The 72,089-nt window shown below is 35.9% G+C and overlaps 3 protein-coding genes across 4 annotated transcripts in view; 2 read left to right on the forward strand and 1 right to left on the reverse strand.

The window, feature by feature from the left end:
• The window catches only part of LOC148955459 (artemin), a 9,450-nt gene extending 816 nt beyond the window's left edge, over positions 1-8,634 (forward strand). Inside the window, exons 2-5 of the mRNA XM_089102360.1 lie at positions 2,434-2,592; positions 3,139-3,330; positions 4,830-4,946; positions 7,053-8,634. Coding sequence (XP_088958486.1) covers positions 2,434-2,592; positions 3,139-3,330; positions 4,830-4,946; positions 7,053-7,277 — 693 coding nt within the window. The 3' untranslated portion in view covers positions 7,278-8,634. The remainder of the gene's footprint in view (positions 1-2,433; positions 2,593-3,138; positions 3,331-4,829; positions 4,947-7,052) is intronic.
• Positions 8,635-11,716: 3,082 nt separating this feature from the next.
• LOC148955460 (artemin-like) lies at positions 11,717-46,390 on the forward strand. 2 transcript variants are annotated; one of them, XM_089108212.1, is made up of 5 exons: positions 11,717-11,738; positions 30,361-30,635; positions 38,189-38,380; positions 44,564-44,677; positions 46,080-46,390. In XM_089108212.1, the coding sequence occupies exons 2-5, from the start codon at positions 30,384-30,386 to the stop codon at positions 46,308-46,310; spliced, it is 789 nt and encodes a 262-aa protein (XP_088964338.1). In that variant the 5' UTR covers positions 11,717-11,738; positions 30,361-30,383; the 3' UTR covers positions 46,311-46,390. The 2 variants fall into 2 exon arrangements, with proteins under 2 accessions (XP_088964338.1, XP_088964337.1); XM_089108211.1 differs by lacking the exon at positions 11,717-11,738 and adding an exon at positions 18,953-19,245.
• Positions 46,391-59,744: 13,354 nt separating this feature from the next.
• Positions 59,745-72,089, reverse strand: part of LOC148955461 (uncharacterized) — a 39,980-nt gene continuing 27,635 nt past the window's right edge. Inside the window, exons 3-4 of the mRNA XM_089107388.1 lie at positions 65,697-65,862; positions 59,745-60,450 (exon numbers count right to left, since the gene is read on the reverse strand). Of these exons, the coding sequence (XP_088963514.1) occupies positions 59,932-60,450; positions 65,697-65,862 (685 nt within the window). The 3' untranslated portion in view covers positions 59,745-59,931. The remainder of the gene's footprint in view (positions 60,451-65,696; positions 65,863-72,089) is intronic.

Here is a 72,089-nt window from a genome sequence, read left to right on the forward strand (position 1 = left end):
AGGCGTTGAAGAGGGGACAGCCCCTTTCATATATGAAATAATTTATGTTCATTTCAGTTAAAAAACTTAGTTAAAAACTTTCAGTTAACTTATACTTTCAGTTATACTTTCAGTTAAAAAAAATAGTTTTTTTCTATTTAATTTATGAACGTTTTTTAATTATTGCAGCTTTGATTTTGGCTCACCGTACATGAATAATTAAAACGAAATTTGAATATTAATTTTACTTTTCTTTGGCTAAACGTTTTTCTTGAAATTTACGAAATTCTATATTCGTATACTTTTGTTACGTATATTAGGGGGTTCGCCTCCTAGTCAATATGTTGCTCTACGCTAAAAGTTCAAATCTTGTTCCAATTTTTAAGAATGACCTCTTAATCACAAAGGCCGTTAATTAGAATAAATAGCTCTGAAAGTACAAAAAAAACATTAGCGTAAAGAGCGAGGTAATGACTAGGGGGTGAACCTAATCATGCGTAATAATTTCTGTTCGTTTTAAAATTTGATGTTGCTCCTTACTTTCAGTTGAAAAAATGGTAAAATTATAGCTCCTTTTGGCTATCTTGGAAAGGGGTTAAGTTAGGAAAATGACTTTCAGGGATGGGTCTATAGGCTAAAGTATGGACCAGGAAGGTATTTTGAAGTACCTACCTCTGCTCCTTCTCCCTGTAGAGGGTCCTGAAATTTGCCTACGACATTGAAATTTTGACATTAACATTTTACCTTAATTTTCAGTTATCAGTTTCTTTTTCTCTGGCTTTAGTTCCTAAGATGCAACTGCTATTTTGAGTAGAATTTTAAGCCATATCAAATGTTTTTTTCCAAAATTCAGGAAATTTATTTGTATATCTTTAAAACTTTATAAATTGGGATTGAGGAAAGTTTTGAAGCTGGAAACAATTTTGTTGTACTTCATTTAAGCAGAAGATCTATTTTGCAAGGTTTCACTTTTATAAAACATATTTTTAAAGGTCATCAAAGGTCAAAACCCTCTAGAGGGAGAAGGAGTGGAGATAGGTACTTCAAAATAACTTCCCGGGCCATACATTAGCCTGTAGACCCATCCCTGAAAGTTTTATTTTCCTAATTTAACCCCTTTCCAAGATAGCTTAAAGTAGATAAAGTAGAATTTTACCAAAAATAGTTTTTTTTATCTAATTTCTGATCCGTTTTTAAATAATGCTAGGAAATCCAGCGCCCTCTTCATAGCAATGTCCCTTCCCCCATGAAAACTTCCTCCTTGGAAAAATCCTCCCACGTAACCCCCGACCCAACCCCTAACTGCCAGAAAAATTCTCCCCTGAAAACGTCTGTATACTTCCCAATAACCAATGTTATATATACACATTGGGCAAAGTTCATACCTTTGGGCAACTTGCATATCTTCCCCCGGCGACTGTGGGGAATTAAGTCATCCTCAAAGACATAGTTTTTGTATTTTTCGACCATACTGAACGAAATGGCCGATCTCAAAATTTGATCGGGTGACTGGGGAAAAAATGAGCGTGGGTACTTTTTTTGGTCATTTTTTTGGTCACTAAAATGGGCACTTAAAATGGGCAATAGAACTTAATTTCCGTTCGAAGTCACTCCTGGAAAAAAAAAGAAAACTTTAACTAACCTCATACCCTCCCCCAATGTGCAAATATATAGCACAAATTATATATTTGACGTGGATTTTGCCATGGCGTCACTCCTTTGGTTTCAAACCGTGTACCGACAAATTGAATCAATGCGATAATCAGAGACAGATATCATTCAGAATTTTTCAGATATCAGAGAGATATATCATTCCGACTATCTATTTTATATTAGAAGGACAGGGGTAAGGTATTGCAATCAAAATGTCCAATTAAATAAAAGGAAGACTTGGCTGCTTTGGTAGTTACTTTCGAATCAGTTACAATAGCTTGAAAAAATAAACAACGATAAACGATTTTATTATCCAAACGCCTTACACGGTGTTGCCGATCAGCGGCAGTTCTTGTCATCATGCATAACCTACATATCTAAATGCTTTGTAATAAATGGTATCAAGTTCTAGCTACTTGACTACCATTAGGGCCACAGAAGGAATTGCCTAGAACTCAGTACTTTGTGAAAACAACAGCAATCAGTAGAAAGTTTTTTGGGGATGGTCTTAATGCCCTTTGATTAGACAAAAACAAGAAATAGATCCTTTTCTGCCTTCTGTTTTCAACTTCTTCCATTTTCGGATTTCAATTTTCCCTGTAATTTCATAAAGTTCCAGTCACTGTTCTTTTTCTTTGTGGTTTTCAAGCAGGAATATTGGGATCATGAAGATACAATATTTTTAAAATTTTTGCATTGTCACCCCTTTAATAAAATTTTTTTTTTACAAAAAATTCAGAAAAAAAAGCTCATTTTAGGAAAGTCGAGCTTGTTTTATTTATATTTTTATTAATTTTCCAGATGGCAACAGAAGGTGCAAGAAATGTTGGACAATCAGCTCCTGAAGGCAAAGTTCAAATGGACTGCCCAAGCAGGCATAATTTCGATCCAGAGTGTGAAAAGGCGTTTGTTGAACATATTCATCTCGAATTGGCATCGTCCTATCATGCATGGTCAATGGTAAGCCACTTGCAAGTTCTAAAATTCTAAAAAAAAACTGAGGGACTAAGACTTGACATGGGCGAAGTTTAATGTTTGTTAGCAGCTAAACCAAAACTCCACAACTCCATACCTCCCAATATTTTTTCCGGTTTTTCCAACAATGATTCATAAAAGCTATACGATGAATGTCCAAAAATTACAAATCTTGCCTAGATTAAGCCTTTCTGACTGCTTTAACAGTTTAAAAAAATCAAAATATGATTCCTTGCCATATAAACAAAGAAAGCATTAAACAGCTAAGTTGGGATGGTCTCCAAACTCCAGTAATTTCCCACTCAAAATAACTAGTAATTTCTTATTACTCAAGCAGGAGTATCAACAACTGCCATTCATTTTGAGCGTTGGTGGGTAATTGCTAGACTTTGCTAGACTTTTTCAGTATGGTTAGTATAGGGACCACTTGTATTTGTAAATGTTACAAAATGTTGCAGACGCTTATTTTGACTTACTGCCATCTTAGAATGTTGGCAATTTGTTAAACTCAACTAACGCTCTTCTTTATAGTGGGCTTTCTATGCCAGAGACTGCAAGGCTGCCGTGGGCATGACCCGACTGTGCGAATGGGCTAGCCATGTGAGTGCTCAGAGGGCAAGACGAATGGCGGCTTACGTATTGACAAGAGGAGGTCATGTTGATTATAAAGAAATTCCAGCACCAAAGAAGCAAGGATGGGACAATTTTGAAGATGCGTTTTCCGTGAGTTGGTTTTTCTAAGTTTTCCAGGAAAGTAGGTGTCTACTTCGTTTTGTCGTTTATTCCTTATAAAAGCTATGTTATGGCAAGAGCACCCAATCATTTCTGAATAGTTTGGCCACAAACTAAGAAAATAAATTATAATGACTAGATAGTAATCCTTATCTTATCTCGTAGTGGTCCTTAAATCTGTATCCAGAACTTTTTTTGGGGGGGGGGCTTACACAAAAAGGCACATTAAAATTTGCACTAAACACATTTTTGTTGCGCTCTACGACAGGAGGATGGGTTCGAACCCCCTATCCCCCTGGATACGGCCTTGGCTGAAAAGTTGTTTAAACTTCGTTTGTAGTGATTTTTTGAAACTTGTAGTGATCTTTTGAAAATGCCAGTCAGGGTCTACGTAGCTGAATGATGTGTACAAGCTATATCAGGTGGCAAAACAAGAAAGATGCCTAATTTTTATGGCTAAATATTCTTAGGATAACAAAATATACAACAAAATCATGGAAAGCGAACCGCCCAGAACGCATTTTATTAAATACCTAACGTTTCACTGGAAAAGTTTCACTGGTTTCAACGCCCGAAGTTTCACTTTTTTTTAACGTTTCACTGGAATTTCACTGGAAAAGGGGTGCTTTGTCAATATAGGCCCGCAATGTTCACCGCCCAGAACGCATTATATTAAATACCTAACGTTTCACTGGAAAAGTTTCACTGGTTTCAACGCCCATTTCAACGCCCAAAGTTTCACTTTTTTTAACGTTTCACTGGAATTTCACTGGAAAAGGGGTGCTTTGTCAATATAGGCCCGCAACAACAAAATCATGGAAAGCGAACCGCTTTCCATAACATACTATACTATACTATGCTATACTAAGTTTAACATTTATTTAAAAGGGCCGAACAATAAAACATGGCTTCTTAATTTGGGTATAAAGTCCTTCAAAGAACTTTGGGTTTTGTAAGAGGGGGAGGGGAGGGGTTCAAGCCCCGTCTAGCTGTAGTGATTCCTGATGGCATTTCGTTTTTAGCATTACAAAGCAAGTCAGCAGAACGTGTTGCCATGCTTCAAAAATCGTTGAAGAATGAAGCAAAGAATATACGTTTTTAGTAGTTCTATGCTTAGTAGAAACGGAGACCTGGCTATTGAATACGGGCAGCAGTTTTGTTACAAGCAAATTTTAGACTGATTCAAAGCTACAAAATGCAAATTCTTGTCAAATGTAAGGTAAGGTAATTCTGACTGGTCCTGTCGCGCCAATGACAATGACAAAAGTGGGCTGAATTTGATGTTCCCCAGCATGATAAAATCTACATTCCTTGACGTACTTAGAACAGCAATTCGTGATAAGACAAATTATACAAAAAGGATAATTCTAATTTTTAAACATGCAATTATTTTCATTTAAACTTGTGCAATTTTTATTTAAGTGTATGCAATTCTTTTTATTTAACAGGAGCAATTTTGTGGATGTACATATTTTACTTTTCTTTTACAGCATTGTGTTGCAAACAAGAAGAGGATATTAACGTCGTTGCAATCAATATACCAGTGCTGTCAAAGTAAAGACGCACATTGCTCCAACTTCATTCAAACAGATATGATGGACGAAGTGGTGAGATGCTTCTCTACTTGTAAAACCTGATTCAAATCAATTTCGTATCCATCAAGTACAACTCATTAAAACTAAAATTTTAACAGACGTTAAATTGTTACGGAAAATGTGGGAATAAACAACAATGTAAGATCTTATGTGCCATACATCCTTTAAAACGTTGCCAACGCGTGTGAAATACCGTGTAGAATTTCTGACATATGAAAAAGCTGCGTCTAATTAGGTTACAGTCCCGTAGTAATTGAGCTTGGGTGTTCACGTCTTAATCGTCGCTTATTCCTGCTTCTGTAACCAGATTATAAATTTGTACAAAACCTGTTTTTGGAGATAGACACGCAAAACACAACCATCCCTCCCTCCCCTCCTCAAGACCTGGACTACAATTTGTCGGTTCCATGAATTATAAATATGGCTTGGTAGTTTCTGAGAAACTAATAAAAACAAAATAAAATATTGTGATTGCTTTCTTTTTTGGGGCCTGGTGTTCATTTACCGGGTAAAACTGCATGCAGACAGGTAAATAGTATCTTATATGATAGTACCTGGTAAATGATTAAATAAAAATATCAAGTTTTTTAAACTGAAAGTAAGGAGCGGCATTAAAACTTAAAAACGAGCAGAAATTATTCCGTATATGAAAGGGGCTGTCCCCTCCTCAACGCATCGCTCTTTAGCTTACGCTAAAGTTTTTTATTGTTTTAAAAAATAAAGTTGTGAGACAGTGAAACTTTAGCGTAAAGAGCGAGGCGTTGAGGAGGGGACAGCCCCTTTCATATACGGAATAATTTCTGAATGTCGCTCCTTAGCGAACTTCTATATTAGTATATTTTTCTTCTGGCAAAAAATACAAAGTTGCAGATTTTTGCAGATATGAGCTTGAAACCTATGTAATAGGGTTTTTTGGTACGCTGAATCTAGACGGTGTGATTTTCATCAAAATTCTTTCACTTGTAGGGGATGTTTCCCCCCTCTTTAAAAAATCAGGTAAATTTTCTCAGGATCGTGCCTTTGATGAGTAATACTAAACTTAATCAAATTTATATATTTAGAATCCTTTTGATACATTTATTGACATCAAAATTCAAAAGTTTCGATTACTATTGAGCCGTATCGCTTGTTTTTTTATTGTTTTTTCTTTATTACGTATGTTACTACGTATATGAGGGCGTTTTCCCCTTAGTCAATACCACGCTCTTTACGTTGAAAGTTTTTCTGATCGTTTTTTAAATAATGCTTGGAAATCCGGTGCCCCCTTCATAGAAATGTCCCTTACCCCAAAGAAACATCCTACATGGAAAGATTCTCTCGAGTAACCCCCTCCTCCAGCCCCCCCCCCAGCAGAAAGAAATCTCGTTCCTGAAAATGTCTATACTTCCCAGTAACCAATACAATATGTAAGCAATGGAAGTTCATAACTTGCAGCCCTTCCCCTGGGAACTGGGAGATTAAGTCATCCTAAGACATATTTATTAGATTTTCGACTATGCTGAACAAAATGGCTATCTCAAAATTTTAATTGGGTGACTTTGAGAAAAAAATGAGCGTGGGAGGGGGCCTAGTTCCCCTCGTCGTTTTTTTGGTCACTTAAGGGCACTAGAACTTAATTTCCGTTCCAATGAGCCCTCCTACGATATTCTAGGACCACTGGGTCAATACCATTACCCCTGGAAAAAAAACAAACAAATAAACACGCATCCGCGATCTTTCTTCTGGCAAAAAATGGAAAATTCGACATTTCTGTATAGGAGCTTGAAACCTCTACAGTAGGGTTCTCTGATGTGCTGAATATGTTGGTGTGATTTTCATTAAGGTTCTATAACTTTTAGGGGGTCCCCCTTTTTTCGAAAATCTAAAATTTTCAGGCGCGTAATTTTTGATGGGTAAGATTAAACTTGATGACTTATATTTTTGAAAATCAGAATTAAAATTTGATTCTTTTGATGTATCTATTGGTATCAAAATTCCGGTTTTTTTAGTTTCGGTTACCATTGAGCCGGGTCGTTCCTTACTTACAGTTTGTTACCACGAACTTTTTTATAGTACCTGGTGTAACGCCTCCATGACTTACAATATAGCTAGTTTTAACTAACCTTCATTTTCTTTCAGATAGCTTGGAACAAGTTCCTATCAGACTGCTTGTCAAACCTACACTGCATTGGTTCACAAGGAATGGGTCCTTGGGTTTTCGATAGATGGCTTGCAAGAATTGTCATGAGCAAATTCAAACATCCGAAGATACCTTCTTTGTCAACAAGTAACCTAGAATCTAATATTCCGAACGAATTATTTGACGCCGAAGGCGATATGGTGCGTGCCATTAAGAAGCTCTAACGATCGTGTTTGTGATGATTATTTTGGTTTGATATTTTCTTTTTATCCCTGTGTCTTGTATACTGAACGCTGCATGTCCGTAACGAAACGAATTCCACAATTCCAGACGAAGTTGCCCGTCTAGTTGGACCTAGAACGAGTTTCTTCCTAGTACCTGTGAGGAGGGTGGTGGACTTGGGGTAGGCCTAACAGTCCTTGGCATTGTCAGAAGTCTCAGAAACATTTTAAAGGGATGTAATGGAGGTCCTTAAAATTAACAAGACTTACTGCATTTAAGAGCCTTGGATTCTAAATCTAGCGTAGATCTCATTAGGCACCATCAATCGTGCCTTGACTCAAGTGTTTAGATAATTTATTTATTCAATAAATTCCGTTATTTATTCAATAAATTCCACATGAACACTTTAGCACCGCTACGTGCCTTGTCAAAACTTGTGTAGGAGTTATATTCCTACATATATTTTTGACATAAGTGTATAACCTTACCTTCTTGTGCCTTTTAACAATTGTAGATTACCAGTTGTTGCTTCTTAATGACTCATTAAGAATTTAGCTATTCGAGAAAAGAGCATAAGAAATCGCATTCTATGAACCGTACCTGACCTTATCTTTGTCGTTCAGATATCTGAATAAGTATCAACTCGTGACATCCATTCTGCTAAATGAGCTTGATATTAATAGTAATTTTAGCATTCATGTGATATCATCCTTTCTTTGTAATATCGAACATGGACTTTGCCTTACAACATTTCTGCTACTTGTTATAACATCAGCTCCATTTCGGACACTAGAGAAAGATGTTTCAATTAACCAACAGTACCTGACCTTTCCGATCTTTGTTCAGATATCTGAATATCATCAACTCATTAACATTTTGGTATGAGCTTGATTAGAATAATTTTTTAGCATTCCTGTGATTTTTTTTCCACGTGATATTACTCGAATATGGGTCTTTGCGACATACTGATAAGTGTATGTTGTCAAAGTAATCCATAGAATACCGTTCTGGGCTTATTTTATTCCGGTGAAAACAAGGTCAGCATGTCCCTAGCTTAAATTACTTTTGGGTTCTTTTTTTTTCTCGCATTTAAGTCTAACTAGATGCTCTGCTGTGATACTTTTCTTAATTGGGATGGTCGTTTCTTCTTGCTGTATCGAAACATTGTTTCAGCTAGTGGACTTATGTTTTTGTACCTGATGACCTTGTTTTTTAAGTTGCTGTGATTCAACTTCAAAGGCAACTTTTCTGGATTGTGGTACACCGTACTGTACGTTGCATGCTGCGTGTATTCTGTTTGAAAATTTCGTTCCCATTTTGTCATTTCATGTTTTCTGTTTAATAAAAAATTTTGCATAATCAGTTTTGTTTCCTGTAGTCTTGAATGTTACCGGTGCTAGTCATCTGTCACTGATAGTACAAGGAAGGCTTATGCCGTAATTTGCTATATTTTCGTATGTTATTCAATAGTCCTAGGCGTCCGTGCCAAACTATTCTCGGCATCTGAGAATTTGAAGGTAAAAAATATTGTTTATGAAACATTCATGAGCGAAACAGATTTAGAAAAGTGAAAGACAAATGAGTTTTACAGTTAATTGACAAAATTAATTGAACTGATGCAATGTATTTTGTATTGCTGTGAATTTTTCAATTGCTGTGAAAAATCGGGACTTCACCGCGAAGAAAGAAAGTATATTTTTATTATTTTCTTCTTGGGCATCAAAATTTTGAGACCTAAAATCATTTCACTTACGCCTTTATTCACGAGTCAGAAACACCAAGGCTTTTATTAACGAGCCGGAAAATAAGTCCAAATAAATGTCTTATCTGCGCTTTCGATTCAAGTTAAAAGTATCAAGGGGTTTCTGGCTCTTGAAATCAAGTATTCTTTTTATAATAATTTACTATTAAGATTAGTCGAAATAATAATCGCCATTAATGAATCAGCTTCCAACGGCAATTTTCTCTAGACATCCAAACACGTTTTTAAGCTTTCGGTTGCTAGGGGATGTTTGCTCTTCACTAGGTTGTTAAAGGGACTGATAGGGGTAGCGCTAAACAGTTTGGGCTATAAACCTTGTTATAGGTTTTCGACCATGTAGATTTGTAGTTACCCTTTCATGCTTCCCAGCATTTCTAATCTGGAATTTTCTCCAAAAAATACTTTTTTTTGGCGGTGCGTGCCACATGATTTGAGTTATCGTGACGATTTTATATCGAGCACAATCGATTTGATTAAGGGCTTTAAATTAGTCATTAAAAATCTTGCTATGATCTTGCAAGGTAGACTGCTACTTCTGCTAGTCAGCCCACGATTTAACTCAATAGGGGGATGAGGGGGAGAGTATACAAGAGGGAGGACTGTAAAACTTAGGTTCAGGATTTTCAACCATAGATTGTGTCGGTGCCGCGTTCAAGCTTACTGGCAATTTCCCTCGATATCTCACTAAAGTGCCATTTTCGGTGCTATGCGGTACTTTATGACGGGGTTATTTAAGACTAGAAAGGGTGGACGTAGTATGCTTTTAATTATTACGTAGAAAGGGTGGTCATATCTACTTCAGAGGAAGCTCGTTGGATTTGTAATCAGATTCTAGTTCCCTTTTTAAGATTTAGTGATCAGAGGACAGCTAAACCCTCCCCCACGTCGCGTTTTCCCTGAAATGCATCCAATGGAAATTTCGGGATACCCATTTTATTTAAGATAGCCCAAAGATCGCAAGGCTGTTGGGGTTGATACAAACACCAAAGCCGAGGGGCAAGGGTTATAATTATGCCCCAGGGGCATTTGAGGTAGCTCATTTGGTCGAAAATTGGAAGTTCTAGTTCCCTTAAGAGTCAAAAGTGATGGAGGGCAACTAGCCCCCCCCAACTACCCCTCTTCACCAAACGAATCTGATTGAAATTGGGAGAGCCATTTTGTACAAAATAGTCCAAAGAACAACAATGCCTCCAGAGTTGACATAACCCAGCAGAGCCCTGGGGCAAGGGCTGTAAGTTATACCCTGGGGCATATAAGGCTTTATGGAATGAGGGGTCGCATAAACTTTAGATGGGGCTCATTTGATTCGAAACTGGAAGTTATAGTGCCTTTTTTAAGACTAAAAAGTGAATGTGAGAGCAGCCATCCTCCCCATGCCCATCATTTCCGAAAACAAACATTTAAAAAAAGCTTTGAGACATCTATATTTTTTAGCATTGTTGAAAGGTTCAGTAATTATGGGTCTGGGGTTGTCTACCCCCGTCCCCCACGGCCTCAGGGCAAGGGCTGTAAGTTAGGCAATTCGCTCATTGTTTACATAGTGCATGTTATTGAGAAGGGGTATGTATCATAGTTGCCAGGTGGCGCGCATTTGCGCCATTTGGGTGCTATTTTGAGTTGATTGCGCATTGAATTTTTCGAATTGGCGCATTGCGCCGATTTTGTGCATGTCAAAAAAATTCGGCGCAAAGTGGGCACATTTTGCCTTCACAATAACATTGAAAAAACTCAGAATTTTAAAGTCTAGTGTTTACTGATAACTTCTACTGATAGATTCAGGAATCTGTCTATAAAGACAGGTGGAATTTTCAGAACCCCCTAGGTATTCTCATATCGCATTCCAGGCTCTGACGACCTAAATTTTAAATTATTGAAGCGGGAATGATCCTTAGCGTGAAAAACCAAATGGGAAAGTTGTAAAATTTCAATAAAAAAAAAATACAGAAAAGAGTGGAAAAAGCTGACCTTTGTTTAACATTGCTGAAACAGCTCTTTCTGTCTTAAGCTTACCCATCAGCAACCCCTTCGTCGAGTGATTTTTCTGTTATGAATCTTGTCAAGTACAAAATTCGAAACAGGATGGACCCTAAAATGCTTAACTCTTCTGTGACCATCCGACTTGGGCTAAATTGCCAAGGGAAATACTGCAGACTTTGATCCTACACCCGCTATGCCGAATAGATTTACCACTGACATGAATGACATCAACAAACCATCCAATGACAATGAAAATGAAGATGAAACTCTTGAAGAAATTTTGGGCGATATAGAAGGAAAGTTTGCTGTTTAACTTTGAAAATGATCTTGAATACTAGTCGAAGATAGATACAATATATGATTAAAAAATGAACAAAACTAATTCGAAGTTCATTAAAAGGAAAACCGGTCTAATTTCTTATCTTTTACTTGGTCGTTCTTGTCGTTTTGATTTATATTTTGAAAGCTACGAAACATTTTGTTCTCATAACCAAGTTTGAGAATTTAATCTTTTTGCAGCTTAAAATTGCAATGTCATAAAAACATTGTATAAAGGAGTTAACTTTTATATCACTTACCTAAATGACATTTTGGAGAGATATGACCTTCAAGGATCATGCTTCTCTTTAGTTCTACATTAGAAAATCCTATCTATTAGTTATCTTTATCAAGTGCGCCTTTAACTTCCAAGTTTCAAGAGAAGAACAGTGCGGTTTTAGAAAAGGTAAAGGATATGTCGACCAAGTTTTCATTCTTAGGCCAATAATTGAGAAGTGCCTGAGTTTTCAAATACCTTTGGTTCTCAGTTTTATAGTTTATGAGCAAGCGTTCGATTCTGTCGATAGAAGAGCTTTAGTAAAGGTTTTATCCTTGTATGGTATAGCAGACAAATACAATAAAGTGATTAGTGCTATGTACGAGAATAACACTGCTGCGGTTAATGTAGGGAATGAGGTTAGCTGGTTTGTATTTAAATCAGGAGTTAAGCAGGATTGTGTTCTATCCCCCTCTATCTGGATTATTTGTATGGATTAATTTCTAAGGAGCACAGGAAGGGCAATGGGGGACCAAGGAATCAAATGGGGAAGAAAAGGTCTCCTGGAGTTAGATTATGTTTATGGTTTAAGCTTCCTAGATAAAAGGGTAAGCAAAATGAATGAAGTTTTAGAGGTTTTGTGAGTTCAGGATGATAGAATAGGTTTGAAAATTAATATTAAGAATACAACGTCACTAAGGCTAAGAATAAGTGAAGATGAAAAGGTGACGTTGGGTAATGAAAAGATTGATCAGTTGGGCAGCTTCACTTACCTTGGTAGTATTATTAGTAAAGATGGTGGGAGCAGTGAAGACGTTAAAAGTAGAATAGCCAAGGCTCAGGGTGCTTTTTCACAGTTAAAAAAAGTTTGGAAGAATTGTAAGATAAGTCTGCAAACCAAGATTAGAATATTAGAAGCAACAGTGATGACAGTGGTCAAATATGGCTCTGAAGCATGGGTGCTCCGGAAATCGGATGAAGATTTGCGAGATGTTTTCCAGAGAAATTGCTTAAGGATTGTTCTGGGTACCCGGCTGACTGACCGTAATTCAAATAATAGGCTATACGACTAAAATGTGGTTCAATACCGCTCTCTAGGGCTATAATGAAAGAAAGGCTGAGTTGGCTAGGACACGTTATGCGGATGAAGGATGACAGATTGCCGAAGATTGTTCCTTTCGGCCAACCATCTAGAGCTAAACGAAAAGCAGATTGTCCTCGTCTGGGGTGGTAGGACGACATAAAAAAGATTTAAAGGAAATGGGAACTTAATGGAAGGGTGTAAAAAGGGAGCCTTTGAATAGATTGGAATAGGGGAGGAGCTTGCGTAGCTGTGTTGGCCTCAGGTAGCTTGGTGCTGCGGTGAGTTGTTAGTAGTAGTAGTAGTATCTATATTGCAAGACAAAATACTGAGTACCTATTTCTTTTTTTAGTTATTTCATCACAATTTTTATTGTTGATAGGAAATAATTCAGCATATATAGGCTATATATATATATATATATATATATATATATATATATATATATATATATATATATATATATATATATATATATATATATTTTTTTTTTTTTCACTCACTGACCCCTGCAAGATCTAATTTACCCTGAATTTCGAACTCCACGCAAAATATATATAGCGAAAATGCGCCAATGGCGCATTTTCGCCTCTTTCGGTGCGCTATCTAAAGTCAGGCACCTGGCATCACTGGTATGTATGTTTGACCCCTACTTTCCTTAAATACGAAGAGCATTAAGGCGAGTCTTTCAGATAATTAAATAAAAAAGACAAGTTTTTTTTAACTGAAAGTAAGGAGCGACATTAAAACAAAACGAACAGAAATTATTCCGTATGTGAAAGGGTCTGTCCCCTCTTCAACGTATTGCTCTTTACGCTAAAGTTTGACTCTTTCTCACGACTATTTTTTAAAACAATGAAAAACTGTAGCGTAAAGAGCAAGGCTCTAAGGAGGGGAGAACCCCTTTCATATACATAATAATTTCTGTTCGTTTTAAGTTTTAATGTCGCTCCTTACTTTCAGTTAAAAAACTTGTTTTTTTATTTAATTTCTGAAAGTTTTTGAATTAATGCAGCTTTGATTTTGGCTCACCGTACATGAATAATTAAAGTGAAATTTGCATAGTCATTTTACTTTTTTTGGCTAAATGGCTTTCTCGAAATTCGATCTACCGTAACATACGAAATAACACGTAACGAACTTCTATGTTCGTATATTTTTATTACGTAAATGACGGGTTCTCCCCATAGTCAATACCTCGCTCTTTACGCTAAAGTTCGAATTCTGTTCCAATTCTGTAAGAATGACCCCTGAATCACAAAGGCCGTTTAATTAGAATAGATAGCTTTTTTGAAAGTACTAGCGTAAAGAGCGAGGTATTGACTAGGGGGAGAACCCCTCATATACGGAATAGTTTTTGTTCGTTTTAAGTTTTAATGTTGCTCCTTTTTTTTCAGTTGAAAAAGCTTGTTTTTTATTTAATTTCTGATCGTTGTTTTTAAATAATTATGGCAAATCCGATGCCCCCCCCTCATAGCAATGTCCCTTCCCCCATGACAATATCCTAAATGGAAAGACCTTCTCACTTAGCCCCCTCCTCCAACCCCCCTCCAAGTAGCCAATACTGTATGCAAACGGTGGTCAAAGTTCACAACCTGCGGTCCTTCCTCCGAGGACTATGAGGGATTAAGTAAATCTCAAAGACTTAGTTATGAGGTTTTTGACTATGCTGAAAAAAGGAGTATCTCGAAATTCTTATCAGGTGACTGGGAAAAAATGAAGGTGGAAGGGGGCCTAGTTGCCCTCCAACTTTTTTGGTCACTCAAGAAGGGCACTAGAACTTTTGGTTTCCGTTCGAATGAGCCCTCTTGCGATATTTTATGGACCACTGGATCGATACGATCACCCCTGGAAAAAAAACAACAAATAAACACGCATCCGTAATCTTTACAGTAGGGTTCTCTAATACGCTGAATATAATGGTTTGTTTTTCATTAAGATTCTATCATTTTTAGGGGGAGTTTCCCCCTTTTTCGAAAACAGGGCAAATTATTTCAGGCTCGTAACTTTTGATGGGTATGGTTAAACTTAATGAAACTTAAATAATTGAAATCAGCATAAAAATCTGATTCTTTTGATGTATCTACTGGTATCAAATTTCCGTTTTTTTAGAGTTTTAGTTACAATTGAGCCGGGTCGCTCCTTACTTACAGTGCGTTACCACGAACTGTGATGTTGAGGGGATTATTGAACTAAATCAACATGCTATTTGCATATGTGTTGTCAAAAGGGCGTAACTCAGGAATGACTTGAGTATATTAATTTGGGACTTTCAGGTAATGATAAGGGAGATGACCAATTGACCAAAAAGTAAATATTTACGCGCTACTACCACAACATCTTCCACTGCTTCTACTAATACCACAACATCTACTACTATCACTAAAACTACTATTTGTGTAGCGAGTACTACTAAAGCTGGGGATAATTTGAAACAAAAATGTGAAGAAACGCTGTGGAGAAAGTTGAATTAAAAGAAAACTTACGATCTGCATACAGATTGCTGATACGGGCGTATCAGCAATATTTTTGGAACAGCTTATCGTACCAAGAGGAAACTTCAGGGGCATCATAAGTGGGATCTTCAGTTGACCAAAAGGCAAAATGTACCTGCCTTTTGTAATGCTACTACTGTTACTACTACTGATAATAATACACTGTTACTGCTACTACTACTGCTACTACTATGAAACTAGTACAATTAAGGCTACGAGCATGAAGGTGAAAATTTGACAGAATATTGAAGGGAATTTCAACTAGTCTAAATCAAAACACACTATTCAATTCAATCATTTATTACCCACAACTACTAGAGAACAAGTAGTACAAGTGTAGTATAAACAAATAATAAAAAGAAAAAAAGAAATAAAAAAAGAACATCAACAAAACACTAGCAATTAATTTCTACTAAGAAAAAACTGTAAAAGGCCATTATCAGGGCCAATTTTAAAAAATGCATCTGCAGAAAGCTCTTGGTTTAGGTCACAGAGCTTTTTAGTTACATCCGTAGCATAGGTTTTTTTTTAACTAGATACCGATTTCTAGTCCATGGCGACAGAGAAAGAAGAAATTTGCAAAATTTGAAGTATGTAACTTTAATCTTTTTCAAATGCTTTAGCTTAAGAACAGAATAAACACCCGAAAAATAAAGTACAGAATGATCAGAAAAAGTCGAAAATAAGCGGCCAAGAGCTTACTCCCTACGAATATTCTTATATTTCTTATATTTGCTTATCCTTATATTTTCCACAGTTTCCTACAATTTTTGAACAACTGAACTGAATTTTTCTTACTGCATCAGCAACAATCTGTTATCGGAAAAGAGCTAGATGGTTAGAAACAGTAATACCAAGGCACCGAAAGGAAGAGACAGAAAGTAGAGAAAATTCATTACATACCAGAGGAGTAGTCGAAGACAGATTATAAGATAAGAATTCGCACTTGTCAAGATTCAGGGATAAGCCAATATTTAGGAAAGACTGAGAAACTAAAGAAACCATCGCAGAAAGAGCAGATTTAGTACGACTAATCAACAGGATGTCATCAACATAGGCAATGTAAGAAATATCAGTAGAACCAGAAAAATAAGTGCCTGATATCTTTTCCAGAACATTAGAAATACAAATTTTGAAAAGGGTTGGTGATAAAACAACTCCCTGCCTTACGCCTCGAAGTACTTTAATAGTTGTTTCTGGAGATTTCAGGCGGAGGTATGAATTAGAATACCAAAACTGTAGAAGGTAAATAACCGAAAAATTAACACCAGAAGAAGCCAAAGAAAAGAAAAGCTGGTTGTGAACAACAGAGTCAAAAGCCTTTGAAAGATCAAGTGTACAGAGATAAACGCTTTTACACTTAGATGAATTAGAAAGTAGAATAGAAGAAAGGACACGATGAGTATGTTGGCACCCCACACCAGATCTGAAACCAAGTTGATTTTCACCAAAGAAATAAATTTTTTGAGTTAGACTAGGTAAAAGAATATACTCGAAAACCTTGCTAATATTGCAAGAAACAGAAATTGGACGGTAAGAAGAGCAATCTGTTGGCGGTTTACGATTTTTTTTTTTAATTGAAGTCACGCTCCAACACGAAAAGCTTTCCGGGACGACAGAAGACGCCAAGCATATTTGAAACAAAAGCGCAAGATGTGACACAAGTTCAGCACATTTTGGAGTCAGATGCTTTTTAGAGATACCATCAGCATCAATAGATTTCGACTTGAGATGTTTCAAAGGATTCATAACTTCACAACGCAATATAGGCAGAACAAAGTGATGACTTAGAAATCTAGGGACTATTTCAACAAACGATTCGCCAAACTTTCTTTGAACAGAATAATTCAAAACGGAGAATATCTTCGAATAATGTGCATGCCAAGAACTTGGTGGAATAGCATCACTACTCACATCACAATCCTCTATTTTACTTGAATTAATTACTTTCCTCCACTCTTTAGGCAAAGATGGAAAATCAAGCCCACGATATCGGACACTTTTTAGATATTTCTTGAATTCTAATTTAGTTTTCTGATTAATAAGAAAAACATTACCAGACCTAGGCCGAACACATTCTGTCCCAACTTTTAGCCAAAATTAAGCTTTATTTTTACAGGCCTTAAGGTTAGGGTCAAGTGACCAAAGCGGCTTTTGAGTATTCTTTCGGATTCGCTTTACTGGGACAGAAATTTTTTCAGCTTCTTACATAGGTAGTATCATTTCAGCTTTGGAGCAATGCACTTGTATTAGGATTATATCTCAGTTCAAATCTGACAGTGAAACCAGTTATTTTGCTTGAATTGAATGCACAAACTTGGCTTGAATTTTCAATAAATTATACTGACTAGTTTAAATTCCCCAGCTGTTCAAGAGCTACTAATAATACTTTGCTCAGAGATTGGTGAAAGAGCAACGTGAATTTGGATTTAAGATGCCGAGAAAAAGGAAGGGGGCAAAACAAATTGAACAGAGTCAGCCAGCTAACATTTCCGTTTCAGAGTCCTCTGTTTCGAATTCTTCAATGGAGTCACAGAAAGTTGAAAAGATCAGTATAAGATCACTAGCTGACAATGTATCGACGACTTTAACAGTTGTACAGTCTAATTCGACATCGTTTCATGACCTGAGATCTTCTTTAAAAACCATAGAATCTAGACTCAGTGTGCTGGAGGGATCCTATAAAGCACTGGCGGTATTAGTGCCGAGAGTGAGTGAGATTGAAAAATAGACTAATGCTGTACACAGTACAAAATCCACAATTCAGAAAGATAGTGCCCAATTGTCAAAATAGTTGAGTGGAGTAAAAGAAAGCCTAATGAAAGTAGAAAGTAGGGAAAGGCAGAAGAATATTATGATTTGGAATATGGGAGTAACTATGAAAAAGAAGCAAAAACGGGGTTTGAGAGGTTAATAACGGATGGTCTGGAAATGCCCCTGGACGAATAGGAGGTAAAGACCCCTAAAATTCAATCTTTATGAAAATCACACCATCAGATTCAGCGTACCAGAGAACTCTACTGTAGAAGTTTCAAACTCCTATATACAAAAATATAGAATATTGCTATTTTTGCCAGAAGAAGGATCACGGATGCGTGTTTGTTTTTTTGTTGTTTTTTTCCTAAGGGTGATCGTATCGAAATAATGGTCCTAGAAAATCAGGATAGGGTCCATTCAAACGGAACCTAAAAGTTCTAGTGTCCCTTTTAAGTGACCAAAAATATTGGAGGGCAACTCCCTCCTCCAACGCCCCTTTTTTCTCCAAAGTTATCTGATCAAAATTTTGAAATAGCCATTTTGTTCAGTATAGTTGAAAGTTCCAATAACTATGTCTTTAAGGGTAAGGTGACCCCCACAGCCCGTGGGGAGAGGCCTGTAAGTTATAAAATTTGCCCATTGTTAAACCATATTATTTGTTATTGAGAAGTATACAGACATTTTTCGGGGGAGGGGATTTTTTGCTTGGGATGGATTTACATAGAGAGAATTCTCCTTGGGAAGGGAAATTTCTGGGGTTTGAATTTTCGGGAGGAAATTTTACACTGGGGAAATTTGACAGAATTCCTATACGAAATTCTTGTTAATTGTCTTGCATTATCTTTGTCAACCCAATTTTGCTTGTGGAGATGTTTGGAGGAATTCTTCGAGGATTATTTTCCACGTGTTTTGATTTCCAGGAAAAATTGCCACGGAAGGGGGCATTTCCAGAGTGATCGAGAAACCGATTAGAAATTGAAGTATTTTCAATTAAATGGGGGTTGAGTTGCACGAAGTTTAGCTGGACGGTGGTTTGATGAAGTTGGGGCTGAGTTCCGCGTCGGTTGAGTAGCACGGGAGTTGAGTTAGGATTGAGATGAATGGAGCTGAATTGCATGGGGTAAAGCCTAGACAGTCTAAACCCTGATAATAAATGAAGTTAAAAAAATATCTAAAAATTCGCATTTTTCACATATGTAACACATGGCGAGATTTCCAGCTATGATGAAAATTTGTGTAACGTTGCTGCTATTTGCCTGGAAGTACTCTGTTTTTCAGTCAACGTTTTGCATACGATTTTATGCTGAGAGTTTTGTTCTGATTTGGCAAAACAGCTAAAGGAAGGATTTTCCTAAAAATAAATGTAAGTGTTTTTCTTTTCGAAAATGTTTAGATATACGTTTAGTATAGTAAGCTGAATTGACAAATTATGCAGAAAACAGAATCCACCAAGCTGATTTTCAAAGAAGCCACTAAACTGCAATTTTAGCCGACTTCACTCCTCTATGCCCTCCCTACCTAGATTCCGTGCTCATTTTTTTTTAAGCTGAGACAGGTTTATTATCTAGTTCCAGAAAACATATTGAGCTTTATAAGTAACGAAGGGTATAAATCCAATCTGGGACTTCATTTGGGCCGTAAATCAATTAGGGACCGCGGTATTAGCCTAAAATTGGGCAATTGAGAAGTAAACATGTTAAGAAATCAATTTTTAATTCATTAACACATTTATTAACACATTTTGAAAAGGTTTTCACTACACTCTCCCCCCTCCTTAATGTGCAAATATGTTATATATTTCCCATGTTTTTCTTTTCTTGATTTTATCAATGTTCAATTTACGGAATTAATTTACTTCAATTTAATTTAATTCAAATTTAATTCAATTTACGGAAATAGTGACCCATGGGGAATATATAAATTCTAGTATATATTTGCAAAGGTAAAGGTCTAGAACTGGGCCTCTTTAGAAGGATTTCCATTGTTTGATTTGTGTTTTTGACAATTCATCCCCGGCCCCACTTTGAAGGTCTCATATAGCCCTAGGCTATATAAAGAAACTAACCCAAAAATTGATGAAATTCTTACTTTACAATGTGCAGCAAGTCCCCAGGGGGAGGGGCTGAGGACGAATTGGCAAAAGCACGAACCAAACAATGGGAATAAGCGTAAAATTAGCAATCTAAAAATGTTTCTCTTTTCTAGCATGTCTCCTGAAGAGGCCCAATCTAGACTCGAACAACAGCCCATGGTAACCAAAAGTAAAAAAACACCTTTAGAAAAAAACTGCCTAGTGAAAAAAAAAATTGTCATCTGACACTGATTCAGGAATGGTAACTTACCTCCGTTCGTATTAAAAATAAAAGTTTGTTGCGAAAAGAAATTTATGGTAATTTTGAAAAAAAACCTGAAACCCCTCGAAAATGGCGTCAGATCAAATCACTTTTTTGCATGGGTAGCACTGATATGTCTCGTTTTTTTTTTGTTTTTTTTTCTTTCTTTTTTTACAGGGCTAGAGGTTTATGAGAACATCATAGAGAGATGCTTAATAGCTCATTCAAAAGCTTTTTTTCACATCTACATGTTTTTTTTTATAAATTATACCATGTGCAATTGCCATATGGCACAAAAATGGCACACTGTGCCGTTTCTCAAGGGACGGGGCCAGCGGGCTACAAAAAACAAATGTTTAATAGCTCACATAAAAGCTATTTCTCACATGTGCATTTTCTTTATAAATTAATTAAAAAAATATTTTTCCACAAAATAAGTTTTTCAAAAAAAAGTAAAGAGCTCCAATAAACCAAAAATGAACAAAAATATATTCAAATAATCTACCAAGCATACAACTATCACAAATCCGTATCAGTAAATAAATGAAACCCAAAACAAACAGAAATTAAATTAAATATCAGAGTCAAAAAAATACGAGCAGAAATTAATATGAGTAGGGTTCTAAACCCCATGCTTTCTAAAAGCCAGAATATAATTTGTACTTTACTGAAAAAAAATTCAAATGAATTTACTGAAAAAATGTGCATTGTCAGTTTAATATACAAATGCTGATATTTACTTCTTAAAATCTTAATTAATTTTTGATTTCTTAAAGTTATTAAAGTGAAAACATTTAAAAGAATTTTTGGTAAAATTCTACTTTATTTACTTTTGGCTATCTTGGAAAGGGGTTGGGTTAGGAAAATGAAACTTTCAGGGATGGGTGTACATGCTAAGGTATGACCCGGGAAGGTACTTTGAATTACTTACCTCCACTCCTCCCCCCCCTCTATATAATGGTAAATTACTGCACATTACTAGTTGTTTTAACTCATATTTCATCCTAAAGTAGTAACTAAATTTTACCGAATTTTTTTTAGTAAAGTACACATTATATTCTGGCTTTTAGAAAGAAAGGGGTTTAGAACCTTACTCACATTAATTTCTGCTTGTTTTGAGTTTGACTGTTATTTATTTTATTTTCTGTTTGTTTTGGGTTGCATTTATTTATTGATACTGGTTTGTGGTAGTTGTATGCTTGGTAGATTATTTGATTCTATTTTTGGTTTAATAGAGTTCTTTGCTTTTTTTTTGAAAACTTATTTTGTGGAAAAAGTTTGTTTAATTAATTTCTTTCGTTTTATATTGAGATAGTCTTTTTCAGGGAGAAATATTGAGCTTTTTCTAAGTTAAACAACCACCCAACCATCCCTTCCCTAAAAACCTTAAATACCCTCTGGGCATAACTTACAATCCTTGCCCCTAGACTCTGGGGTTTGTTTCAACCCCAAAAGCATTGTTATATGATATTTAGACTATTTTGAATAGAATGGCTATCTCAAAATTTCATTAGAAGCATTTCGGGATAATACAACGTGTTTGTGGGGGGAGGGGGAGGGGGGGTAACTGCCCTCCGATCACTTTTACTCTTAAAAAGAGCACTAGAGTGTCTGATTAAAAATACAATGATCCCTCTTCGAAGTTTATATGACCACACTTTCTACAAAAACATATGTTATCAGGGCATAACTTACAACCCTTGCCCTGAGGGCTGGGGGGATTTTTTATCCTCAAAAATATAATTTCCAAACCTATCTGATACGCTAACAAAATGGCTATCTCAAAATTTTGATAGTAAGTGTTTGGGGAAATGATGGGCATGGGGGGAGGACAAATGCCCTTTGATCACTATCGAATAATTAAAAAGCGACTAGTCCTCTCAATTTCCAATCGAATGAGACCATTTTGAAGCTTCTACGACAAAACTTTCTACAAAAACCTTATATGCCCCAAGGGCATAACTTAGGACCCTTGTCCTGAGGGCTTTGGGGAGAGGGTTGTCATCCTCAAAGACATAATTTCCAGACCTTTTAACTAAGTTGAACCAAATGGCTATATCAAGATGTTGATCGGAAATATTTGGGCAAGTGATGGGCATGGGGCGGGGTGGTTCTCCCTCTGATTACTTTCGACTATTAAAAAGGGCGATAGCCCTCTCAGTTTTCAATCCAATGACTCCTTTTTGAAGTTTTTACGACAAAACTTTATATAAAAATATTATATGCCCCCAGGGCATAACTTAAAATCTTACCCCTGAGGGCTGTGGGAGGGGGGTGGGTTGTCATACTCTAAAACATAATTTCCGGACCCTACAACTACGTTCAACAAAATGCCTATATCAAAACGTTGATCGGAATTGTGGGGAGATTATGGGCGTGGGGGGGGCATTTGCCATGCGATCGCTTTTGACTATGAATGAGGGCACTATCCATCTCAATTCCCAACTGATTGAGCCCTTTTTGAAGTTTCTACGACAACGCATTCAATAAAAACATTATATGCCTCCAGGGAATAATTTACGATCCTAGCGCTGAAGATTTTGGGGGGGGGTTGTCATAGTCTAGAACATAATTTACGGATCCTAGAACTACTATCAACAAAAATGGCTATATCAAAATGTTTATCAGAAGTGTTTGAGAAAATCATGGACGTGGAGGTGGCATTTGGCCTCCAATCGCTTTTGACTATTAGTAAGGGCACTAGCCCTCTAAATTTCCAATTGAATGAGCCCTCTTTGAAGTTTCTACGACAACGCTTTCTTTAAAACCTTATATGCCCCCAGGGCATAACTTACAACCTATGCCCTGCGAGCTGTGGGGGGGGGGTTTCATCCTCAAAGACATAGTTTCTGGACCTTTAAACTACGTTGAACAAAATGGCAATCTCCAAGTTTTGATTGAATGTGTTCGAGAAAATGGTGGCCGAGAGAGGGGATTAGTTGTTCTCCAATCACTGTCGACTATTAAAAAGGGCACTAGCCCTCTCAATTTCCAATCGAATGAGCCCTTTTTGAAGTTTCTACGACAACACTTTCTATACAAAACTTATATGCCCCCAGGGAATAATTTACAACCATGGCCCTGAGGGTTGTGGGGGGGGGGGGTTCATCCTCAAAGAGGTAATTTTCATAACTTTACACTACGTTGATCAAAATGGTTATCTCAAAATTTTGATTGAAGGAGTTTGGGGAAATGGTGGGCGTGAGAGGGGGGATAGTTGCCGTGCAATCACTTTAGACTCTTAAAAAGGGCACTAGCCATTTCAATTTCCAATTTAATGAGCCCTTTTTGAAGTTTCTACGACAAAACTCTATAAAAACCTTATAGGCCCCCAGGGCATAACTTACAACCCTCGCCTTGAGGGATCTTGGGGGGGGGGTGTCATCCTCAAGGACCTAATTTCCAGAACTTGCAACTACGTTGAACAAAATGTCTATCTCAAAATTTTGATTGGATATGTTTTGGGAAATAGTGGGTGTGAGAAAGGGGTTAGTTGCCCTCCAATCACTTTTGACTATTAATAAGGGCACTAGCCCTTTGAATTTCCAAACCTTAACCCCTCCCGTATACTCTGCAAGTGCCACATGGCACCTAAGCAATTTTTCTGTCATTTCTCAAGGGTTGGGGCTATCGGGCTATCAGAACATCGTAGAGCGATACTACGATCATCTAAGGGCATCCTAATATCACTCATGTCTACGTTTCTCCAATAAATTCCACCATCTGCAAGTGCCAAATGGCACTTTTGGTGGCATTTCTAAAGTGTAAGACCTGGAGCTCGTGGCTACGAGAACATTTGGAGAGGAGTTTCATGGCTCAATTTAAAGCTATTGCTCATATCGATTCTACCATCCGTAAGTGCGATATAGCACTAAAAACAGCACTTTTGGTGCAACTTCTTTAGTGGAAAAACTTGGAAGCATAAAACGGTACCATCGTAATAATTATGTTCCAAAACTCTTCCCTGGAGGTTTACAAGAAGCCCACCTGTTTACCCTCCCCTTTCATCCTCACTAATAGATTTCATAAATCGTCTGCTCACCAGGAATCTACTGCAACATTAGTAGGCTACCACACCATCGTAGAGAGATGTTTCATTGCTCATTCAAAAGCTATTGCTCATATCTACTAGGTTTTTAAAAAGTCTACCATTTATTAGATTTTAATGTTAGCTAGTTCCTTGGTAGAAATTGCAGTGAAACTTTTGTCTTTAACACGGTCAGCTGACTTGAGGCTTGCAAAAGGATTTTTGAGAGATGGAATGCTCTTAAAAAAAATAAATTCACCGAATAACAAATAGTTGGATTATTAAATTCTCGATGACTATTCATTGACATACCACCCTCCCCTTCCTCCTGTTTGCAAAAGTTCAACTTCATAAAGCATAGTTTAATGCTCTCACTCTTTACAATAAAAACTTGAATTAACTCAGTGTTTCAGTGTCATAACGGTTTTTAATACCCAGTGCTAGTATTCTCTAAGAGGTTTAGTCTTGGTAGATAATTTTAATCATGGTTGCAGCGGTAGCTGCAAGCTAGTAAAGAGCGAACCACATTCCATAGTAACCGAAAGTTAAAAAACCTGTTTTGAAAAAAAATACCTAGAAATTTATGGTGATTTCACAAAAAGCCTGTAACCCCTCGAAAAACAGCGCCAAATCAAAATGAAAGTTGTACCATTGGAATGAGCATGGTTGGAAACCTTGAAATGGGAAATTACAGTCCCACTCTTTGAACAACAACGAAAATCACTTTTTTGCATTGGTAGCACTGATCTATTTCCCGTTTTTTTTTTTTTTTTTTTTTTTTTTTTTTTCTAGCAGAGCTAGGGGGTGACCAGAACATCATAGAGAGGTGTTTAATAGCTCATTGGAAAGGATATTACATTTGCTAGGGCTCTTTTTAAGTGACCAAAGAGATTAGAGGGCAACTAGCCCCCCTCCCTAAAGGCTCCCCCCAAAGCCATCCAATCACAGTTTTGAGATAGCCATTTTGTTCAACACAGTTCTAAGGTCAAATGTCTGTGGTTCCGGTGACGATATGACCCTACATAGTCCCTGGGGAAAGGGCTTCATACTCTATCGGTATCAGACTATTTATATCACGCGTATCGGTATGAGTGTATTGTTATTGGGCGTATTGCTATCCCAGGTACCTAAACAGATTTTTATAGCTCATACAAAAGACATTGCTCATATATACGTCCAGTGGCGTAATTTCGTCAAAATCCTGGGGGGGGGCAAAGTAGGAGCCAATTTTCCCAAATCAAGTAAAGATGATTGTGATAACTGAAAAATGAGCCATATATTATCATAGAGGCAAAGATATACTAAGGAAATTGACCTGTTTCTCTTTATACTTGAGTTATACAGGTTTGTCTTAGTTTTGATAAGATTTATTTTTTTTAACGGCCTTTTTGGTTCCATGTCTCAAGTGGAAAAGCTGGGGCTAGTGGGCTAGCTGTACTTTTAGAGTGACGTTTAAAGGCTCATTTGAAAGCTATTTTTCATATCTACGGGATGTTTATCAATTCTATCATCCGTAAGTGTGATATAGCACTAAAACAACACTTTTGATGTCACTTCTTAAGTAGAAAAGCTTGGAAGTATAAAACAATATCATCATTGTAATAATTATGGTCCAAAACCCTTAACCGAAGGTTATTAAGAACACCTCCCGTATGTTCCTCCTCCAAGCCCCCTTAATAAGCTACGCAATTAAAGTACATGCACTAATATATCAAATTAGATAATTAGAGGTTCGGTTCTGTTGGTATTCCTTTAAAATGAGCCATTAGACATAACCTGAACCATTAACTATTAATGGTTCAACCTGATTACAAACAGGAAAAGCCTACGGCTTTTTCTTCTTTGAAATACTGAGAGACAAACCTCAAACAATCAAGTAGCTAACTAATTCCAGTGTATGCAATGGTTTGTTATTCCAATGATCGTCTTTTAATGTAATTACATTTTATTTTACATTGGACGTGATCGTCTCTTACTAGGTTGCTAGCTACCGCTGCAACCCGGATGATATAGTTAAGTTGCCAATGCTAGTATAGGTGAAAGTTCGTTCTTTATTATAATTACCACGAACTATTCTTTTGTTTCAAAAATCAAGTATCTTTGAAAAGACTGCAGCATGAAAAGACACCAAAAATGCAGTTTTTTTTGTAAAAAGTGATTCTATTTAAAAAAAAAGTTTTATTAAAAAAGGCACTAGAACTTCAAATTTTTGTTTAAATGAGCCCTCTCAGGACATACTAGGACCACTGGGTCGATACGATCACCCCGGGGGAAAAGAAAAAAAAACAAACAAACAAACAAATAAACAGGCATCCGTGATCTTTCTTCTGGCAAAAAATTCCAAATTACACATTTTTGCAGATAGGAGCTTGAAACCTCTACAGTAAGGTTATACGCTGAAACTGATGGTGTGATTTTCATTAAGATTATATGACTTTTAGGGGGTGTTTTCTCCTTTTTTCAAAAATAGGGCAAATTTTCTCAGGCTCGTAACTTTTGATCAGCAAGACTAAACTTGATGAAACTTAAATATTTAAAATCAGCATAAAAATCCAATTCTTTTCATGTATCTATTGATATTAAAATTTGGTTTCGGTTACTACGCTTATAAAGTTTCGGTTACTATTGAGACAAGTCGCTCTTACTATACAGTTCGTTACCACGAACTGTTTGAAAGTATTCGACTTCGAATTAGAGTGGCTTGCGTTCCACTCCTGCTTGTTTTTTTGTTTTTTGTTTTTTTCAATCATGATTTTCTCCCTTCTATACGGTCATTTTCAAAAAATTTCATGTTTTTGTAAATGTGATGCAGTCATTTTTTAACGCATGTCCCAGGAAAGTATTTGGTCAAGCATTTTGATTCAAAAGGGAATAGAGGTCATCCAGTCCGTGGTTTGCAACGACATTCTGAGTACATCACTAAATCCATACCCCAGCGACCGGCGTAATTTGTCAAAATCCTGTGGGACGGGGTCAATGTTGGAGGCAATTTTCCTAAATCAAGTGAAAATGACAGAGAAAACTGAAAAACGAGCCGTATAGCAATAAAAAAGGTAAAGACGTACTAAAGAAAAATGACCTGTTTCCGTGGATGCTTGAATTAACCTGGTTTATCTTAGTTTTGACAAAATTTTTGGAGAAACAAAATTTAAGCTGGGAGGGAGGGAGGGGGGTAAACTGGGGTCTGGAGGAAAACTGAGGTCTAGGAGGGGAAGTTGCCTCGTCTGTCCCATGGCAAATTTACGCTCCTGACTTAGTGTTCGGAGAAGTGCAGGCATGTGATTCTGGAGCCACTCAAAGTTGTATATTAAAAGAAGGATTACTTACTGTTATACTTATTCAAATTATTTACTTGACAATTCCACCGTAATAATCTCTCCATACATAAGATTGTGCATCCAAAGAGGAAGAAGGACAAATGAAAATAGTTTTCTAGGAGAATTCAGGTAATTCTTTCTAAAATTTTGAAATGACAACAAACATAGTTTATAATACCATATATCGTACCTACACAAAAAAATGATTTTTTTTTAATTTCCATTCTTTTCTGAGTAATGAGTGGATTTTTATTTACGGACAGGTCAAATAAAACTCTAAGTCTAAAGGCACATTTCTGTTGATTTCTGTGCAAGTATGTCGATACTATATTTTGACTTTTTTTCCACTCTAAACTTACTTTTTCCTTCGATTCTTGTAGTTCTGCTCCTTAGTTCTTAGTTCTTAGTTCTTAGCTCCTTAGGCTTCTTAGTTCAGCTCCTTAATAAGGGTTGAGATGTCCTATCTCCCCTAGATTGCAGGTGATTAGAAATTATATAAAAAAAATAAGTTTAAATAAGAGATCATAGCAGTGTTGTTTCTAAATTAAATCTTAATCAAAAGCGAGCTTAGATTAATTAAAAAAACAAAAGTTTTTCCGAGGGAGCTAAAGAGCGAAGTCGAAATTTAAAACGAAAAAAAATTATTACTTCACTGCCAATCTAACATATATCAATAAAACAAGTGCAAATAAACCAACTGGTGATATTTCCCTCTTTTTGTAACATTACAGAAAAATAGCGCTCTACTGAAAACACAAAACAATATAGGAGTTTTGGAAGGTGAAAGTAAACCTTTTAAGGGCACCTTTAACAGTATACTTGTAAAGCATTTTTTGATTGTTGCTTTATTTATCTTTTTCGTTTAATTTGGCATCACTTCTGCACAATGAGATCGGTTCAAATATTCACTGTCGTTTTGGATCTGAAAAGGACATTTCATGATTATTTTGTAGACAAGTTCGAAGTGTCCCTACAGACTCGTCGTAAGACATATCATATATTAAATACATTGAATATACTATTGAAAGATACCCGTTTGACTAGTTTCTTAAGCATCTTCCGTATACAATATATCCGTGGGTTCCGGCTAATTGACAAGTACCCAAAGTTTCCCTTCCTACACCCTCCCAGGAAGTTCTAATTTCCCTTAAATGTTTCCTAACGAACTCCTCCCAAGACATTCGGGGACACCTGCTTTTCGTTTGGCCATGGTTGGTTGATAAGGACTATTTTTGGCAATCTGTCATCATTCAACCACAGAAGGTGTCCTAGCCATCCTAACCTTTCTCTCATTGTAGCCATAGAAAGTCGGATTGAACCACTTTCATCGTACATACTGCAGTTTGAGATAGCACTCAAAACAATCCGTAGGCAGTTCTCTGGAAAACATCTAACAAATCCTCCTCTTCTTTCGGAGCGCTTACGCTTGAGAGCCTTACTAGATTACTGTCATCACTCTAGCTTCCAGTATTCTAGTCTTGAAGTTAATACTTCTAAGATCTTCGCTTCACACACCGTTTTTACTAACAATACTACATAGGCAAGTGAAGTTGTGTATTGGATCAATCTTCTCGTTACCCAACATTACCTCTTCACCTTCACTTGTTCCCATTCTTAGCGACTTAGTCTTCTTAACATTGATTTTGAAACCTAATTCTTGCTCTCTGGACTCTCAAAGCCTCCGAAAATTACTATATTTTGCTAATATTTTCATCTAGGATGCTCAAATCATCTGCATAATCCAAGTCTAGGAGTGTTTTACTTCTCCATTAGATTCCGTTCTCTCCTATAATCTTTGCTGTACTCCTTAAGGCAAGGTCCCTCAAGGTGGTCCCTATAAATGAGGATAGAACATAACCCTGCTTGACTCCCGATTCAATTCGAGACCAGCTACTTAAACGGCGCCGTGTAAATAGAAATAAATTTAATGAGAGTACAGGAGACCTCTAGTCTTTTTCTGACTTTTCAAATACCAAAGACAGATCCACTTTGTTTTGTTTCCAAATATTTTGTGGAAATGAACCAGTAAATAATGAGCAACTCAGGCCAATAGTAACTGAAACTCTAAAGGGTTTTTACTTTTTTTCCCGGAAGAAATATCATGACAAGTGGGTTTATATTTGTTTTTTTCCCCGGGGCTGATCGTATTGAAACAATAGTCCTAGAAGATTCGGAGAGGGCTCCATCGAATGGAAATTAAAAGTTATAGTGCCCTCTAAGGAGCAAAAAAGATCTTATCACGGAAAAGTGGCATTTTCGTCCAAAGTGGCAGTCGGAAAAGTGGCAGTCGGAAAAGTGGCAGCGTAATTTGTCGATAAGAGTATGCTAATCTGACAACAGTCCAATGCAAGGAGCTTTTCAGTCAAAAAGCTAATTAGACTTTATCAATCATAACTTTTGAAGTTGAAAGTGCTCTGGAAGAATCTATGAGAAACGGCATTTTTACATATTAATCTCGGGATTCTTAAGTATATTTAAACAATATTATATGCGCCAAATTCTATCAACTTTCTATTTGGCGAAGACTTATTATGTCCCGCCCATTTTTAATTCAACTCCCAACTAGAATCAGAAGTCATTTTCTCATAAACGCCAAACAGGAGCATTCTAATGGTTAGAACCTAGATTCTTAAAAATCGACGGCGCAGTATTGTGCTCACAGCACAACTGCCTGCAACACGTGTTCCTACATCCAATTGACCTTTGTAAATTACTCTTTGCTTAGACAGCGCTATTGCACTGCCTATGATGTAAATACTTGTGCTTTCACAATTTTTGTAGAATTTGCATTTACCTTTCAGAAATTCAAAAAGAAGATCATTAAATGGAGGGTGCCAAAATTCAGAAAAAATTTGAAGAGACTGTGACACCCCAGGGGAAGATTAAGGATATTTCACAAGAAGCTTCAGCCAGGGAAAGAAGGAGTGGCAGTGAACAGGGCTCAAAGCAAAATTTTGGTAATCTGGAAGTTAAAATGGAATGCCCTGCCAGGCATAACTTCAGCAGTGAAATGGAGAATCTTTTGAATAATCATATGCACTTGGAATTACATCTTTCACATTCTTCACAAGCAATGGTGAGTTACAATGATATCTATAGCTGAATCGATCAACCGTAACAAAACTTAAACAAAACAAAACAAAAAAAAATAATAAAAAAAACTAAGAAGCCGCCCTTCAGGCCACTAAAGACTAAGGAAGGAATATGTCTCAAGAATATATTTCTCCTATATAAGCAACAAGGTGTTATCAGCGTAAAAAAAAAGTAAAACCGACTGTTGATTCAAAAAGAGAAAAACTGGGAGACAACAATAAACTAGAAAAAACAAACAAAATAGTAAAACTGAATTAGAATAGACTAGAAAAATCATCAATTGTGGTACAATTCAAACACACAGTTCAGTTACACGTGTATAACCTTGACGATTCAGTTATGTTCTGGATTCGTAAAAAAAAAAAAAAACTTAATTTTATGTTTAATTTCAGTGATCGTTCTGATTTTATTTTGTATTTTATTTTAGTTCTTTGCTGTTTCTCAATTTTTTGTTTTTAATTTTCTTTTTAAGTTCGCTTCTTTTTAGTATTTAAATTCAGCTAGCCGTAAGTCTCATTTCTTAGTGGTCTTTTTTTTCTTGTTTTCCGAGTTAAGTTCAATTACAATAATTATGTCCGTCAAAATTGACTACAAATAAACTGAATTGACTTGCAATAATTCCTGAAAGTAGTAAACTTGTTTCCATCAAAAATTTGTTTTTGATATTTACGAAAATTTAAGCTATTGAGATAAAAGTTCGAGTTCAAGTTCTTTCGTTCAACAAATATGAAAAAAACTCTACAATAAAAAAAATAACAAAGGACCCAGAGGTCCATGAACTGGGGAAAAAAAAAATTAACACTACATATTAATCATTTGCAAGTTAAAGACTTCGCCTATTTAGTAAACTAATAAGGGCCCTTTTTACGAATTAATTAAAAAAAACTTTCCGAAAAGAAGTTTTTCAAAGAAAAGTAAAGGCCATTTTAAGCTTAAGCTCAGCATATGAAAATACATGTTAAGATTAAAAAATAAAACGACCAGAAATTACTATTAAAGAATAAATAAAACGTACTTCGAACAGAAATTAAATAAACAATCATAGCAAAAATATAAAAGAAGTAATAATACAAATGAAAAAATAAATCTTAAAGCGAGTAATGCTCAGATTGAATATGAAAATCAAGCTTAAAATGAAAAAAAATATTTTCCTATTGAAGTATAATTGGAGATTATAACGAACAGAAATTAAATAAAAAATCAATGCAAACAAACATACAATAGATAATAATGTAAATTAATAAATAAATCATAAAACGAGTGAAACTTAAATTGATTATGCAAATCAATCTTGAAACGAACAAAAATCACTACAAACAAGAGTTTGGGTATGACCTCCTTTTCTCACTGTAAAAGTCTAAAACTACTGTGTCATTGACACTTTACTGAAAACTATATGCGTCTCGAATAATCTTGGAAAGTATAAACAACATCAAATTAAATATTTGATGTATAATGATACTAATTGTTGAAAAATCCATCAGTTCAAGAGTTTATTTCACTGTAATTGTATTTTTATTGTCAATGCTGTAAGAACTGGAAAAGAAAATATTTGTAATAAATATGAATATTTATTTAAACTGAATATTTGATGTATAATGATATTAATTGCTGAAAGCTCATCAGTTCAAAATGTTACTATAATTTTAATGTTTATTCTCAATATTAAGTACAAAAGAAAATATTTGCCACAAAATTGGTTTTCAGTAAAGCGCCAATGACGCAGTAGGTTTTAGACTTTTACAGTGATCTTTTTTCACTCTGAGAAAATGACCTACAACGTTTAATTTCCATTCAAATGAACCCTCTCTGAAGTTTATACGAGAATACCTTCCATAAGAACCGTATATGCCCCCAGAGCAATACTTACAACGCCTGCCCCGACCCTGTGTCGACACAGGAGTTTTTCTTATCTGACCTTTGAACTATTTTTAACGAAATGACCATACGTAAAGGAGTTTTTTTTTATATGATCTTTGAACTATTTTTAACAAAATGGCTACCTCAAATTGGGGGGGGGGGCAGTTGCCCTCTGATTACTTTTGTCTCTTAAAAAGGGCACTAGAACTCTCGGTTTCCAATCGAATGAGCCCCCTTTGAAGTTCATGCGACGACTCCTTCTATACGAAGTGCCTCTGGGAGAAAAATAAATGGAGTGTGGGGAGAAGCTAGCTGCCCTCCAATCACTTTTGACTCTTAAAAGGTGAATTACAACTTTCAATTTCCAATCAAATGAGCCCTATAGGAAGTTTATACGATGATCACTTCCATAACAACCAAATATGTCCCCAGGGCATAATTTACAACGCCTACCCCCGGGCCCTGGGGGGTTGTGTCGACACCCGTTTTTTGTTATCAAAACTTTGAATTATTTTTAACAAAATGTCTATCTCAAAATTTTTATCTGATGCATTTAGGGCGTGGAGGAGGGGGGCTAGTTGCCCTCTGATCTCTTTTGATAAAAAGTGAACAAGAACTTTCAATTTCCAATCAAATGAGCCCTCTCCGAAGTTTATACAAGCATCCCTTCCATAAGAACTATATATGCCCCTAGAGCGTTACTCATAACGCCTGCCTCCGGGCCCTGGCGGGTTCCGTCGACACAGGAATTTTTCTTATCTGAACTTTGATCTATTTTTAATAGAATGGGTATTATAAAAATTTATCGGGTGGGCTTGGGGAAAAAAGGGTGTGTGGGGGGCTAGTTGCCGTCGCATATCTTTTGACTCTTAAAAATTGAACTAAAACTTTCAATTTCCAATCAAATGACTCCTCTCTGAAGTTTATACGAGTGTCCCTATAATAAGAACCATATACGCCCCCAGGACAACACTTACAACGTCTATCCCCCGGGCTCTGGGGGGCATTTTTTTTTTATCTAATTTTTGAACAATTTCCAAAACACTGGCTATCTCAAAATTTGTAGCGGACAGGTTTGGGGAAGAAAGAGCGTGGGGGGAATAGTTTAACTCTCTTCACTCTTAAAAAGTAAACTAGAACTTTCAATTTCCAATCCAATGAGCTCTCTATGAAGTTTATACGAGCATCCCTTTCATAAGAACCATACACGCCTTTAAGGCATAAATTAGAACGCCTTGCCCTGTGCCCTGGGGGGTTCTATTGACACCAGATTTTTTCTTATCCGACCTTTGAACCATTTTTAACAAAATTTCTATCTCAGAATTTTCATGAGATATGTTTTGAAAAAGAAAGATTGGGAAGGGGGGGGGGGGGCTAGCTGCCCTCGGATCTCTTTTGACAATTAAAAAGTGAGCTCAAACTTTCAATATCCAATCAAATGAGCCCTCTCTGAAGTTTATACGAGCATCCCTTTCATACAAACAATATATTCCCCAGGGCATAACTTACAACGCCTGCCCCCGGGCCCTTGGGGGTTGTGACGACACCTGAGCTTTTGTTATCTGAGTTTTGAGCAATTTTTTACTTAATGGTTATCTCAACATTTTTATTGGATGCATTTGGGGAAAGGGCGTTCAGTAAAAAACTGAACTATAACTTTAAATTTCCAATTAAATGAGCCATCTCTGAATTTTTTACGAGCATCCCTTCAATAAGAACCATATATACCTCCAAAGCATAACTTACAACACCTGCCCTTGGGCACTGGGGGGCTGAGTTGACCCCTGAGTTTTCGTTATATGGTCTTTGAACTATTTGAACCTTTGAGCTATCTCAAAGGTCTTATCGGATGGGTTTGAGGAAAAAAGGGTGTGGACGGGGGGGGGGCTAGGTGCCCTCCAATCTCTTTTGACTCTTAAAAAGTGAACTAGAACTCTCAATTTCCAATCAAATCCCTCTTTGAAGTTAATACGAGTATCCCTTCCATAAGACCCATATATGCCACCAGGGCATAACTTACAATGCCTGCCCCTGGGCCCTGATATGTTGTGTCGACACAGTAATTTTTGTTATATGATCTTTGAACTATTTTTAACTAAATAGCTATCTTAAAGTTTTTATTGGATGCATTTGGGAAAAAAGGGTTTGGGGGGGGGGGGAGCTCCTTACCCTCCTATATCTTTTGACACTTAAAAAGTGGACTAGAACTTTCAATTTCCAATCAAATGAGCCCTCTCTAAAGTTTATACGAAAATTCCTTCCATAAGAACCATATATGCCCCCAGGGCATAACTTATAACCGTTGCCCCCTGAAGACTGTGGGGGGAGTGGCCTGTTCAAACATATAATTTCCAGAACTTTCAACTACGTGGAACAATATAGCTATATTAAAATTATGATTGGATGTGTTTGGGGAAATGGTGGGCGTGGAAGGGGAGTCAGTTGCCTTAAATCACTTTCGACTATTAAAAAGGGAACTAGCCATTTAAATTTCCAATCGAATGAGCCCTTTCTGAAGTTTCTACGACAACGTTGTCTATACGAAACCTTATATATCCTCAGGGCATAACTTACAACCAACTACGCTGGACAAAATGGCTATCTCAAAATTTTGATTGGATGTGTTTGGGGGAATGATGGGCGTGGAGCGGATGGGACTAGTTGTCCTCCAATCACTTTCGACTATTAAAAAGGGCACTAGCCCTTTGAATTTCCAATCGAATGAGCCTTTTTTGAAGTTTCTACGACAACGCCTTCTATATAAACCTTATATGCCCCCAGGACATAACTTAAAACCCTTGCCCTAAGGGTTGTGGGGGAGTGTCCTCCTCAAAAATATATTTTCTATCTGGAAATCAGCTACGCTGAACAGAATGACTATCTCAAAATTTTGATTGGATGTGTTTGGGGAAATGATGGGCGTGGAGGGGGGGGGGGGCAAGTTGCCCTCCAATCACTTTCGACTATTAAAAAGGGCACTAGCCCTTTGAATTTCTAATTGAATGAGCCTTTTTTGAAGTTTCTACGACAACGCCTTCTATAAAAACCTTATATGCCTCCAGGGCATAATTTAAAGCCCTTGCCCTAAGGGTTGTGGTGGATTGTCCTCCTCAAAAACATATTTTTTATCTGGGAATCAACTACTTTGAACAAAGTGGCTATCTCAAAATTTTTATTGGATGTGTTTGGGGGAATGATGGACGTGGGGGGGGGGGGTGCTAGGGGCCGTCCAATCACTTTTGACTATTAAAAAGGGCACTAACCCTTTGAATTTCCAATCGAATGAGCTTTTTGAAGTTTCTACGACGACACCTTCTATAAAACCTTATTTGCCCCCAGGGCATAACTTAAAACCCTTGCCCTGAGGGTTGTGGGGGAGTTTCCTCCTCAAAACATATTTTCTATCTGAAAATCAGCTACGCTGAACAAGATGACTATCTCAAAATTTTGATTGGATGTGCTTGGAGGAATGATGGGCGTGGGGGGGGGGGGCTAGTTGCCCTCCAATCTCTTTCGACTATTAAAAAGGGCACTATGCCTTTGAATTTCCAATCGAATAAGCCTTTCTTGAAGTTTCTACGACAACGCCTTCTATAAAAACCTTATATGCCCCCAGGGCATAATTTAAAGCCCTTGCCCTAAGGGTTGTGGTGGATTGTCCTCCTCAAAAACATATTTTTTATCTGGGAATCAACTACTTTGAACAAAATGGCTATCTCAAAATTTTGATTGGATGTGTTTGGGGGAATGATGGACGTGGGGGGGGGGCTAGTTGCCCTCCAATAACTTTCGACTATTAAAAAGGGCACTATCCCTTTGAATTTCCAATCGAATGAGCCTTTTTTGTAGTTTCTACGACAACGCCTTCTATAAAACCTTATTTGCCCCCAGGGCATAACTTAAAACCCTTGCCCTGTGGGTTGTGGGGGATTTTCCTCCTCAAAACATATTTTCTATCTGAAAATCAGCTACGCTGAACAAGATGACTATCTCAAAATTTTGATTGGATGTGCTTGGAGGAATGATGGGCGTGGGGGGGGGGGGCTAGTTGCCCTCCAATCTCTTTCGACTATTAAAAAGGGCACTATGCCTTTGAATTTCCAATCGAATAAGCCTGTTTTGAAGTTTCTACGACAACGCGTTCTATAAAAACCTTATATGCCCCCAGGGCATAACTTAAAAACTTTGCCCTGAGGGTTTTGGGGGAGTGTCCTCCTCAAAAATATATTTTCTATCTGAAAATCAACTAGGCTGAACAAAAAGGCTATCTGAAAATTTGATTGGATGTGTTTGGGGGAATGATGGGCATGGGGGGGCTAGTTACCCTCCAATCATTTTCAACTATTAAAAAGGGCACTAGAGCTCTCGATTTCCAATGAAATGAACCCCCTTTGAAGTTTTTACGACGCCTCCTTCTATGCGAAGTGCCTCTGGGAAAAAAATAATAATAATAATAAATAAATAAATAATAAAACATTGGAGGCGTATTTCCTTTACTATGGGCAACATTATAGAGTTGCCTCTGATTATTCAGAATACATTCTCTTCAAAGTTAGGGGAAAAAATCCTTTAAATTGTTGAAAATAAAATATTAGCAAACGCGTATATGAGAAAATGAATATAAGAAATATATTTTAAGATGGGTAGTGACGAGCTTGAAAATACCATATCTAAATAAATATTAAAGAAAATTTAAGGTTAAGTTTAATTGTGAAAAACATAGGAATAATCCAAGTATCAGAGTAGAACAAGAAATCATTATTAGAGAAAGATTACTATAATAGACCTCTCCACAAATTTCAATTTAAGTTGACGGTGATCTTCAGGAAGGAAAAATAAAATCATTTGAAAAAAATACAAAAATACAAAAAGTTTATTTTCACTTTTTGTGAAAATAAACTTTTTATTTTCACAATTAAAGAAACTTCACTTTTTGTAAAAATGCAAAAAGTGGAAAGTTATATCAAAGAGTTTATTTTTCATTTAACAGCCGCATACTTAGATCGAGAGTAATCTTACCTTAAAGAAATAATCCACTTGGTATGTTAAATTTCGATGGTTTAAGTCGGATCAAGGCCGTATTCAGGGGGAGGGGGTTAGTTTGTACGAACCCCTCCCGCCGAAATATTTGTCTGACTCGTAAAAACGTAATAAAAATGATTATAAATAAAATTTTTATGGCTTTTTTAAGTTTTTTAACCCCAACCCGTTCCCCCGTGAAAAAATCCTTTTCTAATTCCCCCCCCCCCCAAAAAAAAATCCTGGATACGGTTGCCTTCTTAAAACCGTTAGCTATAATGGGACCTTGTGAAGTAGGGAATTCGTTACATTTTCGTTTTGCAACAAAATGAAGGCATGGTAGAGACAAATATTGAAAATTAAAAGGTATAAAGATTGAAATTTTGTTCTTACATTTTTTTGTTTATAAAAAAAAGAAAAATTGAGAAGTAGAGCCTCCAGTTTTTAAGAGCAAAGTATTGGAAACAGGACAATTTTTTGGTTTAATTTACGGAACTTCAGTTAGTTTCAATCAAAATTAGCCTTTTAATTTTTACTTGTGGAAGACTAGGCCTTTTTTTCTGTATGAGCTATTAGGATAGATTAGGAAAGCCCAATGTCGAGCATCCCTCTGAAATGAACAATCATTTCTTTTTAAATTTATTTATATTTTGCTAGTGGGCCTTCTACGGTCGCGACAGCATGGCAGCAGTTGGAATGTCAAGACTAGCTGAGTGGAAGGCTTTTGCTTCTGCAAAAAAAGCAAAGCAAATAGCTTCGTATATTATTTATAGAGGAGGTTCTGTTGACTTCAAAACAATACCAAAGCCAGAAAAACTCAGATGGGACAATATGTTGGACGCTCTGGAGGTAAGCTTTACTTTATTTACTTCATAAGATTTAGACCGACCAAAGATTTTATAACTATAACTAGCCAACGTGGTGGTAACCTAAAACAAGTCTCAAGTTTCTAATTTTCAGCACCTACCACGCAAAAAATATAGGTGAAAAAATTATATTTTCTCGCGGTGTTTTATGAGGGATAACCCACTACTATGGAATGTGTGCGGAGATCTAGGCCTCTGACGCTGTCTCTGATTAAATTAAAAAATAAAACAAGTTTTTTTTAACTGAAAGTAAGGAACGACGTTAAAACTTAAAACGAACAGAAATTATTCTGTATATGAAAGAGGCTGTCCCCTCCTCAACGCCTCGCTTTTTACGCTAAAGTTTGACTTTCTCATTACTCTATTTTTTTTAAACAATAAAATCAGCATATTTGAAATCAGCATTAAAATCTGTTTCTTTTGCTGTATCTACTGGTATCAAAATCCCGTTTTATAGAGTTTCGGTTACTATTGAACCTGGTCGCTCCTTAATTACAGTTCGTTACCACAAACTGGTTGATTTTGTTTTTACATTGGCTTGTTTAAACTGAAAGTTATGTTTAGTAATTGATTTCTTATACAGTTTTATGAATGGTTTTGGGAAAAAAAGAATTTTCAGCAGAATAGAAACTCAAGATCTACGCAATCAAGAGAGTCAAGAGGACATTTTACTATAGGGAGTGGGTGAGTAGATTACAGCAGGGAGCTTATTTTACCAGTCTTCACAAACATACTCTCAAGTCTAAATTAAGATAATTGCCTGAATTGAATTCCCATACAGAAATGATTTTAATTCAAAGAAAGAGCTATTTAACGAAATTAAAGCATATAATACTAATGATATAGTTTGTGAAAACGCTTGCTTAGAAAAATTTCTGTCCTGAGGCTCGTTCAGTCTGGAGTCTTTTCCTTTCAAAAATTTGTAATTGGAGTTGACATGCCCCTAATGCCTACGATATTATGCAATCATCTACTTGGGGAATCAGCCCGCCCTGTTATAAGGCTTATCTGATTTCAGTATTTGTAACTGGCTAAACATTTCTTGGCCCTGTTTATTTATGCTGAAAATATACTTAAGTACGATGTAAATCATGAAACGGCTGAAAGTGACTGGTCTGTGCATTTGAAAAACGGTTTGTATTTATTTGCACCCCTCTCTCATGCCTCAAGATTAAATTTACTGGTCTGAATACCTTCCGTTTTCCGTTAGATATTATCATTAACTACAATTTTGTTTCCGGACACATTTTCTTCTTTACAGATTCTCAATCAGGATGTTTTTGATCTAGAATATATATTAAATAAAAAAAAAAACAAGTTTTTTTACCTTAAAGTAAGGAACGACGTTAAAACTTAAAACGAACAGAAATTATTCCGTATACGAAAGGGACTGTCCCCTCCTCAACGCCTCGCTCTTTACGCTAAATTTTTTATTGTTTAACAAAAATAAGATTTGTTAGAAATTCAAACATCATCGTAAATAGCGAGGCGTTGAGGAGGGGACAGCCCCTTTCAAATACGGAATAATTTCTGTTCGTTTTAAGTTTATGAAAGTACCAAAAGTATTTGGCTTAAAGAGCGAGGTACTGACTAGGGGGTGAACCCAATCATACACGTAATATTTTCTGTTCGTTTTAAGTTTTGATGTTACTCCTTATTTTCAGTTGGAAAACTTGTTTTTTTATATTTAATTTCTGATCTTTTTTTAAATAATGCTGGGAAATCCGGTGCCCCCTTCATAGCAATGTACCTTCCCCCATGAAAACTTCCTTCATGGAAAGATCCTCCCGCATAACCCCCAACCCACCCACCCCCTACTACCAGAAAAAATTCCCCCCGAAAACGTCTGTATACTTCCTAATAACCAATACTATATGATAATATTGGGCAAAGTTCATAACTTTCAGCCCTCCCCCTAGGGACTTCGGGGGATTAAATCATCGTAAATGACGTAGTTATCATATTTTCGACCATGTTGAACAAAATGGCTATCTTAAAATTTTGATCAGGTGACTTTGGGAAAAAATGAGCGTGGAAGGGGGCCTAGTTGCCCTCCATTTTTTCTGTCACTTAAAAGGGGCACTAGAACTTTTAATTTACGATCCAATGAGTCCTCTCACGATATTCTAGGACCACTGGGTCGATACGATCACCCCTTGGAAAAATTTAACAAAAAAAAACAAACAAAAAAAACCCAAATAAACACGCATCCGTGATCTTTCTTCTGGCAAAAAATGCAAAATTCCACATTTTTGTAGATAGGAGTTTGAAATCTCTAAAGTATGGTTCTCTGATACGCTGAATATGATAGTGTTATTTTCATCAAGGTTCTATAACTTTCAGGGGGTCTTTTCCCCTTTTTTCAAAAATCAGCCAAATTTTCTCAGGCGCGCAACTTTTGATGGGTAGGACTAAACTTGATGAAAGTTATATATTTGAAATCAGCATTGAAATCTGATTCTTTTGATCTATTTATTGATATCAAAAACCCGTTTTCTAGAGTTTCGGTTACCATTGAGCCGGGGCGCTCCTTACTTACAGTTCGTTACCACGAACTGTTTGATTCTAGAAAATTGACATACTTCTGATGGTCTTAGCTAGGAATGGCGAGCTGACAGTGATACAGAAATTTCAGAAGACAGACACTGTCTTTGTCTGAAGACACTTGCTGAAATTATACTGTACTCAAAGTGCTATATTTTATACCTTCAAGATATTCCTAGTCATAAAAACAGCATATACGATGAGGAGCCAGATCGAATAGCTGATTTGGCGGCCTGCTTAAGTCAAGAAAGCTCCGTAAATTTACATAAAGGGGATATAAACAAATTCAGAATAAAAATACATCAATGACAGTAGATTTTATCTCCTTCTTCTTCAGGGGATCTGACAGCTTTGTATTTCTGACTAAAATCACTATTGTCTCAAAGTCGGTTCTCGGTTAATGAAACAAGCCAACAAATTTTATTTCAGTATAGCCTCTCCGATATAACTTAAATCTCTCATGCGTCTTTCCCTGTTCGAAATTCTAGAAATCTTCGCAGTAATTTTGACTGACCAGCTCAGTACCTGAGTCGATGAAAAGATCTTTAAAGTGATGGTACACATCTTGAAGAGAAGACAGATTTATTCGTTTAAATTTTTTGTCTCCCATTGAATAAAAGTTAGCTGGATGAGTTATTTTTTCCATACTATAACTCCCTAAACCGGGGCGTCGTTTGGGGGTGGCAAGGGGGGGGGGCAGTTGCCCCTCTCCAAAGTTACAAAAATGTCATTGGTGGTTACGAGGCTGCAGAATTAAGAAGTGTATTTGTTATGATTGTTTTTTGTTCTATACTATAACCCCCTAAACAGGGGCATCGTTTGGGGGTGGCCAGGGGGGGGGGCAGTTGCCCCTCTCCAAAGTCGCAAAAATGTCTTTGGTGGTTACGAAGCTGCAGAATTAAGAAGAAGTTTATTTGTAATGATTGTTATTTTTTCTATACTATAACCCCCTAAACAAGGACGTCGTTTGGGGGTGGCAGGGGGGGGGGCAGTTGCCCCTCTCCAAAGTCACAAAAATGTCTTTGGTGGTTACGAGGCTGCAGAATTAAGAAGAAGTTTATTTGTAATGATTTGTCAATAGTAGAGTTCCTTGAAGAGAGAGTACTTCAATATCAAACAGTTCGTGGTAACAAACTGTAAGTAAGGAGCGACCCGGCTCAATGGTAACCGAAACTCTAGAAAACGGTATTTTGATACAAATAGATACATCAAAAGAATCAGATTTTAATTCTGAATTCAAATATATAGGTTTCATCAAGTTTAATCTTACCCATCAAGTTAAACGCCTGAGAAAATTTGGCTGATTTTCGAAAAAAGGGGGAAAGACCCCCTAAAAGTTGTAGAAACTTAATGAAAATCATACCATCATATTCAGCGTATCAGAGAACCCTACTGTAGTGGTTTCAAGCTCCTATCTACAAAAATGTGGAATTTTCAATTTTTTGCAAGAAGAAAGATAACGTTTGCGTTTTTTTTTTTTTTTTTTTTTTTTTTTTTTTTTTTTCCCAGGGGTGATCGTATCGACCCAGTGGTCCTAGAATATCGTAGGAGGGCTCATTGGAATGGAAATTAAAAGTTCTAGTGCCCTTTTTAAGTGACCAAAAAAATGGAGGGCAACTAGGCCCCCTCCCACGCTCATTTTTTTCCCAAAGTCACCCGATCAAAATTTTGAGACAGCCATTTTGTTCAGCATGTTCGAAAATATTGTTAGTATGTCTTTTAGGATGACTTAATACCCCGAGGTTCCTGGGGGGAGGGCTGAAAGTTATGAACTTTACCAAATGTTAACATATAGTATTGGTTATTGGGAAGTATACAGACGTTTTCAGGGGAGATTTTTTCTGGTAGTGGGGGGGGATTGGTTAGGGGTTATGTGGGCGGATCTTTCCATGAAGGAAGTTTTCATGGGGGAAGGGACATTGCTATGAAGGGGACGCCGGACTTCCCAGCATTATTTAAAAAAAGAACAGAAATTAAGTATAAAAAAAAAAGTTTTTCAGCTGCAACAGCAGCAACATCAAAACTTTAAACGAACAAAAAAATTCCATATATGATTGGGCTCACCCCCTAATCAATACCTCGCTCTTTAAGCCAAAGATTTTTTAGTACTTTCATAAGAGCTATTTATTCTAATTAACGGCCTTTTTGATTAAGCGGTGATTTTTAAAGAATTGGAACAAAATTCGAACTTTAGCTTAAAGAGCAAGGTATTGACTAGGGGGCAAGCCCCCTAATATACGTATTAAAATATATGAATATAGAAGTTCGTTACGTAAGCTAATTCGTAAGTTATGTATATTTATTACTAATAAAAAAGTTTGTAAATAAAATTAAATAAGTTTCGAGAAAGCCATTTAACCAAATAAAAGTAAATTAATATGCAAATTTTGTTTTAATTATTCATGTACGGTGAGCCTGCATTTATTCAAAAACTTTCAAAAATTAAATAAAAAAAACAAGTTTTTTTAACTGAAAGTAAGGAACGACGTTAAAACTTAAAACGAACAGAAATTATTCCTTATATGAAAGGGGCTGACCCTCCTTAACGCCTCGCTCTTTACGCTAAAGTTTGACTTTCTCACAACTCTATTTTTTTATACAATGAAAAACTTTAGCGTAAAGAGCGAGGCGTTAAAGAGGGGACAGTTCCTTTCATATAAAGAATAATTTCTGTTCGTTTTAAGTTTTAACGTCGTTCCTTACTTTCAGTTAAAAAAACTTTTTTTTTTATTTAACTAAAAGTAGGCACGATATCATGAAATTTTGCTGTACAAAAAATGCTAGATTGAGCTATATCTGTTTTACTTATCCTAAGAAGTGTATCTGCCGCCACTGCATAAATTGTTAGCAACAGATGCCGCTATTAACAAGCGTATTTCTTCAAGTTGATAGGAAAGTGTTGATAATAAAAATTGGCGAATTACTCTAGCAGAAAAAAACTGTTGGGAAAAAGGGCTGTCAGATTGTAGGTGCAACATTCAAAAATTCGAAAGATTAAAAATAGTACCTCCACTTTAGTATTTTGCAGTTTTTTCCTTTTAAAATAATGCATCTATTGAAAATTAAGAATAGGTTGCAAATCTTAGGTTATATTTCGGGGTAGAATTTACAAATATCACGGCAAATTATGTCTCCGTGGATTGTTAAAAAAAATTTTGCAGGTGAATTTTTGTTTTCAGTTTTTTTAACCAGTAACCACAGGGCTATCCTATCGCTGGGAAGTGTGATTTAGGATAATTCGTGTTTCTGTAAAAATTGCTAACCGACAACTTTGACCAGAAAAATACTCGCAATTCCTTAGGAATGTCTTTGAAAATATTAGAAAAGTATTTTCAGAAAGAAACTGCTTAATCTGATAATTTTTTATTGAATTTTGAGATAGCTAATGTGATATTTTTTATTTGTTTAATTAAATATTTTATCTTCACCTCATCCTTCTTTTTCTGAGCCATATATCAAAGTCCTTTTACTTTATTATCTACATTTCTATGAAAAAAAACGTATTGGAGCTCTAAACTCAAATTGGGCTTGGTTTAAAAGAATTTAATTGATTTAAATGGTCAAATATACCTGTTGTTTAGCAGTTATATTACTTTAAACCTTACACTGTTTCCTTTTATAGGACTTGGTGAAGCATAATAAAAAAGCATACACGTCTCTTATTAACCTGAATGAAACCTGTGGTGAAGATGCTCATCTAGCTGATTTTATTGAAGACGTTCTGATGGACGAAACGGTTGGTTACATTCATTTCTTCTCTCAGTTGGATTATATAACTAAATGAAGCTGCTGAGAATTGGAGCACTAGACATTTTTCAAAATTAAACACTATGTATGGGTTCATAAGCCTCGACAATAATCCATCGTGCAGAAATGCTCCGAGGCCCAATGGGTATTGTATTTTATATAATCTTGCCTATAACAAAGGGGCCTAAGAGTATGGGAAACTTATAAGAGTAGAAACTTGCCCTAGTGCTGAAAATAAATCACTAACACCATCTTGCGTCAGGCGGCTTTATTTCACATTAAACTGCTGCATAAATGCTGTTTTAGGCACTTTACAATGTTGGGAAGCGTAAAGAGAGCAGTATTAGGTCATCAGAAGGTCTAGCAGCTCAAATCCAACCTGCCTAGAGCTTCACAAACTATCCTCGACTTAAGCTTACTTGTGCCAACTGGATTCTGACTAATTAATTTAGAAATGATTAAATGCTGATTAATTATCACTCAAAAACAAATTTCATCTAAATTCCTTTAGCACCGCGGATTAATTATATTAATTTTCCCCTTTCCTTTGGAATTTTCTGTTTTTAATGAAGTCGCCAGACGCTATATTGTTAGTCATGCTCGTAGTTTTTATCCCTATCTTGCCATGTTAAATAGCCGAAGCCCCAAATTTCGGCTTTTCATTCTCTTTACCAAAGCCCCAGCACTTTTGAAAATCCGTTAGAAAATTATTATCCACTGCTAGTATTTGCCCGATTGTATTTGTTTTGTTGGAGGTAGAACATATCATAATGCAAAAAAACTTCACTTCAGTTGTTACAGTTTTTTTTCCAATCTAATTTAAGTTTTCGAAAGAAAAACTACTTTCTCAAAACATAAAAACTTTTTCTTGTAAAAACTTTTTTGTCTTAAGATATCTTGTAAAATTAGGAAAATGTGAGATGTGTGTCTGCATTTGATGTTCAGTGATTAAAACAAATATTTAAAGAAAATCTGTATTTCTTTTTGATAATTTTTAACAATGTAAATCACGATAACGTTTATTCTCTTGGAAAGACAACCCATACTATTACTATAAATAAGATCTAGATTGACCAATTACGTATTTACATTGACACTGTAGATTTATGCTAAATAAGAAAAATCAGGAACAAACGTTTGAAATCAAATTAACCACATATGTAGATCTAAATAAAGGCCGTATTGTTGTAATTAATCTCATTATTCAGCATTTTACTTTAGTACCTTCGTATTTTCATTTGAAGGATTAGTTAAAACAGTTGATAAAGAAGGATACACATTGATCTTTTAATGGGCTTTTTTTAAAGTTATTAGTTAAACAATGAAAAGAAAAATAATACAAGAAGATACAAGAATTTCATTCAAGAAAAGCTAAAAGAATTTTGTTTCAGATTGCATGGAACAAATTTCTATCCGATTGCTTGGCTAATACCAACAGTTTCGGACCGAGTGAAAATTGGTTTCCGTCTTTTGAATTTGATCGATGGCTTACCAGGATTGTTGGAAGTAAGTTTACAGCGCCTCACGTGAAATCACTTTCAACCAAGAATTTGGAGAACAAAATTCCCAACAAGTTGTTTAACGTTGACGGAGACATTTTGTCTATAATTAAGAATTTGTGATTTGTTTCATTTTGACGTAACTTTTTACTAGATTAGTTTGTGTTTTCTTTGTTATATCTGCGAATAAAACCTTCCGTTTGCATTATGTTCTAAAGTAGCAATAAGTGGCAATCAATAGATATCGCATCATCAATGCTATAGATTGATCACGATCTATATTGTGGGCAAAGCTCGTATAACGGGCAAACTGGGATCGACAAGCAAAAATGAAACTGGCTTGTTAGTCGTTATTTGGAATTTCAGTATTGTTTTGAACTTTCTATCACTAAATTCTGGGCTTCATAACCCAGGCTTGCGGTCTTTGAGATCTAGAATCGTGGTAGCAGCTTACTATTTAGGAAAAGAAGACACCCGTAGTTGATGTAGCAGCTTGTTGATTGTAGCAGTTTCATAATTAAAATAGATGGCATGGTACTATTTCTCAGTAGCAGGTAGGGCCGCTGTGGATACTTTGCGGCAAAACTAAAGATTTAATTTGCATGATTTCTCTTTTTTGGTTCTTATAGGAGTGAGATAGCATAGCAAAGGAGATTTTTCCCCTGTTTTCTTCGATCTATATTGTTGGCTTCTGTTCTCCAAGCGTAACAGTTTGAGGAAGTAGTGATTTAACTGGCACTGTGTATGCTATCCGCATTACTCTGTTGATTTTTCTGAACACTAAAATTAATAGGTTCCACCCATGCCCTTACTGATAATATGCCATCCATGTGACTTTATTGATTTTCCTGAGGATCGAAGATGCAAGTGGCACACCTGATTTTAGATCCCTTTATAATTCTTGGGCGCCAGAGCTAGCAAGCTGATATCGGAACCTTAGATCCAAAAAGACCCAGCCTGGGTAGCAAAGAATTGACTAGTTTGGCCAGAGATTTAATTTGGGCAAGAAGATCGAGAATGAAAAAACTACGGTGGATGAATGGAAAAAGGCAACTTTTGGAAAAAAATCAAGTATGCACGGAGTGTATACATTGGCCAGAATATCAATTCTGAATAAAACTTATACGATGAGCTGATAATCGTAACGTTACTTCTTCTTTTTTTTTAGATTTTGATCATTTTTTACTAAAAATAGTGCTACAACTATTAGCAAGCCATCAGGGTACTAGGTCTTCTGGGGTCAACACGGCTACAGATGTTCATCGCTTGCTTCGCTCTATTCATAGTATCACTCTGGGTCTCTCCCATGAAGTTTACACTCTTTAAATCTTTCCTGTCCTTAAGTCTCTTCTCCCTCTAATTCTAGCCCCTTCTACTTTTTGCCTAAGCTGGATTATAAAAAAACCTGTCGCTCATCATCCATAAAACATGGCTTACCCCACGTTCAACAGAGCTTATTGCAATTAATAGCAATAATAATAATAATGAGCGTGATTATTTTTCTCTGTTGAATACAGTTTGAACATAAATATGATTTTTTTTCCAAAAAAGTAAAAAATCTTGCAAGCCCATAGAACCTTTGAATCTAACCAAAAATATCGTCACTTTATGGTTATAGATATATATACAAAGGAATTCTATCAAACAGTCCGTGGTAAAGATCTGTAAGTGAGGAGTGACTCGGCCGTATAGTAGCCAAAACTCGGAATTCTAACAACAATAGATACACCAAAAGAAGAGGCTTTTTATGTTGATTCCAAATATATAAAGTTCATTAAGTTTAATGTTAACCATCAAAGGCTATGAGCCTGAGAAAATTTGCTTGATTTTCGGAAAAGAGAGGAAAAAACCCCAAAAAGTCAAGCGATCCTAACCGAAATCACATCATCAGATTCAGTATATCAAAACCCTACTGTAGAGGTTTCAAGCTCCTATTTTTAATAAAAAGGGGAATGCATAACGGATGAGTGTTTATTTGCTTTTTTTTTGTTCTTCCCAGGTGTGATCGTACCGAACCAATGGTCCTAAATAGATCAGGAGATAGTTCATTTGAACAGAAATCAAGAGTTCTAGTGACCTTTCTAAATGACCAAAAAGATGGGAGAGGGCACCTAGCTCCCCTTCCACGCCCATTTTTTCCCTAATCATATTCGATAAAAATTATAAGATAGCCATTTAATTCAGCATAGTCGAAAGGTCCAATAACTATGCTTTTGATGATGAGATGACCTTCCATATTCCCTGGAGAAAGGGCGCAATTTACCCATATTATTCACACATAGTAATTGTTATTAAGAAATATGTGGAAGTTTTTCGGGGTAATTTTCTGCGGGGAGGGGAGGTGGTATTTTCCCTGGGAAAATTCTCCACGAGGAGATGGGTTTCCAAGGGATTTTTCCAGGAGAAATATTACACGGGGATGAGATTCTCTGGCATGATTTGAAAAACAGTCAGAAATTAAATACAAAAAAGTCAAGCTTTTTCAACTGAAAGTAAGGAGCAACATTTAAACTTAACACGAACAGAAATTATTCTGTATATAAGGGGGGCTGCCATTTCCTCAACCCTCGCTCTTTACGTGAAAATTTGACTTTGTCCTGATTTCTTAGAAAAGACTACACAAACACAAAGGCCCTTGATTTTGAATTAGAAGTATTTTAAAGAGCTTTAAGTCATTATTGTAAAAAACGAGGTTGAGCACGTTGCAGCCCCCCACATATAAAGAATAATTTCTGTTCGTGTTAAGTTTTAATGTTGCTTCTTACTTTCATTTGCAAAAACTTGTTTTTTTTTATTTATTTTGTAAAAGAAAGTATTATAGCGTATTGAGTTGTGAAAAACGATCATCAAATAATTAATTGCAGTAGGTTTCAATAAATTGAATGCCATTCAATAAATGCAACTGTATTGAACACCAAAGTTGCAAAAATCAATTGCTATAGTCTCATTGAACGCAGTCCCATTGAACGGCATTAGTAGCTACTCATCATATCTTTTATAACTTTAATAAATCAAATAATATTAACATTTTGATTACTAAATATCAGTATATGTATATTAAACTCGCAATGCACATTCATTGTATTTTTTTCAGTAATGTACAAATTATGTTCTGGCCTTGGGAAGGCATAGGGGTTTTGAGCCCAACATATGTTAATTTCTGCTTGTTTTGAGTTTGACTCGGTTATTTATTTTAATTTTTGTTCGTTTTGGGTGTCATTTATTTATCGATGCTGATTTGTGGTAGTTTCACGCTTGGTAGATTATTTGATTTTATTTTTGCTCATTTTTGGTTTGGAGTTCTTTACTTTTCTTTGAAAGACTTATTTTGTTGAAAAAGTTTTTTAATTAATTTCTGTTCGTTTTATATTGACATAGTCTTTTCAGGGAAAAAGAAAATAATACTTTAAATCTATTAGTTTTTTTAAAATTTTATAGTTTGGCCTGCTATTTGTATGCTGGAGAAAAATTTTCATAAATTTTTAACATCACACACCCTCTTAAAAATCTGGACACAAATAGTAGTGTTTAATTTAGTTTTATACATCTACTAGTTGACCTGAAATGGAAAACTTGATACCATTCTCAAAAAAATATGTTTATTTTATTTGATAGCTTGGATACACTTACGCTATTTTTATTTGGTTAAATTTTAAGGACAGTAGCAGCCCCGAAAGTTTGAACATAATACCCTCAGTCTTTTTTGGAATACTGCTGAGATGCCTTATTTGGAATTAGTATTATCACAGTACATTTTGATTTAATCTTAAGGCAACATTTAGTTTTTAACATAATGGGAAAATGGGAGGGTGGGCGTGGGAGGTTGGAAGTGGAAGGGGGATTAGTTGCCCTCCAATCACTTTCGACTATTAAAAAGGGCATCAAGCCTTTGGGTTTCCAATTGAATGAGCCCCTTTTGAGTACTTCCTATAAACACCTTATATGCCCCAGGGCATTAATTACAACCCTTACCCTAAGGGCTGTGAGGGTGGTTGTCATCCTCTCAGGTCTAATTTCCAGAACTTTCAACTACGTTAATCAAAATGGCTATCTCAAAATTTTGATTGGATAGTGTCTGGGAAAATGGTGGGCGTGAGAGGCGCGTTAGTGTTTCTCCAATCACTCAACTATTAAAAAAGGCACTATCCCTTTCAATTTTCAATCAAATGAGCCCTTTTGAAGTTTCTACGACAACTCTTTCAGTAAAAACATTGTATGCCCCCAAGGGATAACTTACAACCCTCGCCCTGTGGGCTGGGGGGGGGTTGTTGTTGTCATCCTCAAAGACCTAATTTCCAGAACTTTCTACTACATTGAACAAAATGGCTATCGGAAAGTTTTGATTGGATGTGTTTGGGGGAATGGTGGGCATGAGAGGGTTGTTAGTTACCCTCCAATCACTTTCACCTATTAAAAAGGGCACTAGCCCTCTCAATTTACAATTGAATGAGCCCCTTTTGAAGTTTTTACGCCAACTCTATCATTAAAAACATTCTATGCCCCCAGGGTATATCTTACAGCCTTCGCCCTGGGGGTACTGGGGGGTTTTTCAACTCCTAAAATATAATATCCAGAACTTTCCACCACGTTGAACAACATGACTATCTCCATACTTTGATTGAATAGGTTTGAGGGAACGATGGGCGTGAGAGGGGGGTTAATTACGCTCCACTTACTTTCGACTATTAAAAAGGGCAATTTCAATTTCCATTCAAATGAACCCCTTTTGAAATTTCTACAACAACTTTCTATATAAACCTTATATGCCTCCAGGGCATAACTTACAACCCTTGCAATGAGGGCTTTTATGGGGTTATCATCCTAAAAGACCTAATTTCCAGAACTTTAGACTACGTTGAACAAAATGGATATCTCAAAATTTCGATTGGATGTGTTTGGGGAAATGGTGGGCGTGAGAGGGGGGTTAGTTGCCCTTCAATTACTTTCGACTATTAAAAGAGCACTAGTCCTTTCAATTTTCAATTGAATGAGCCTTTTTTGATGTTTTAACAACATTGCTTTCTATAAAAACCTTAAATACTCCCAGGGCGTAACTTTACAACCCTTCCCCTGAGGGTTGTGGTGGGGATGCGTTGTCATCCTTAAAGGCCTAATTTCCAAAACTTTCAACTACGTTGAATAAAATGGCTATCTAAAAATTGTGATTGGATGTGTTTGGGAAAAGATGGGCGTGAAAGGTGGGCTAATTGTCATCCAATCACTTTAGACTATCAAAGAACACACTAGCCCTTTGAATTTTAAATTGAATGAGCACTTTTCCAAGTTTTTACAACTAGAATTTCAATAAAAACCGTTGTTACCCCCAGGGCAAAACTTATAACACTTGCCCTGAAGACTGTAGGGAGAGTGTTCTGCTCAAAGGTGTGATTTCCTGGACTTTAAACAGCGCGGTACAAAATAACTGTCTCAAAATTTTTTATTGGATAAGATCGGGAAAATGGTAGGCGTGGATGGTGTGTTAATTGTCTTCCAATCACTTTCAAATACTAAAAAGGGCACTAGCCATTTCAATTTCCAATCGAATGAGCCCTTTTTGAAGTTTTTACGACGACGCGTTCTATGAAAACCTTATATGCCCCCAGGGCATAACTTAAAACCCTTGCCCAGGGGACTGTGGGGGAGTGTCCTCCTCAAAAAGATAATTTCTATCTGGAAATCCCCGACACTGAACAAAATGGCTATCTAAAAATTTTGATTGGATGTGTTTGGGGAAAAGGTGGTTGTCATAGGGGGGTTAGTTGCCCTCTAATCACTTTCGACTATTAAAAAGAGCACTAGCCACTCCAATTTCCAATCGAATGAGCCCTTTTTGAAGTTTCTACGACAACTCCTTCGATACGAAGTGCCCGGGTATGGAGAAAGAAGAAGAAGAAAAAAAAAAAAATAATTCATTGTCCCCACATCGTTCTTTACTTAGGCAGCGCTATCGCGCTGCCTATGATAAACTTATGCTCGAATCACTGTTGTGTCACTTGTGGAAAATAAAAAAAAATCGCACGACAACTGCCCCGATAAGGTATCTCATGATTAATTTGGCGAGTTATGTCATCTTCAACTATTAACAATAGTTTTGTTATTTGCTAATCAGAGTGAGGGTTTAATGCATAATTTTTTGGAAATTGGAAAAGATGGAAGATTAGAATGACAATTTTCCAGCGTGTATAATGAATGAAACAGTTCATGGTAACGAACTGTAAGTAAGGAGCTATTCGGCTGAATAGTAACCGAAACACTGGAAAGGGGCTGTCCCCTCCTCAACGCCTCGCTCTTTACGCTAAAGTTTGACTCTGTCTCACAACTTAATTTTTTAAAACAATAAACAACTTTAGCGTAAAGAGCGAGGCGTTGAGGAGGGGACAGTCCCTTTCATATACGGAATAATTTCTGTTCGTTTTAAGTTTGAATGTCGCTCCTTACTTTCAGTTAAAAGAAGTTTTTTTTTTATTTACATCAAACAGTTCGTGGTAACGAACTGTAAGTGAGGAGCGACCCGGCTCAATGGTAACCGAAACTCTAAAAAACAGAATTTTGGTACCAATAGATACATCAAAAGAATCAGATTTTAATTTTGATTTCAAAAATATAAGGTTCATCAAGTTTAATCTTACCCATCGAAAGTTATGTGCCTGAGAAAATTTGGCTGATTTTCGAAAAAAGGGGGAAAGACCTCCTAAAAGTTATAGAACCTTAATGAAATTCACACCATCATATTCAGCGTATTAGATAACCCTACTGTAGAGGTTTCAAGCTCCTATCTACAAAAATGTGGAATTTCGCATCTTTTGCCAGAAGAAAGATCACGGATGCGTGTTTATTTGTTTGTTTTTTTCCCCAGGGGTTATCTTATTGACCCAGTGGTCCTAGAATATCGTAGGAGGACTCATTGGAACGGAAATTAAAAGTTCTAGTGCCCTTTTTAAGTGACCAAAAAAAATGGAGGGCAACTAGGCCCCCTCCCACACTCATTTTTTTCTCAAAATCACCCAATTAAAATTTTGAGATAGCCATTGTGTTCAGAATAGTCGAAAATCTAATAAATATGTCTTTTACGATGACTTAATCCCCCACCGTTCCCAGGGGAAGGGCTGCAAGTTATGAACTTTGCCCATTGCTTACATATTGTATTGGTTATTGGAAAGTATACAGACATTTTCAGGAAGAATTTTTTTCTGGTGGGGGGGGGGGGGGGGTTACTAGGGAGAATCTTTCCGTGGAGGATGTTTCTTTGGGGTAAGGGACATTTCTATGAAGGGGCGCCGGATTTCCAAGCATTATTTAAAAAACGATAAGAAATTAAATTTAAAAAAAACAAGTACTTTCAACTGAAAGTAAGAAGCAACATTCGAACTTAAAATGAACAGAAATTATTGCGTATATGAGGGGGTTCTCTCCCAAGTTTATACTTCGCTCTTTACGCTACAGTTTTTTTAGTGCTTTCAAAAGAGCTATCTATTCAAATTAAACGGCCTTTGTGATTCAGGGGTTTGTGGATTAAAATTTTTTAAACTTTTAACGTAAAGAGCGTGGTATTGACTAAGGGGAGAACCCCATCATATACGTAATAACAAATACGTAATAAAAAAACCATAAAAAAAAAACAAGCGATACGGCTCAATAGTAAGCGAAACTTTTAAAAACGGAACTTTGATGTCAATAAATGTATCAAAAGAATGGGCTCATAATGCTGATTCTAAATATATGAATTTTATTAAGTTAAGTATTACTCATCAAAGGCTACGAGCCTCAGAAAACTCACCTGATTTTTTAAAGAGGGGGAAACATCCCCTAAAAGTGAAAAATTTTTAATAAAAATCACACGGTAAAATTCGGCGTATCAAAAAATCCTAGAACATAGGTTTTAAGCTCATATCTGCAAAAATCTGCAACTTTATATTTTTTGCCAGAAGAAAAATATACGAATATAGAAGTTCGTTACGCAAGTTAATTTGTAAATTCCGTCAGAACCAAATTTAGAGACAGCCATTTAGCAAAAGAAAAGTAAAATTTTTATGCAAATTTTGTTTACTTATTCAATGACGGCGAGCCAAAATAAAAGCTGCATTAACTAAAAAACAATCAGAAATTAAATTAAAAAAAAACAAGTTTTTTAAACTGAAAGTAAGGAGCGACATTAAACCTTAAAACGAACAGAAATTATTCCGTATATGAAAGGGGCTGTCCCCTCCTCAACGCCTCGCTCTTTACGCTAAAGTTTGACTTTGTCTCATAACCTTATTTTTTAAAACAATAAAAAACTTTAGCGTAAAGAGCGAGGCGTTGAGGAGGGGACAGCCCCTTTCATATACGGAATAATTTCTGTTCGTTTTAAGTTTTAATGTCGCTCCTTACTTTCAGTTTAAAAAACTTGTTTTTTTTATTTAATTTTCTTACAAAAGACACAATGTTGAACGTCATGGCATTAGTAGAACATATTTTGAAACAAATTTACGACGCTTCTTTAATTAGTGGTGTTTGTTGATTACTAACGTCTTTGTATAAGCCCTGCAGTGTGTTACTACAGCCGGGTTCGATATCTGGGTCTCGGATCACCAAGCTGAGGTCAAACCCACAAACGTCACCACTGGTCTATTTAGGATTTTAAAGCTAAGTTCTTGGAATTTAAATTTCCCGCTCAAGGAATACAAGTCATGTGTTAAATTAACAAAAGGCATTTATAAATTGGAACTTTTTATAAGCGGTTGTCCCTAAGACGTTGCTCAGGGATTGACCGTTGCGATGAATCAACATTTTTCATTCACCTTATTGTTTAATATACAGTTATTCTTACGAATACGTAAAATCATTCTTAGACAATTCCTCTGAAAAGTATCTAGCAAATCTTCGTCAGCTTTTCAACATGTCAACGTTTCAAAACTTTGCTTATTTACTGGCCCAAAAGCCCCCCATAACTTGCCTTATCTGCACTTTACATCGTCACGGCAAATACCGCCGTTTTTACGGACCATGCCGTCGGTAGGCGAAGCAATGCAAGTGATCAATTTTTTTCTTTATCTAAAAACCACCTCTTAGTCTTCATTTATTCTAAATCTTAGAGAATTTGTCTTCTAAAAATAGATTTTTGAATTCATTCATTATGTAGCAATGAATGAATGTAGTTAAGATGCAAAATATCTACATCAGCTATATCTTAGATAGTTTTACCTTCCTGTTTAATACAATGTCCTCATCTAGACTTTGCTGTGTTCTTTAGGGCAATATTCATCAGAGTAATCAAACTTTGTCACCAGTCTTTGGATAATAGTATTTTCGCATCTCAAAGAAATTGCTCTTGAGAATTCTGAGAAAAAAAATGTTTCCGCTCATAAGCAGAAATCATTTCCTTGAAAGGCAGTTTTTTTTTATTTATTTACTTTGGGTTCGAAATATGAAGAAGGATAGTCCGCAGATTCTCATTTTTTCAAACGCTTTCGAGATGAAGAGCACTTTAGAACACAAAATACAATATTTCGGTTAAACCTGGAAACAACCAAGAAGATTATTTTCTTGTTATATAAGTTATTTTAAATGCATAAATTCTCTATGACAATTTTCCAGCGTTATATTGAATTTTAAAATAGTCTTTTCATTTTGACTTCTTTTTGAAGGTCAATTTCAGTTACAAGTTGGATTTTGATGATTAAGCCTCTGATAGTCTAATTGAGAATTGATTTTTCTATTATATGCCGTTGAATATACAATTTCAAAACAAATACTTCGTTCCTGTACATAATGAGGAAAGGGGATAAGATGGATGGATATGAGTTATTTCAAATACTTAGGTTGAACTGGAATTGAGTTATTTCCATTTAATCAGATTCCAAAAATTAATTGATTTATTTATTTTGCTTTGATCTTGGGAAAAAGGAAATTCATCTGTAGAAAGAATTGCACTCTCACGAACACCATCTATAATATTCTCTTATTTTGCAAGGCAGTAGAATAATCATCTGGCAGCAAAAACAGAGTGAAAAACCTGGTCCGTTCATATCATTGTCATTTTAAAATCGTATCTTCCTTTGGACCGGCATACTTGCGCACTGTAAAGTCCATGCACATGCATGACGGGTATAAGAAACTGTGTAGTCCATCCCAAATTTAAGCCAATGGTAGTGTAGAATTATGATCATTTTTGGTAAATAAACTGACTTTACCTACTTTTCTTTTCAAGTTCTATGCAGTTTTCGGTGGGGTGTCAGGTCTTAGATAGAATGAAAGCATGGGTTTTCACAGATATACTAACTTTGACTACATGTTAAGCTATTTTTCTGTTATGAAGGCCAAGAATAAAGAAATATATTTACATGTAAGGTAAATACATGTAAATACATGTACATGTATGCAAATAAACATGGTTTTTCTTACTTTACTTTTTGAAGTATGTCCTTACTTAAACATACTTTTTGAATTTTCAATGGGAGTCAGGTTTCAGACTGAAAAGCAGGTTTAAGGAACGAAAAGCATTGGATTTTTATAGGTACAGCCTAGTTTCGACTAGGTGTAGCCATTTGTGTGTTAATAAGTTTGAATAAACACACATATATAAATGCATGGTAAATAAGCATACCTTTTCTTATTTTCCTCTTCAAGCTCTTCTTATTTTGCACAGGTTTCTGGTAGAATGAACGCGTGGCATTCCATAGAGATACTAACTTTGACAATAGATTTAGGCTTTTGTGTGTTATTAAACCTAAAATAATCATTCATATGCACGTGTAAGCAGAAGATAGAATATCTACAAGGATTGGCTGTGTTGTCTAGGCTGAGTTGCTCCAGAGGTCGTCTATTTTCGTGAAGGTAATTTCGTTCAAAATATTCGGATGTAATTACTTAGTAGGGTAAGCAATTACTTTTCAAACAAACCTAGCCTATATATGGTAGCCAACCACTCTGAAAAAAATTCACTTTAATATTTAGTACAAAATAATTGATCTATGTGAATAAGGGCCTCAAAGGGTGTCAGACGTTTAAATCTCAGCTGATTTAAAAGAAATTTCGGGCCTGGGCTATAAGAAAAGGTAGCTAATTTTGTGGACTTGCCATTACTTTTTTGGCTGATTTCTAGTCAGATGTTGATTCATAATGTCAGATAAAGGCAATTTGAAGTGAAGTCAAACTTTTGCAGATAGACCAAGGTCATATTTGGCTCATTAGTATCCCTCATCCCTCCAAATGAGGCAAATGTGGCTCTAGACCAGTGGTTCCCAACCGATTATGAGCCATGCCCAACCTAGGCATTTCTGAAATCCTGATCCCCCCCTCATAGTATTTAAACTTTGTTATTCAGAATTAAACATGGATCACTTGAAGGAAGCTTAAAAGACCATTGATTTGGTATTTGTTTTCGGGTTGTCCTCTAGGCATATTTTATGCTAATGAAGTATATTGTCTGTATAAAATACCTTTTATACGGTGCATGACGCTATTGCAATACTATTATGTATTTTCTTCGCTCTTTAAATGCTTATGAATGTGACGTCATTCACATGATTTCTTTTTCAAGGAGGCACACTTGTGCCTCTTTAAAGAGGCGACGCACCACAATGTTAAGCGATTTCCGGTCCTAGCGGTCGCAGAGAGACGGCGGTGATCGCACTTTGTAGCCTAAGCTCAAACTAAGAAACATGCAAAATTTCACCCCCCTCCGACTTTGTCTTCATGGGGGAAAGTGGGCCGGAAGTTGCGACCCTCCCACCACAGCCCCCCTTTAACGTTGTCTGATCAGGCTGAAATTTAGAGGATAAGCTTTCCCAGGGCCTGGGAGCTTATCCTCAAAATTTCAGCTCAATCCGATCACTCCTTCCCTGTTTTCCAAAAACTAAATATAGCCACTTAATGTTCATCAAATTTTTTTTTGTTAGCCACGCCTACAGGCCACAGTTGGCAACGGATCCGGATGAATGAGGACTCATTCGAAGCGGAATTTGACCTGTTAGGGCCTTTTGATATTTTCAGACCGAAAAAATTATCCCCCGAATTTACATTTACGAAAAATCTCGTTTTTCCCATAAGAGCCCATGTTAGACGAATGCCGCCAAGAGCTTGCATCGGATTTCGTCTCGGAACTACGTTATTCACTGATGAATGTCAAGAGATTTAAAATACAAATTTTAAATTAAGGCTGTAAGGTTTAGTCAGCCAAAAGGGTGCACGTCCTGCCCATGACCCACCAAAATATCGCGGTGCCCCACTGGTGGCTTCTGCCCCCCGTGTTGAGAATCAAGGCTCTACACTACCTTCAAAATTTTCAATTTTTATAATGACATCTATGAATTTCTTTTTGCGCAGGTACCTATCTCCTTATTGAATGCCTTCGGCAGGAATGCAATGTGTGGTTGGGGGCAAATCATCCAACGCTTCTCTTGTTTTTCTCCCACATTTCTCCAGTTACTCATTTAGAGCTGGGTTGATTCTGGCTGAGCTTACAGAGTCACACCATTGACCCCTATTCCAAACCAAATAACCAGGGACACCAGGACCCGAACCCCTGACCCGAAGGATTTCAAGTCCGGAGCAAAGATACAGAGTAATGATACGTATCCGTAATGAAGGGACGGAGTAAGGATGCTTTTGTCTTTATTGGTGCTGTATAGGCTCTTTGCCACACATGTTTAGATACAGCTTTCTAGTTAGTCGCGACCAAGCTTCTGTGTACGCCAAACGTACATTCTTTGTTAATAGCATAGTTTCTTTTTTCGTATTTTTCCTTCTTTGCAGTGGTGTAGCGTAGGTTATTTGAGAAATTAAAAGTAGGTGGAAAATTTAACTTTTGAAAAAGTAAGGTAAATGCCTGGAACAATCTAATAGCTATTTCATAATGTTTTTGTAATGATAGCTTTTTAAGAATTCTCTGCTTAATCTCAGAACGAAACCTAGAAAGAGGAGGATTATCTTTTAGGTATAATGCAGACTGCAGCTTAGAGCCCCAAAGCTTCAAAGGCCAGTAAAGGATTGTCATGTGCACATAATTTTAAAGAAAAAAGCCTAGGATTGTAGAAAAGCATCATTGGGGCAAATATAGAACTCCACGTTGGCTGTCTTAGAGGGCGCTGTAGTTTCATTTAAGTTATGTAAGTGTCTGGAAATTATAGATGTTATTATCACTAGCGAAAATATTCAAGGTAGGTGTGGATAAATTTGAAGATGTCTTTTCGATGCGTCTCGTAATTTCACCCAAGGAGAACCAAAAGTTCTTGTTCATGACTATGTCCATATTAGAAATTATTCTATATATAGAGAATATATCATGCATATCCTTTATACTAATAATTTGTTTTAACTGTACAGGCGGCGGTATGCATTTTTGAGCATAAGGTAAAAACTATGTACCTCGGAATTTCAAAACGAAATATTAGAGGAAACAAAACGTGGCAAAAGTTTTTTTTTCCTGTTAAACATTTGCTGGTCCAGTTTCTAAGATCACACTTGCTTCCTTAATTATATTTATTTAATTAAGTATTGAATTCTTCCACTCTCTCTCTCTCTTTCTCACTCTCTCTCTCTCTTATATCTGTCAATGGGGAACAATTTAATCTTAAATCTAGATTACAAGTTTGTGTGCTTTCGTGTAATATGATTAGAATACAATTTAATTAAGCGCAACTTTTCACTACTGTAGTTTACATTATCACATTGCAATTAATAGCATTACTTGAGATCTCTGAGTAATTCAAAGCGTCAAACAAAACAAGATAGCAAGAGAGAACGTATCTTTAAAAACAAGAGGTCAAAGTGTGGAAAAAGAAAACAAAAAAACAAATAAATAAAACTTAAAATCCAAACTGAGGTAGCTAACTTTACTAGTAAGTTCTGATTTATCTGCAAAAACAGTTGTTAATAGGTTTTGTTGATGAAGTGCACCTGGATCGACACATGGCTCAACTTGGTTAACATTAAATCCCGATATGAGCTTCCCATGCATTTCGAAGGGTGACAAGCAAAAATTCGAATTCACAAAATCGTCTTGTGAACTAACTAGGTCGCTGGAAAATAGCCAAAATAATCTGCAATCACAGGGAAAGTAATTCTTCTCGACAACGAGTTCTTTCACTTCACTGATTTTAATAGAGTTTGAACTGGGAGTTTCTAGGAAATGATTTCCAACTATCCGAAGTGTTCCAACTTTATTGGATGCGTCTATTCTGAGACCTGCTACTTGATCGATTTTGTTGTTCAAAATCTGCAGTTCATCAACTTCTACCATTCCAGCAAAGGCGTCAGGACGAACTATTCCCAGGTCAGATTCCTAAAAAGGGATTTGTGTTATTACATCATTAGCTAAATACTGTGTTATTATCACTTGAAAAAAAAACTCCTAAAATCTAAAAGGAGAAAAAAAATGTCAAACACACTGAAGATTCTTCAAAACATGGACGCCTTCTATATCAGCTTCTTCCAAAAATATGAGAGCCAAAAACCACACTTTGAAATTTTTGTGGACTTGTCAATATTCTTTTGGTTGGCATAATGTAGGACACAAAACTTAGCAAAGGAATGATGATATCTCGATTAATATAGCTTTAGGTTTCTCATTCCACAAAAAAAGAAGAAAACTGAAATTTCTTCCTGGAGAATAAAAAACTCAAAAATTTGTGTATTATTCATCTAAATTAATAACTTTCAATCACATTTTACTATATGAAAAATGTAAAAGGTTACATAACCTTACCTGTTTCAAGAGAATTCTTTATTAAATGTTTGAATCATAAAATATTTGCAAAAACAATATTGTTGGAATGACTGCATTTCTTTACAATAATCGAAAACGAAGAATTTCTGAAAGTTAGACTCATTGGATTATTCATTATCACCAATGACTTATTACAGTGAACAACTGCAACTGCCATAATTGGAGGTGCATAAGATCCGTTGTGTTAAACAAAATTTTAACCGATCCCAGGCTAAGTTCAAGTTTACTATAAATGGTCAAGATTCATTTTGCTAGAAAGAATAATTGTCAATATAAATGATACAGAACAAATTATCGATTAATGGACTACCATACAATGTAAGCAGCAAAAATCTCCTTTGTGCAGGGTAAAGAAAAAGTAAGGAAAACCCTTATATTGACAAACCCTTAACGCAAGTAAGACCGACTATTACTGGTATCTTAAATATCTGCTTTATCTTTCCCGATCTTTCCGGAATAGTAATTTAATTTTGGTACGTTCAGCAACAGATATCGTTTAAACAGTTCAAATATCAAGTCCTAAATTATTAAATGGTGCTCCATTAAGTCTTGGCCCGTTCCACCATCTTATCCGCCTTTTTTCGTAAATAGTTTCATTTTATCGTGTTGTTGTACCTTGAATGTGTTTTCCTTTATTTAATCTCTTCTTGTAAAGTTTTTAAGTTTTCATGTATTTCATGTGTGTAGTGTATTCTCTTCTTTTTTTTATATACTCCACAAGTGTCATTTTTTATATGATGTGGGTTAAAAGTAAATTATTATTATTATTATTATGTTTTATGATTTTATCTATCTTTTTTCGTAAACCTCAATGTTCTAAACAAGCTCATAAGCAGGCAACAATTTTTTTTTTACGAGTTTTGTTGTTCAGCTTTGAATATATTGACATGGAAGAATTGTCTCTAGAGAAACTTCAACATTGTCCCTTTTCAGTCATTCATATTCCCAACATGAGTCTCAGAAAATAAATTTATTTGTATTTGCTTGCGTCTTAAGGTATTCCCTAAGGGACTTGAAAACGTAACTTAATTTATAATTTTTGAACTTACAGTAGTGCAAATTCTCCTCTTCTATTTATTCAATTTTGTATTTATTTATCAATATCAATTTTGTGTGAAATCGAAAATAGGTTCCAGAGAGGAAAAGAAGTGAGACCATTTCTTAAAGCGTAAAATTTTTGGAATAAAGTAATTTTGACCTAGAAGTTATTTCCAAATGGCTTTTGGTTTACCACGAATTAACTTTTTTGGATTTTAAAAAGGACAATGATATAGTAAAACTCAATGAAAAAGTTAAAACCCGTGAATTAAAAGATTTTTTTACTACTTTTGGTGCTACTCAGCGTACTAATATTTGAATTCATATTCAAACAGCATCTTTAACTAAAGGACTAATAATATATGAAAAAATGGAATTAAATAAAGAAAAAATGACGAAGATGCGGCCTCAGGGTCTAGCAACGTTCTTTGATAATTTTATATTACACTATACTTAAATGCTTGGATGTTACCGATAGCTGAGACAGAGTTTCTTTATTTGTGCTTTTTAAAGCCTAGTAAAGATACAATTTTGTAATTTTTAGGTAACTCTTTGGGGGTTCCAAGCGGGGTCTCATGCGCTTCAACTTCTGTACATGCTTTTTTGTATCTGGCAGTGATTTGGGAACTTATAAAAAAATAAGACCTTCTCTTTGGTTTGCTCCAATTCGAAATAAAATAAATCTGAGTCAATGCAATTATTCTTTTGGATGAATTGATTCTTTTATTCCAACCTAGAAGATAATTCCTCAGAACTACTTTTTTCTTTTAAAGTAATATGGGGAACAGCGATTGTCACTGAAAGAATACTTAAAAACTTTAATTTTTCAAACTTTTTTAGGCGTAAGTTTGAATTTTTGTTGCAATTTTGTATTTTTTAATATATTTGCATCGAAGAATTGTCTCTAGGGAAACTTCAACACTGTCCCTTTTAATTCATTCATATTCCTAACATGAGTCTCAGAAAATAAATTTATTTGTATTTACTTGTGTCTTAAAGTATTCCCCATGGGACTTGAAAACGTAAATTAATCTATAATTTTTGAATTTACAGTAGTGCAAATTCTCATCTTCTATTTCTTCAATTTTGTATTTATCTATCAATATCAATTTTGTGTGAAAGGTCCCGAAACAAGTTCCGGAGAGGAAAAGAAGTGAGAACATTTCTTAAATCGTAAAATTTTGGGAAAAACTAATTTTGACCAAGAAGTTATTTCCAAATGGCTTTTGGTTTACCATGAATTAACTTTTTTGGATTTTAAAAAGGGCAATGATATCATAGTAAAACTCAATGAAAAAGTTAAAACCCGTGAATTAAAAGATTTTTTTATTATTTTTGGTGCTACTCAGCGTACTAATATTTGAATTCATATTCAGATAGTATCTTTAACTAAAGGACTAATAATATATGAAAAAATGGAATTAAATAAAGAAAGAAATGACGAAGATGACGGTCTAGCAACGTTCTTTGATAATTTTATATTACACTATACATAAATGCTTGGATGTTACCGATAGCTGAGACAGAGTGTCTTTATTTGTGCTTTTGAAAGCCTAGCATAAAGTTAAACATCCTCAAACTTTATACTTTATAACGAGAACAAATAATTGGCTTAAAATCAGATCTTTCATGAGGAAGAAAGGGAGTAGACTCAATGATTTCCACGGAATCGTATCAGAAAATGGTAAACTTACTGTTACTGCTAAAATGCATGTTTTCTTCCAATGGCGCATCAACAGCTTATTTAGAAAACTTAAGTAATATTATGCAATGAGGAAACGTAGTATTTTTTAACCTACCACCGAAAATTCAATTTATTGTTACACTATTTATTTGTGTTTCCATATTGGTATAACATACCTGATTTTTTGGCGGGGAAAGGTGACTAAAACAAGGTTTATAGTCTATTGTTCTCTAGTGAAGTGGGAGTTTGCCTTCGTCATGCCTGTGAGGAAGGCGAACTTGTACAAACTCTGAAATTGCCAATCTCTGAGAAATTTTCTTTTACAAAAATTATCACCCTATTCTGTAAGGAAAACAGCAACAAGTTTATGAGCCACGAAGGTCAAAGAGAGAATTCTGTGAAAGGAAAATTATATGAGGGCTTTCTTTAACGAGCTGACTTTTACTGCGATCGATAAATCTTTTTGTAGATACTACTTTTTATAGTCCAATAGTTTTTATTTTCTGGTGAAATGTCGATTTTTAAGCATAGTGGTTTTGCCTCATCGACTCACAACACACGGGTATACCCTGGAGGTCGAAAGGACAATTTTTAGAGGATGCATGACAACAGTACCTAAAATTTGGAGGCAAATTGCGAACTGATCGTACACTAGAGAGAGAGAGAGAGATAAATATAGGCATAGGCAGAAAAAGGGGAGAAACTTGTAAAACCAGCGTTAATTGGTTATTGACCATTATTATCTTATCTACGTTGCAAAAAGCCAATTTTGATCCACTCACATAAAGCTAATAAGTAAAAAATTTCATGCAATGGGGTGAGTCTAGTTATAACGAAATATATGCCACGGAGGCTATTTCACAAATAATACAGAAAATCGTTGCAAAATAGACACAAACAAGAAAAAGCCTGCAAAATAATCAATGTTGTACACTTCCAGGCAGTTGGAAACAGAAAAGCGAGAAGTTCAGGTAATATTTTATCCAATGTAAAAATGGGTGTTGTAAATTTGCTATCCTTTCTCTTCTTTCAATAGAGCTAGTTTTCAGTCATAATGTTTTCTAATGTCAACTTAATTTGCTTTTTTTTTCACATCCTCGTATTTTGATGTAAGGCTGTACCGTAGAAAAACAAGGAAATTAAAATCTTTTGCATTTGGTCAAGATTATAATATAGACAACTAAGATTTTACAAAAGAAAATATAACTTCGTAATAAATGCTCCAAATAGAATTTCAGAATTAAACAGCTATATTTGAAACCTTAGCATTTTATTAAGTATACGGAAAACCAATAAGGGCTTACCTGAAACCCATCATGGCTTGTTTTAGCTCAGCAGTCAGATTGTCACTTTAAATTAAAACAATTGAATCATTAAATTTTTATGTTTACAATTATAGACATTATTAACATTAGTGATGATATTTGTTATATCTGCTCTAGTCTTCATAATCTATTTATCTTGCTTTTTTATTTGACAAGTGAAAAGATTTCGTTTTTTACTGGACTTGAATTTGTTTAATTAAAAACAACAATTAATAAAATATCAGACGTAGAAAATTAAAGAAAATTTTAAAGATACGGATTTTATAGTAAATAAACCGCAGTTTCAATCTAATACAAACTGAGCTTGAATTCCACTTTCAACTTAGCTCAAACTGTAAACTGAACTAAGAGTTTCCAACCTGTAAATCTAATGAGTTGCAACCGCAAATTAAAACTAACCAAAAAACCTGTTTTACGACAGAGATAAAAGAGAAAAGAATGTAGTGCATAATCTCTAATGAAGATTGAAAGAAAATATTTATTTCCTTCCCCAAACGAAAACTTACAATTCCCCTTACCCTCCCCCCCCCCACCACCACCACAAAGAACTGTTTTTAAAGCTTAAAGTTGATTTCCCAAGCTGTGAAAAAAAGTGGATAGACTCTCTTATGATGACCGGAACTCAGTTAAAATTTTAAAAAAAGAGCTCAAAGGAAAAATCGGCTTCAACTACCCGTCGTTTAGCTTCATGTGATTCTTTTATTGTTACGGACACTTACTAATTATACAAAAAAATATGATAAAGAGATACATACCTGTATGGTGAGGAGCTTCACACTTCTAAGGCCTGTAAAGGTTTGTGGTCTCAAGTTTGTTAAATCTAGGTGCTCAAGCTTGAGGTGATCAACAGCTGACAAGCCTTTGAAAGCACCGCTATCTAAAACACGAATTCCAGATGGCAGGAAAAGCATCCTTACTTCACTGAAAGAAAGAAGCATTCATTAATTTAGTGATATTAATGTCTATAAAATTTCGTTTCACCATAAATTCAAGATCAGGCCTGATGCTATTGAATCTGACATATGTTGAAAAACAGGAAATAAACCAACGGCAATATTGATTTCTTTACTCAAATCAGTTCCTGGCGTGAGCTACTGGTCATCGAAGATGGCCCCTTCTGCTCTTTTTTACCAATATAGGCTAGATATTTACCAATATTTTGGAATTAACCCATTTCTGGAACAGTCTCAGATAAAATCTATCTTTTTCTTGCTTTATAGTCAGCACTTTTCTGAGTAGAATAATACCCTCCGGATATAGCATGTTAAAGTTTTAGAGTAAAGTTAATTCTATATTTTTTTCAAACACCAACCACAAAAACCTTGACTTCTTATGAAATTGAGCAGCATCATGAGTCCCATGACTCCCATGATGCTTATAGAATCCCAGAGTATGCCCATTTACAACATCAAATTCTTAAAAAAAAAAATACTTTCCACTTTCCAGTTTTTGGTTTCCATAGATATTGACGAGTAATAACCATCTTTGGCAGGGGCGTTGTTTGGGGGTGGCAAGGGGGGGTGGTGCAGTCCCCCACCAATAATGTGGAGAAAAAATATTATACATCCCATGCCCTTTGACTATCCAGATATGGACCCTTCTTGCCCCCCCCCCCAATAAAAATGCTGGAGAATCGCCCCTTATCTTTGGTGCTTAGAATGTACATCTCCAACAGTACAACGTTCTGGTCTCAAGGAGTCAATAATCGGTGTTTCGTGAGAGTTATTAAAGTGTAATTTCTTTTTTCCTTTTCTTTATTGTTAAAGGAGGCATAAGGAGTTGTCTCTCTGTCTCCTTTGTATAAAATTTATGTGTGTCGTTTTTGTTCAATTCAATTAAAAAAACAAGTTTTTAAAACTGAAAGTAAGGAGCGACATTAAAACTTAAAACGAACAGAAATTATTCCGTATATGAAAGGGGCTGTCCCCTCCTCAACGCCTCGCTCTTTACGCTAAAGTTTTTTATTGTTTTAAAAAATAAAGTTGTGAGACAGAGTCAAACTTTTGCGTAAAGAGCGAGGCGTTGAGGAGGGGACAGCCCCTTTCATATACGGAATAATTTCTGTTCGTTTTAAGTTTTAATGTCACTACTTACTTTCAGTTTAAAAAAGTTATTTTTTTTTATTTAATTTCTGATAGTTTTTTAGTTAATGCAGCTTTTATTTTTGCTCACCGTCATTTAATAAGTAAACAAAATTTGCATAACAATTTTACTTTTCTTTTGCTAAATGGCTGTCTCTAAATTTGGTTCTGAAGTAATTTACAAATACGTAACGAACGTAACGTAACGAACTTCTATATTCGTATATTTTTCTTCTGGCAAAAAATACAAAGTTGCAGTATTTTGCAGATATGAGCTTGAAACCTATGTAATAGGGTTTTTTCATACGCTGAATCTGACGGTGTGATTTTCATTAAAATTCTTTCACTTGTAGGGGATCTTTCCCCCCCCCCTCTTTAAAAAATCAGGTAAATTGTTTCAGGCTCGTAGCCTTTGATGAGTAATACTAAACTTAATAAAATTTATATATTTAGAATCAGCATTATAAGCCCATTCTTTTGATACATTTATTGACATCAAAATTCCGTTTTTATAAGTTTCGATTACAATTGAGCCGCATCGCTTGTTTTTTTTTTATTACTTATATGTTATTACGTATATGATGGGGTTCTCCCCTTAGTCAATACCACGCTCTTTACGTTAAAAGTTAAAAAAAATTTTAATTCACAAACCCCTTAATCACAAAGGCCGTTTAATTAGAATAGATAGCTCTTTTGAAAGCACTAAAAAAAAAACTGTAGCGTAAAGAGCGAGGTATTGGCTTTGGGGAGAACCCCCTCATATACGTAATAATTTCTGTTCGTTTTAAGTTATAATGTTGCTTCTTAATTTCAGTTGAAAAAATTTGTTATTTTTTAATTTAATTTCTGATCGTTTTTTAAATAATGCTTGGAAATCCGGCGCCCCCTTCATGGAAATGTCACTTACCCCAAAGAAACATCCTCCACGGAAAGATTCTCCCGAGTAACCCCCACCTCCAGCCCCCCCCACCAGAAAAAAATCCTTCCTGAAAATGTCTGTATACGTCCCAATAACCAATACAATATGTAAGCAATGGACAAAGTTCATAACTTGCAGCCCTTCCCCTGGGAACTGTGGGGGATTAAGTCATCCTAAAAGACATATTTATTATATTTTCGACTATGCTGAACAAAATGGCTATCTAAAATTTTTAATTGGGTGACTTTGAGAAAAAATGAGCATGAGAGGGGGCCTAGTTGCCCTCCATTTTTTTTGGTCACTTAAAAAGGGCACTAGAACTTTTAATTTCCGTTCCAATTAGCGTTCCAATTTCCGTTCCTACGATATTCTAGGACCACTTGGTCAATACAATTACCCCTGGAAAAAAAAAAAAAAAAAAAAAAAATAAACACGCATCCGTGATCTTTCTTCTCGCAAAAAATGTAAAATTCCACATTTTGGCAGATAGGAGCTTGCAACCTCTAAAGTAGGGTTCTCTTATGCGCTTAATATGATGGTTTGATTTTCATTAAGGTTCTATAGCTTTTAGGAGGGTCTTTCCCCCTTTTTTCGAAAATCAGCCAAATTTTCTCAAGTGCATAACTTTTGATGGGTAAGATTAAACTTGATGAAACTTATATATTTGAAATCAAAATTAAAATCTGACTCTTTTGATGTATCTATTGGTATCAAAATTCCGCTTTTTAAAGTTTCGGTTACCATTGAGCCGGGTCGCTCCTTACTTACAGTTCGTTACCACGAACTGTTTGATAAAGTCAAGTTCAAGGTCAAAGGATCAAATTTTTAATCCTAAATTTCTAAAAGTTGACCCCACAGTCCTCAGGGCCCACAAAATATGGTAGCAATCCCCAGTATATAAATAAAACTCAAAAACTAAAGCTGGGAGTTCTAAGCTTCGAGGAAGTACATTTCAGTACGATACTGAACAAAAATAAAAAAGAAAGAGGGAACTTCAAGGTTTGGTATTTTCAGGATTTTTTTCTGAATTTCAGAAAAAAAGTCTGCAAAACAAAAGCCTGGGCCTATATTTCCGAAGGAAGGATAGCAGTCTATTCACAAAATGATTATTAGTGAATGGAATATGTTTTGAAAAACTGTTTCAAATAAACTGGTTCGTGATATTTCCTTATATTTTTAACTAGCATTGAAAAGACAAAACAAGATGCAACAAAAGAGGTTTATGAGCAGAAAATACTTAAGTAGGCAGCAAAAAATAAAAGACCAGTTTATAAATCTGGCAATAGTCTTCTGCCCTGACGAGGATTGGCTGGGTATAAAAGGTTGGAGCTGTTCCGGTGTTATGAGATGGTTTAAGGCTAACGCTCCGTCATAGGCTCATTCCTCTGTTCCTATCCCTGAAAGGGAATCCTGCTCAAGTGGCATTATAGTGGCGACAGATTGGGCCTTTCACGATTTAACACGAACTGTGCAGCAGGGTGACCTTGAGGAGTGGTACCTTTCAAGGATATTGTAGCCTAGTCAACGACACAGCATTGCAGTGTATTCTGATTAATGGAGATTTCTTCTGGGTTTTGTTTGTTTTGGTGGGCTTTTTTGGGTTGAAAACGCTTTTCCTAGCAAAGCTATTTCTTATGGACTGCCTCCACGTAGTAGTATAATATTTGTAGGAATGAATATATAATAAGTCGGAGGTAATAGACTTGAGATGGCTTGCTCAGGATTCTGACTCTTGTTGAAAGAAGAGCATCGTCAAGTGTGGAAAACCCTGTTCTGACTAAGATAGGCTCAGGATTTTGCAAAGCCTCCATTCAATTGAAGGTCCCAGGGACTTGGTACAGGGACAGGGAATTTAGTACAGGTTTCAGAAGCTCATATCCCAGGGGTAGGAAACATGAAATGGTGATATAGAATTTATTTATTCAGATAGGAAGGATGGGTGCAGAGGCAGGGAGTAGGGCTCATGATGAATAGGAAGCTGCCAAGTCTTCTTTTATAGGTTTATGAGGTATTAATAATAGCATGCTATTTGCTCATTTTATAAATAAAAAGTGCAGTTTATAGCAGTATGTGCCACTGTAGAACCGAGTGATGAAGATATTAGTGACCCAGACGAATTTTAATTACAGTTACAGGAACAATTAGACAGGGTCCCAGGCAGAAACATGGTATGTTTTGTTAGGGTATTTTAATACCCGGGTCGGTAGAAATAGAAGTAGATAGACTAGGTAAATTTGGTATAGAAAAGGAAAAGTAACGGTTTTAGACTGCTGCAATTTGTAGGTATAACAATCTAGTTATGACCAATACAGTATTTGGTCATAGAGTGACCAAATACTGTAACATGGCCCATATGTTAACATGGTACCCACATGATGGCAAGACAGCCAACATTATCAAACACTTCGAGGTAACGAACCGTAAGTAAGGAGTGACGCGGCTCAGTGGTAATCGATATTCTGAAAAAAACGGAATTTTGATACCAATAAATATATCAAAAGAATCCGCTTATTATACTGATTCCAAATATATAAGATTCATTTAGTTTAGTATTACGCATCCAAACCTAAGGTCCTTAGAAAATTTGCCTTATTTTCGAAAAAGGGTGAAAACATCCCCTAAAGGTCAAAGAATCTATAAAAGAAATTTTTTTTGCGAGAAGAAAGATTACGGATGCGTGTTTATTTATTTTTATTATTATTTTTGTCCCCAGGGAGGATAGTTTCGAACCATTGGCCCCAAAATGTTGGGAGAGGGCTCATTCGAACGGAAATTAAAAGTTCTATTGCTCCTTTGAAATGGCCAAAAAGATTAAAAAGCAACTAGCCCCCCTCCCACGCCCCCTTTTCCCCAAAATCGTCTGATCAAAATTTTAAAATAACCATTTTGCTCAGCATAGTTTAATAACTATGCTTTTGGATATGAAATGGTCCACTGCAGCCCCTGTGTAAAGGTCTAAGTTATAAAATTTGCCCATTGTTTACGTATAGTATTTGTTATTGGGAAGTTTGCATACATTTTCGGGTCCGGGTGGAGGGTAAGAATTTTCTTCTGGGGGGATTTTCCACAGGCAAAATTTTCTATGGGGAGGAAAGTTGTAGGGCGGTGGGTGAACTTTTCAGGGGAAATTTTACAGTGGGGGAATTCACCAGAATTCCTATACGAAATTCTTTTAATTTGTCTTACTTTCTCTTAGCCGACTATGTATAACGTGTGGAGATGTTGAGAGTAATTATTTGGGTTAAATATTTACCGGGATTGAATTGCTTAGAGGATCTTTCCTTAGGGAGGGAGGATTTTTCCTTAGAGGTGGAGCCGGATTTCCTGGTATTGTTTAAAAAACGATCAGAAGTTAAATTAAAAAATCAAGTTTGTTTATTTGAAAGTATGGAGCAACATTAAAACTTAAAACGAACAGAAACTACTACGTATAGGAAGGATGCTGCCCCTTCCTCAACCCTCGCTCCTTACGCTAAAGTTCTACTTTTTGTCCTGATTCTATAGGAAAGACTACTCAAACACATGGAAGGCTGATTCTGAATAAAAAGTGTTACTGAAAAGTTTTAAGATTTTAGCGTAAAGAGCGATGGTTGAGAAAGGGGCTGCGCCCTTCAAATACAGAATAATTTGTATTCATTTTAAATTTTAATGTTGTTCTTTACTTTCAGTTAAAAAATCTTGTTTTTTCTCTTTAATTTAATTTTCCAATGGAATAACGAGTCTGTTTTAAAATTGTTTTGCTATTACTAGATTATAAATATTCATTGGAAGAATCAATCAAACAAGCCCAAAAAGTTCTCCTTTAAGAACAATCATTTCCGCATAACTTGCTTGATTATAGAACTAATAAATTTTGAAAGGCTTACATCCTAATTGGTGTTTGGCTTTTAGATAATTGCCCGTCGGAGTCGGAAACTCCATAGAATATTAAAGAGTTTATGCATGTATGAAGGGTTAGCTAACGCTAAAGAGTATATATTTGAATAGAGAGGAAATATACAGCTCAACCTGGAGTCTTGGGCTCCCACTTCTAGAGAAACTACCCTTGTTTGGGGGGGGGGATTACTTCTTTATAGACGCTTATTTGGAACCGAGGGATTCAGTGGGTCTGGGGTTAAGCAAATAATTTTTTAGAACAAAGGCTGAAA

This window comes from Artemia sp. Qi Xiang Cuo, chromosome 2 (genome assembly GCF_049724085.1).
Source record: "Artemia sp. Qi Xiang Cuo chromosome 2, ASM4972408v1, whole genome shotgun sequence".
In the NCBI taxonomy this organism is placed as follows: domain Eukaryota; kingdom Metazoa; phylum Arthropoda; class Branchiopoda; order Anostraca; family Artemiidae; genus Artemia; species Artemia sp. Qi Xiang Cuo.

Coding starts and splice junctions, on each gene's coding strand:
- LOC148955460 (XM_089108212.1), top strand. CDS start 30,384: ATGGAGGGTGCCAAAATTCAGAAAAAATTTGAAGAGACTGTGACACCC. Junction 38,381..44,563: donor ATATGTTGGACGCTCTGGAG/GTAAGCTTTACT, acceptor TTCCTTTTATAG/GACTTGGTGAAGCATAATAA. Junction 44,678..46,079: donor ACGTTCTGATGGACGAAACG/GTTGGTTACATT, acceptor ATTTTGTTTCAG/ATTGCATGGAACAAATTTCT.